The sequence below is a fragment of the Simochromis diagramma genome, unplaced genomic scaffold (genome assembly GCF_900408965.1).
Source record: "Simochromis diagramma unplaced genomic scaffold, fSimDia1.1 OVJJ01000366.1, whole genome shotgun sequence".
NCBI lineage: Eukaryota > Metazoa > Chordata > Actinopteri > Cichliformes > Cichlidae > Simochromis > Simochromis diagramma.
The window spans coordinates 113,559-185,647 of NW_024386970.1; the positions used below are offsets into that span (position 1 = coordinate 113,559).

General features: G+C 42.8%; 2 protein-coding genes and 1 long non-coding RNA gene across 3 annotated transcripts; 1 reads left to right on the top strand and 2 right to left on the bottom strand.

Annotated features, from left to right (window-relative positions):
* The first annotated feature begins 10,856 nt into the window (after window positions 1–10,856).
* Window positions 10,857–12,754, top strand: LOC120737864 (putative nuclease HARBI1). The gene is made up of 4 exons (XM_040038766.1): window positions 10,857–11,289; window positions 11,366–11,478; window positions 11,564–11,675; window positions 11,756–12,754. The coding sequence occupies exons 1-4, from the start codon at window positions 10,857–10,859 to the stop codon at window positions 12,136–12,138; spliced, it is 1,041 nt and encodes a 346-aa protein (XP_039894700.1). The 3' UTR covers window positions 12,139–12,754.
* A 15,686-nt stretch (window positions 12,755–28,440) lies between these two features.
* On the bottom strand, window positions 28,441–30,181 carry LOC120737863 (golgin subfamily A member 6-like protein 22). Its single transcript, XM_040038765.1, has one exon. The coding sequence runs from the start codon at window positions 30,112–30,114 to the stop codon at window positions 28,675–28,677; it is 1,440 nt and encodes a 479-aa protein (XP_039894699.1). The 5' UTR covers window positions 30,115–30,181; the 3' UTR covers window positions 28,441–28,674.
* Window positions 30,182–39,314: 9,133 nt separating this feature from the next.
* Window positions 39,315–40,559, bottom strand: LOC120737865. The gene is made up of 2 exons (XR_005696857.1): window positions 40,113–40,559; window positions 39,315–40,040 (listed from the first exon to the last, which is right to left on the bottom strand). It is a non-coding gene; the product is annotated as an uncharacterized LOC120737865 (long non-coding RNA).
* Between the last annotated feature and the right edge of the window lie 31,530 nt (window positions 40,560–72,089).

Here is a 72,089-nt window from a genome sequence, read left to right on the forward strand (position 1 = left end):
AAGCTGATTTTGTTATTGTCTTAATGTGTTTTTCTAAGTTTAGGTCTGCATCCATCACTACACCCAAATTTCTCGCCTGGTTTGTGGTTTTTAGATGTATAGATTGAAGTTCTCTGGTGACCTGTAATCGTTTTTCTTTGGCGCCAAAGACTATTACCTCAGTTTTGTTTTTGTTTAGTTGGAGAAAATTGTGGCACAATCAGTCATTAATTTCCTCAATGCATTTACCAAGAGCCTGTACAGGGCCTCGGTCTCCTGGTGACATTGTGATATATATTTGTGTGTCATCTGCATAGCTGTGGTAGTTTATTTTGTTGTTCTTTATAATCTGTGCCAGTGGGAGCATGTAAATGTTAAACAGAGGGGGTCCCAAGATGGAACCTTGGGGAACTCCACATGTGATACTTGTCTGCTCAGATGTGAAGTTACCTATTGATACAAAGTATTTCCTGTTTTCTAAGTATGTTTTGAACCAGTTTAGTACAGTTCCTGAAAGACCTGCCCAGTTCTCCAGTCGTTTGAGTAATATGTTGTGGTCAACTGTATCAAATGCTGCACTGAGATCCAGCAAAACTAGGACAGACATTGTTCCACTGTCTGTGTTCAGACATATGTCATTAAACACTTTTGTCAGAGCGGTTTCAGTGCTGTGGTTCTGTCTAAAACCTGACTGGAAGGCATCGTAGCAGTTATTCTGTTTTAAGAAGTAATTGAGCTGTTGAGAAACTGCTTTTTCAATGATCTTACTTAAAAATGGGAGATTTGAGATCGGCCTGTAGTTGTTCATTTGTGTCATTGTGTCTCTAAAAATGTTGCCGTTTCTGTTAAGAACACTTTAGTCCTAATGATCTATAAATGTCCAGAAGCTATCGCAGGTAAGCTCATACGGAAAAAAGGGAGGAAAGGAAAAAAAAAAAAAAAAAAAACAAAAAAAACAAAAAAAAAAAAAAAATCAGCATAAAAATTGGTAAAAATCAATAAAAGAAGCAAAGCATTTAAGAGCAAAGAGATGAAGCGTCCACACTCAAAGGGGGAGGAGTAAAGTACAAGACATTTCATTATTTGTGCAAGAGCACAAATAATGAAATAAAATAGCTGACTTTAGATACATTTTTAGTCTGTGTATATAGTCCTTCCCCTGGCCTTGTTAGCCTTTGTCAGTTATGCAGATGGTAGTTTTTAAAACAGTTAATGAACAAGAACTACTTTAGACAAGTTCCTTTGATCCCTTTACCCCCGAGTCCTAAAGTGTATATTTATTCTCTTACTCTTCTTATATTTATTGTTTGTTTACTTGCACTGCTGTAGCTGGAGCCTCGTCGTCTCGTCTCTCTCTATGCTGGACTGTAGCGGAGATGACAATAAAGTTTACTTTGACTTCAGCAGCGCGCAGGCGCACCGAGGGCTCTCACGCTCACTTTTCGCGTACAGAATTTCAAAAAAACATCGGTGCAAATTATAAGTCTGTATCATGATGTCTGGTGTTTTCGTGTTTGTTTTTATTTTGTTTTATTTTGCGAGTTGGTTATTAGACGCTGCTCCAGCCACCAGAGAATCCCCCGCCCTCTCCTCCCTGTGCCGCAAGCAGCAGGCGCACCTCGCAAACGGAGGGCACCCTTACTCCCAGCAAATGGGCGATAGAAAACAGATCTGTGCCTGTGCCATTCCCAGTATGCGCTGGCTGACGTCGGGGCAGCATGAGTAGGAGAATTTTTTTTTTTGCCGATGCCCGTGATGCCGCCCCAGGCAACTGCCCGTATGAAAAACTGCTACTGCATGTCGCACATGGGGCGATTAGGAACCAGTGACACCAATGAGATGAGGCCTTCTGGCACGCCTTAGATTTGCCACATGCTGAACTGCCACCTCAACATGCAGTTAAGGTCTAGAGTCTGGCTTATGAGCTACTAAAGTTTAAATTCAGGTGTGTTGCAGCAGGGACACATGTAAGGGTTTCAGGAAACTGGCCCTCGAAGTAGAGGGAAGGGTCGACCATTGCACTGGCTTTGAAATGCTTGTATTTGAGAGGAAAGCACCAGAGTTTGTGGCCCTGCATGGAGCGCAGACGCAAAGTTAGCAATGTTTGATGGGAAGATCTGGAGTAGATGCTATCAGCTTTAAATTTTTATCAAAAATGGGAGTCCCTAATAAAACATGCAACTTGTTTTAATGTTGTAAAGTGGCTGAGTTAGCGTTGGATTATTTTTATCTTTACGGCTAATATCTCAGTACGTCACATTTGTGTTTTGTCTTTTACTGCATAGTGTATTGTAAAACAGTCTTGATTCACTCTGATGCTGGAAGACAAACTTTAGGACGCCGTGTGAGTCTTTATGTCCCTGCTAATGATGGACGGGCAGATTTATTTTGTTTGGGAGAAACACAGCTGTCAGCTTGCAGATGGGCCGTGAGTAAGCCTTTAGAAATTAAAACCTCTATATAGACACTGCAGAACACAAACTTATATACTAACTAAAAGGCCCAAAGCAACAGCAAGACACAACAACCTGCTGAAAACTGACAGAGAGAGAAGCCACACTAAATACACCGGCTCCAGGAGGCGGGATAACAACGCACAGGTGAACCCAACCAAGACAATAACGAGGGTCTTCCTGCAAAAGAGGGAAGGAAAAATCACAGAAAGCCACACGAGAAACTCACTTTGGGAAAAAAACCAACAAAACTAAACAGAAAGGAAATCTGAAAGAAACGAACAAAGAAGAGGAAGCTGCTGCGAGGGGAAACACTGGTTACCTGGTGTAGATACATCACAGCAAGTTACAACACAGATGCAAAAACATCCACAAGTCTTTATCCTTGCTATCATAAGCTTATGTTTTTGACTCACACTGAGGATAACAAGGCTCAGGTGGCTCCGACGAGACAGTAACGAGGAGGGAAAAGGAACAAAGGAGGGAAAGTCCAAAAAGCCACTTCAGGATAAAAAAAGAGGGAAAACATGCAAGGTTCAGAATCAATTCATAAAAATGTATTAATAAATGATTTCTGCTGCTTTTTCATCGTGTGTACATGAAAACTGGGTGTTGGAGTTTGTTTCTCTTCACATCTTTTTTTAGTGGGTTCAAATCTGAGAGCCTGAAGTGATCGGTGGGCAGATTTTCAGGTCTGGAGCTTCAATACTTTAGCTTCTGTTGAATATTCTTAATGCTCTGCTGGACAATAAAATGTCCTTTTAATATTTATGTATTTATTAATTTTTCCTTTTGTTTCTACTTATTTTTTTTTCTATTGTGGCTACTTCGCATCTTATTTTGAAGGTTAGTGCTGGCCCCACCCTCATTAGCATCACATGTGTGACTGCCTTCACCTGTTCCCGGCTGGTTCACTGATGGTTTATAGGTCTGTCCTTTAGGAGTGCTTCAGTTTGTCCTTCTCACGCTCATGGTTATGTCTGACTCTGCTCTAGGGCCTTGTTAGTGCCTCATTTCAATACTCAGTCTTTGTCTCCCATCACAGGCCTAGCTAGGGGTGAATATTATGAATATGCATGCTGCAGTGTTTTGCATGGTAACCTGCTTTGCAAGGTCAGTCAAGAAGGGTTTACTAGAACTTTAGATATTACAGGAAAACCATCAAGACTGCAGCAAAACCATGCAATGAGCTCTTGATCTTGAATGATCGCTCTAAAGACAAAACGGCAACACTGCAATCAGTTTGCAACTGAATTGGTTTAATTTGCAATTCTAGGCAATTTGTTTCTGGCTAATAAAATAAACCGATAAATAAGTGGAATACAATTTGTGCATGCAGATGGAAGAAAAACAAACCCACTTCACACTAGCTTACATTCAGAGTTTGTCTAGAACCTCAAACATCAAATTCATGATCCGACATGCTGGACGATTAATGCTTCCTGTTGCACGTTTAGAGGAAATGTGAAAGTGAAATCTTAATGCTGAGAAAGCAGATCATGTTCCTCCGAGCTAAAGAAAACTCTGCACAAACTTTGCAATTTGCTCCCATAAACTGAAAGGGGCCTTATTTTGTCACATGGCGTCTTCCAGTGGCAGATGTCAGAATCGGCGTATGTCCCTGTGACCCTGAAGCTCAGGCTGCGCACGGCTCTAAATGCAGTTCATTAGGTTCCCACACCCACCTTTGGATCTGATGTCAGAACATTCATAAAAACTAATAATAGATCTGCTGCTCTAACCTTCAGTTTGAGTTGGTCAAAATCTTGAAGGAAGAGGAGATCAAACATTTATGTTAAACTGTCAGTCATGCAAACCTGCTCTGAAGTCAAAGCACAAATGGGGAGCCAGAGAAACGAGTCCAAAATGAGGAATTAGATGATAAACATTGGTCTAATACCTGGAGAAGCAATTTAAGCAAGGCAGGGCTAAACTAAATTACATGTCTGCTTGTTTCCTTACTGGTGTAATTCTTGTCTCTGCTCCTGATGTAAGGACAGAACAACCGAATCAGCCAAATGGGAAATCCTTGCCCCTGTTGTCAGTCAAGATTATATTTATGGAGACTCCTGACAGACTGCTACGTGTCCACAGAGCTGCTGCTTTTCAGCTCGTCTTAATTTTAGGAACGAGTGGATTTCAGGAAGGACGATAAACTGAGCCATCAAACCCCGAGTCGAGTTGATTCGTTTAGTTTTTGTTAATGGTGTTTTTGTGATTATACTAAAAGTTTTAATGAGGCTGTGGATTTTCAGAGGGGCCGTGGGAGGTGGCCCTGAGAAACATAACCCTTGTGGTTTCCTCTGGAATCTGTTTGCAGGTTTTCCCCTCCAGCTGTAACACAGCACAAAGCATCAGAATACTTTATTAATCCCGAGGGAAATTAGGGTTACAGCAGGCTGCACGCTAATGGCGCATGCGCACTTACAAAGGAACCTTCTGACCAACTTTACACAAACGTCACATTGGGGAGACACGTCAGAAGGTAGGCTGATAGGAAAAAAACAAACAAACAACAAAAATACATAACATGAGGTAAGAGGAGGAGAAAAAAAAACTCCACTCAGACTGAGCTCCTAGTGGGAGAACAGTTTGATAACAGAAAAAACACCTCAGCACAAAAGCACATGACTATCAGTACACCATAGAAACACAAGACAAGCAACAGGGGTGGGTAAAGGGTAAGAGAGAGCCGGTGTAGACAGCGCATCCGGTCCTGCAGCATGTCTGCGCTGGTCCAGTCGACTGCCATCTTCCCCGGTAGGGCACAAGCATCGAAGGCGTTTGGAAAGGGAGGGGGGATCAGTGTGTGCATATCAGTGTAAGTGTGTGTGCGCGTGTCCATAGTTTAGCTGAAACAGTGTCCTTCGGCCTATCAGGCTAAGTAAACAGTCCTCCAGCCAATCCAGGTGTCCTTGCATGGGACGGGAAGAATAGCCGTAACACAGTCGTTATCAGGGAGTGATTGTTCGGCTCCAGCCTTGGGCCTGCAGCTGGCGCCGTTATGGGGGTCCGCAATCTCGATGTTGATTTTGTAAATTTCCACGCGAGCAGCCCAGGAGAATTTTCAGGCTGCCCTAACACTCCGACACTGTTAGATGGATGTTTCGAGGTTACAGATTTGATTTAAATCAGCTGAGGGTCACAGCTGGAGAGGTTTCTTCAAATATTCTTCAATCTTAGTGAACATCAGTCATCAGCTGGCAGGGGATACTTTGCACAACCAACTAGAAAATACTTTTATTGAACTGAAATGACCAGAAACAGACTATAAATCCTAAAACTCTGTTGTACAGAGTGGTTTCAGCCTTATCAGCTGCGATGGGCTGTGACTAAGCTCAGCCTGAAAGCAGGTCTGCTGGTCAGAAAGGTCCTGGAATTATTGTTTAGCAAAAACGTGTCCACCAGATTAGTGAATAATAAAAACTAAAAATGAGAACTGTCCATAGAAGCATTACACAGAAATATTCCTATGGAACCTAAGAGTCCAAGTATATGCTTCTGCTATTTATTTTTGACTAGTTCAGTCATAAACTGACATGAGTGAAGAAGCAGAAACGCCTCGCGCTGTGACAGGAGTTAGCTGTGTCTCAGCCGTTTATACTGCAAAGCTCCGCTAAAGATTACTCGCTCATTTAGTCGTTCGACTACAAGTTTTTCAGTTTTTATCTGAGACGACCGATAAAACACTTCAGTTAAATGCCATGGTTTTCCCATGAGTGTGAAAGGAAACTCCACTGGTGACTTACCATTCTGATGCTTTGATCACTGGTGAGCAATAATTCAAATGTGTTTGAGTCTTGCAGTTTTTATTAAATAACAAAGACGACTTCAGCCAGCTTTTCCTTTCACACTGGGACTCTGACTTAAGTCTGTAGTATGATTCCCAGTCGCCATCATTGTGTCATTTACTCCATTACCTGATCAGTTACATAAAGTAACAGGTCTGACATGGCATCATTTACAGTCTTTTTGAACATTTCCAGAAATGAAGTAAAGGACCAAAATACTCAAAATATCAGCACCAAGATGAAACTGAAATGTCAGTATTAGTCTTTTGGTCTTTTAGGAGTTTTGATCTTGGTACTTTTTACTTGAAGGACTACTTCTCTTGGCACAGCAGTGGAAGTGTTTGTGAAAAGTACTGCGTTTGTGTTGTATAAGCTGCTTTTGTTTATTGGCACAAATAAAGAGAAGTTGGTTACACGAGTATTTGACTTGATCCACTGCTACTTTTCTGGCTCTGTCACGTTTTTACAAAAGTCTTCCCACTGCCACTCGGACCCACAGCCTGAGGTGAACATGACAGCTGAAGTTGGGTAAAATATTTCAATATTCAAAATGACCTTTGAGCAGCCGCCTCTTATACACAACCCTAAACCTCTTCTGGAAAGAGAAATTCAAGAGAAAGCCTTTTTAAGTCACACAGGGTTATACTGAGGAGGTTCAACCCTCAGAGTTCTGAACGTAACTCTCAGCGAGAGCTTTGAAAATTCACTTTCTGAACACAGTGAACACTGTCGGCTTTTGAAGTGAAATGCAGAGCTTTCTTTGAGGCCGCTGAACGACGACTACTGATCACTGACAAAGAAGAAATATCTGACTTTTTACCTGAAAACATTACATTTAAAAATTCCTCAGGCTTGCATTAAATTATTTCTCTGACCAAAATTCCCTAAAAATTGATTTAAACAGATCTTGGGAACTTTACATTTAAACTCTGCTTAAAAGACATTTCTTCTGCACAGTGGCGGTCCTAGCCTGTTTGGTGCCCTGGGCGAACATTCCCTCTGGGCACCCCCAACACACACACACACACACACACACACACACACACACACACACACACACACACACACACACACACACACACACATATATTAAGAGAAGATCACCTGTTGAAAGGAGGGGGGAAAAAAGAAATAAAGCAAAATGAGCCAGGTGGCCAACTCCTCCTCCCCAGCCCTCCGCCGCCCACCCCGATGGGGTGTGAAGACACCACACCTCTTGCCCACTCATATGTGGTGTTGCTGCGTGTTGTTCTAAAGTGCATCATTTAACCCTTTAAAGCCGGTCGGAGCAGACACGCTCTGTTTTGCGTAACTATTTTTAAATCCTGGTAGCTCTGCAACCACGTGAGCTAGCGCAATAATTTGTTTTGCATATGAAGCCGGAGGAGTTGTACTTACATCTTATGCCATCAGCTTGTCCTCGGTCACAGTTTCCTTCCACATAAAGCTTTGCAAAAACTGCATAAAAAGCGCTTGCAGCAACAAAAACATAATATTCAGGAAACGCGCTTTGCCGCTCCGATCAGCTGTTAATAACACTTCCTAGGTTGGAATAGACGTCAGCGCGAACTTTCGCATGTCCTCCATGACCTGCCCGAAACCGGAAGTGACGTCATTTTTGCAGAAATGTAGTTTTTTTTTTTTTTTTTTTTTTTTTTTTTGTTTGTTTGTTTTTTTTAACCATCAGGGCCTCATGAGCCCATACTGGTGTTTTTAAAAGTTATCTTTGACTTTATGACTTTCTGTGTCGTTTCTGGGATGCTGAGGACTCATATTGCACTGCTGGAAATAGTTTATTTTGATGCACATGCTGCTTTTTTTGCAAATTTGTACTATAATATTTTAGTTTTTCCTGCAGTGTATAAAAATTGGTGTATTTCAAACATAAAACTATGAAGACACTCAAAATAAATTTTCTGTGGTGGGAAACTATTTTGTTTTGAGGGATAAGCCTCTTAAATTTCTCTAACTAGAAATATATGTTACAAAAACAATTTTCAATTTTTTTGTAGTTTATTGCGCTTTTTTGCAATTTATGTAATTTCTATGCACTTAATGCAGACATATTATTAAAATTTGGGCTATAATGGTTGTATTGATGTATAGCAACTTGAAATGCTCCCAAAAATGGCTCCACAGCATGTAAAAATATAACACAAGCTCTGGTGGACTTGGTTCTATGGTAGGTATAAAGGGTTAAAACACGGGGGGCATGGTGCTTCCTGCCAGAGAGCAGCAGGTGTCAGCACGGCCCCTCCCGAGAACCCTCAGCGTCTACATGCATTTAAAATTGGTTCAAGGTTCTTTATTTGTCACATGCATAGTTATACAAGTATAACACACAGTGAAATGTAGCCTGACACGCTCCTCGACATGTGCAAAAAAATTGGGGGGGGGGTGTAGAGGAAGAACATTATACGTGTGTGTGTGTGTGTGTGTGTGTGTGTGTGTGTGTGTGTATATATATACGTATTAGTATATACATTGGGTGAATGTGCAGTAGTAGCAGCAAGCAGGTGAATTCTGTACATTAATATTAATAGACATCTGACTATTTTACAGGATAGACAATATAAACATGTTTAAAATTAAAGGAATTGAAATGTACATTGTTCCTTGGTTTAGTGTCTGGAAGAGTCCTGTCTCAGTCAATTATAGATGATGTGAGAGGGCGGGTGTGTGTGTTTAGGGCACGGATGGCTTGGGGATAGAAGCTCCTCTTGAGTCTCTCTGTCCTTGCCCGGAAGATGCGGAACCTTCTACCAGATTGCAGAAGTTGGAACAGTTTGTTGCCAGGATGGGACGGGTCCTTCAGTATCTGCGCTGCTCTAGTCCGGCATCTCCTGGTGTAGGTGTCCTGAAGCGGGGGGAGAGCGATCCTGCAGCAGCGTTCTGCTGTACGGATCACTCTCTGGAGAGCTTTTTGGTCCTTCACACAGCTGTTCCCAAACCACGATGTCATGTTCTGTGTGAGGATGCTCTCCACAGCGCCTGTATAGAAAATCCTGAGGATCTTTGGAGAGACCCTGAACTTCCTCAGTTGTCGTAGGTGATACAGGCGCTGCCTAGCCTTTTTGGTCTGGACCTGATTGAGAGGTGGGCACTGACACCAGAGGTGGGGTTGAATGCACAGAACGTCCTCTGAATGCTGTACAGCTCCCCCAGTAGGCATCCCTGTTCTCTGGAATCCACCAAGGCCAGGGGGCTGACGCCCATCCAGACCGGGGCCCACGGCAGCAGCATTGCCAAGCCCCACAGAGCCCGAGGCAGCCCAGCCTTGCTGTACGCAGCCACCAGGAAAACACCACCCAAGAGCCCCAACCAGGTCATGACCACAACATCTGGGTTGAGCCCTCAAGGGAAAACATCCCTAGGAAATTCCCACACGCCCTAAGCCCGTCTCTACCCCCACATCAACCACAATAGCGAAGGCGGGACAAAGCTACAAAACGTTTTTAAGCATAACTGAGACTAGAAGCTTTGGTCTGAGCTGATCGATAAATCTGCTTCCCACTTAACAATAGGAAGGGATATTGATTCATCTGTTTTCGTGATTGAAGAAGTTTGTCATGTACACTGCAAAATACAAATGGTTACGCAGAGAAATGAAATTCCTTCCTTTGCATATTCCCACGACTAAAAAAGTAAAACAGTGTTTTGTAGATCTTGAAGCGTGTGTGTGTGTGTGTGTGTGTGTGTGTGTGTGTGTGTGTGTGTGTGTGTGGTTTCAACACTGTCACAGTGATAATATATGCAGAGTGCAATATTAAGGTGTATATGTAGACAGATGGACAAAAATTGCAAGCCAGCTCCGATCAGCAAGAACCCCGTTATCATGGTTCCGAATAGGTAGATATCTTCAGCGTCCTCGATCGACAGTCCTGCCAGGCACATGACCCTCCAGTTCTGCCACCTGTCCATCGTGTATCCGGCAGGGAAAGTCCCTCCAGGGCACTCGGGCTCTCCCGAGCCCAGACTTCTCGTTGAGAAAAGGGTGTCAATAGCATTCAGAGACCAGTTGATCAAATCCATAATTCTTTTAGGTTTTAGAGAACGACAGTGAGAGAGTGTTCCAGGGAAAGTAATGCACACGAGACAAGACAAGGACACAAGAGGCTAGGCAGGGAAGATAAGGGGAAGGAGGAGAGGAGAAAAAGTGCGACCGCCTTCTCTGAGAGCCAAACGAGAACCGGGTTGAATTGCCCAACCAGTGTATTTACAAACATTTAAAACGTAGTGATGTGTAACTGTTAAATTTCTCTACCAGTCAGCCAGAAACATCACAGATGTTTGTACCTTCAGTCCATTATTTACCTAAAAAATACTGAACTGAAGATGTAAACATGGTTACAGTGGATTTACTGACCCATTTACGCCTAACGCACACAATGAAACACTCTTAACCAGGGCCCTGTTCCAGGAAGCCGGTTTAGTGGAAAAACTGAGTAAGTAAACCCTGAGTTAACGAAAACTCTGGGTCTTCGGTTTCACAAAGCGAGTTCAGCTGCAGCCTGACTGAGTCACTATGACGACACACGCCGTGAAGCTAACCTGCCCCCTAGCAGGTTTGCTACAACTAACCCTGACTGTCTCCGCCCCTTTGTCGGAAACCTGACTGTAGGAAGTGTCAGACATGGCGTGCCCCTTCCTTGAAGAGCCGGTAGATATCGAAGCCCAAATTCTCCGCAGAGCTCTCCGCCGGGAGAGAGTGATTCGAGCGCGTCTGGACATTTTATCATTACCTGATGAGTTTCTGTGCGAACGTTACCGTTTCTCAGCACAATCTATAAGTTATTTGGATAACATCCTCAGGCCTAATATTACGCATGTGACACATCGCGGACATCCTCTCAGTTCTGTACATATTATTTGTATTGCACTCCGTTACTTTGCAAACGGGAGCTTCCTGTACAATATCGGTGACGCTGAGCACGTTTCTAAGGCTACCGTCTGTCGGGCAGTCAGGAATGTCACAGTAGCACTGAAACGTCTCCTGCACGCGTTTGTGGTGTTCCCCGGTCACAGACCCACAAGATTCATCAAAGAGGGATTCCACAAAATTGCAGGTATCAGGAGGACCTAAACGTAATGTATGATGTGGTGATACGTGAACTACTACCTATATGGTACATAAATTTACAGGGTTCCCAGGCGTGATTGGCTGTATAGATGGCACCCACATCCCAATCATTGCACCCTCAGCAAATGAAGGAGACTTTGTGAACAGGAAGTCCTTCCACAGCATCAATGTACAGGTACATAATTCCCTGTAGCATTTCACACCAACAAGTGATGGCATCATGGTAATGGATGCTAATGTGTGTTCTCTGCACTGTGTAGATCATATGTGATGCTGCCAACATCATCACAAATGTGGAAGCCAAGTGGCCAGGCTCTGTCCATGACTCACGGATCTTCCGGGAATGTACACTGAGCAACAGATTTGGACATGGTGGGTCGAAGTAACTGTGAAATATACAGAGACCAATTGCCACAGGGACGTTTGCACTGACATGTATTCTTCTGTCCTAGGAGAGTTCACTGGCCACCTGCTCGGTGATAGGGGGTACCCATGTCTACCCTATTTGCTCACCCCTTACCCTGACCCTGAACCGGGCCCACAGCAGCGTTATAATCTGGCCCATTGCAGGACACGGGCCAGAGTTGAGATGACCATCGGAATGCTCAAGGCCCGGTTCCAGTGCCTTCGTGGACTCAGAGTCACCCCAGAAAGGGCATGTGACATCATTGTGGCATGTGTGATCCTACACAACATTGCCACGATCAGAGGTGAACAGTGTCCAACTGAACCAGACGACAGCAGTGATCCACATGATGAACATCCTGACCCACCCACGAACGTACAGGATGGGAGAGCAGTCAGAGACACCATATGCCACAACCATTTCCTGTGACCCGGCAACCCAACATGTCACAAGACAAATACAGATACTGTGGTCAACTTGCTTTATTGCTCACCCTGTATGTCCTGTGCACAATGAATAAATGCGAATATTAGTATGTTGTACAAACACTGACATGATTCGTCCATCTATGATCACTCCACCCACCCTTAACTGTTGTTCCAGCAGTACAATCTCCAGCTTCGACTTCTGGATCTGCAGCTGGAGGTGCACCATTTCCATATCACATTTCCTTATCTTCCTGGCCAGATATGTTCTATACAGCTGCTTCACAGGGAGCTATTGCAACAAAGGACATAGCATTGGCATCCATAGTACATGCCTACTTAGGTTGGTTGTGAATGTGTGCTGGACAACCCACTGAGGAAAGGTTCGTTGTAGGAGTGGCTGGACCCTCTTCCCCCTCATTTGCAGCATCACCCTGCCGGGGACATAGTAGGTCCATGGTGTCATCATAGTGCCACATTGTAGTCAGTTGTTATATTTTCCACTGTACACTGTATACCTCATAGTGTGGCTCTGATGCGGCCTCCTCTGTAGCAGCTGTCACTGTGTCGTCATCATATGCCTGTGGTGGGGACATTTAACAACATTGCTGTTCCACTGTTGACACATGTAGTCTGTGGAGTATTACGAGTACTCACAACTGCATGTCGGTCTGGCTCAACAGGGGGCTGCACCAGATGCAGTACACCATCACCGTCAACTGGGGGAATATGGGGTTCATACAGGTCACTCATGACTTATGTGGGCGCAAATGGCAATTACCAGACATACCAATCACCATACACCTCATTGTTAGTATGCTCTCAGAGACAACCGACACTGAGGGGGGGCAAGATCAGTAGGTGTCAGGGTGGAAACGCCTTTATGAGCTCTATGTTGCATTGAGGTATATGTTCATATGTTACACTCATTGGGGAGGGTACGGAATGTACTACTCGCTCTGTCTCTTGGAACAGGGAGCTCACCCTGTGGGGGGTTAACACACACACACGTATGCAAAATTGACGGACACCGCTATGCTCATATTAAAGACGTACCACTGCAGCTCGGTGTGTGTGGGTCTCTCCCTGGGCCCTCACCCGTGCAGCACGTTGACAGTTTCCAAGTGTCTCAGTGTTGTCTATTCACCTAACTGTTTGATGACTGTCATTCTCTGTCAGTAGGACAGTAACTGCACTACAACATAGTTCATATTGGTCAAGGTGACTGTGCAGAATGGATGTATGCACGCCATGTATTGTTTTGGATTTACCCCTTATGTAGGCACTTGTGTCTTGTGGGTTTGTTGCCACAGAGGATGTCCCCGCAGAGATGCCTTCAGCCACAGGGCGCCCACTGTTTTGGCTGAGGGCCAACTGCTCAGCCTCTGTGAGTGGTGGTGGTGGAGGACCCCCACCTGTTTTCCGGGCCTCCGCTTTTTTTCTGTTGGCTGTGACAGCACACATTTGAGCATACAGAGTAGGCAAATATGTACTTGTGATGTGCTCAGATAGTTTCAATAAGTGCTCACAGAGGGGAAATTACTGTGGCCTCTAACTGCAATTGATTTACATCGGACACACAGACACTATGGCTCATAATACAATTACACCTCACCTGTTTGGACTATGTTCTTATATTTCATTTTTACTTGCTGCCAGGTACGTTTGGGGCCTGTTGGGTTGCACCTGCGCTCACATAACATCACATATTAATATGTAGAAAAGGACAAATGGGGTAACATATAATGAAATAACGTGTTAAATGGGTGGGAATCCCTAGATCAATGTTTAAATTGTCACTCACGCATTGACTCTGTCGGCTATGTTTTGCCATGCATGCTCCCTTTCCTTTGCAGCTGCGGCTGTGTTGCTTTTTTTCTGCATGATGTGCATGCTGTCGGCATATGCTGCCATCAGAATTTCCGCCTCGAGCGCTGTGAAATACGTCGCCCGCGCCTTCTTTCCCTCAGTCTCCATGGTGACTCGCTTAATCTGTGCTCCACTAATCGGGGCTTTAAATATCCTCGTGCGCGTGCTTGACTTGGGGTTGTGGCAACTCCGCGTTGATTGAACTAATTGTTATCAGCCTTTCTGAAACGGAATATTCCGAGTTGGACAGTTCGGGGTCACTCAACCGTGAGTGTCGTTTTTCACTCTGGGTTTTCCAAACCGGCTTCCTGAAACAGGGCCCTGCTCATGAACGTTCTGGAGGTAAACAAACTAATTGATCATGTGTACGTTGAAACAACACACTGATGTAGAATCAATGTAACTTTCTCTGTGGTGGGCTGTTACATGTTGAACGAATCCTTTATCTGTTACAAACTTGCAAATGCTTGAAGATTTTAGAACAATATCACTGAAATTTCCCACTATAACCACTGTATTACCTTATGTTTAAACAGTGCTGTGTATAAGAAGGGGGGGTGATAAATAACTACTACTCTGTATAATAATCAGATGTCAAACTGTCTGCAGTGTACATGCCAACGCCACCATGCTGTTGGCTTTGTATCGCAGTCAGTGTTGGATTAGTGCTAGTGTAAGATGCACTGTGTGGATCCTATTGAAACCTGTAACCGCCAATGTTTAGTGTCTAATGTCTGCAGACATCAATGTCTCTGTAACAGCAGTACAGATATGCTGCAAATGTGTGTACAATACCAAATCGGCTACATGTAGACAGCGTGTATTGCAGTCGCAATAGCTGCAGTTAAAACACAAATAGGATGACGACACCAACCTCACTGCTTCATACTGAATTGCTTTAACTAAACTTTTCCCTTTTCCTGGCCCTCCTGTAATAAATACCTGATCTGGTTTTTGCCTGCTGCCTTATCCAAGCATCGCTGTCTAATCTGATAAAACAGTGAACGCTGTGTCTCATTCAGAGATTAAAGCCAAACCATCACTTCTGTGCATAATGCCATTTCTCTTTTCCAAATGTAAAACCTGTTGGCTGCACATCTTGTTCCACTATTTGTTCTTTCGCTGTCCGTTCCTGCTCACGCTCTAAACACAGCTCACACCAGGCATCTTCTGCACAACGTGGATACTGATATGTACTAAGGAGAATATAAAAAATAATATGAGAGCATGATTTAATCCATTCAACGGTATTGATTAAACTTGTGTATATTATACATTCACATCAGTCATTTTAGCAGAAATAAAAGAACAAACATTTTAGCTGTAATACAGAAGAACAACGTTCTAGTATTAAAGGTCTGAATTCAAAAATCCAGCCACTCAACAGGACCCCTTTTATTTTATTTTTTTTAAATTTAACGTACTAAGCCATAATGATCTGCTTCTTTTCGGGGTGTGAAAGGCTGCGATCAGTTTTATAAATAGCGATGGTCTTACGTGTGCCTGTGTTGGATATGGCTGATATCACAATATTTAAATCTGAAACGGCCTTTAAAAACTCCAAAATAAGCTCTGCATTCCTCCTGCTCCTCTTAGGTAGATGTGTCAAAACATCCTCCGCAACACAATCCTTCACTCCTGCATCATAAACAGGCTGGGCGTCCGCCGAGGGGGTGGGGCATCCCAGCTAGGTTGTTTGGGCAGGGTTAAAGACAACACATTATGATCATGTGCTCCTTGTCTCACACTTATGGTGACATTCTCCAAAGAAATCTTACATTTTTCATCTTTCACATACATGCAATCTGTTTGCATTACTAATAATAAGTCTACGCAGGCTAGGGGCTGACTTGTATGTCAGGGGTCTTGGCTTTAGTCTATTAAAAGATACCTCTATGTTGCAGATGTGGCATCATTAAACGCTTCTATAAAGTATTTAGTATTACCGGGAAACATTTACCTCCCTAAAAGCATGATTGATATTAATCTCTGGGGTTATTAAACAAGATTAAGTAGTTAGTGTTAGTTTTTTATTAATAATTTCATTTAATTCTAGTTTTGTTTTGCATATTTTGTTCATTATTTCTTTATCTTGGTCGCACGCGTAGGCTTCTAAGGATTTGATGTTTTTTTTTTTTTTTTTTTTTTTTTTTTTCCTAATTCCTGAATATTTTTGTTTTGTTTTTTCTTTTTATGTGATAGAAATTATTTTACCTCTCATCACAGCTTTCCCTGCTTCCCATAGAACAGATGCTGAAGTTCCGGGAGCGTCATTATAGCCTAAATATGAAGTCCACTCTTATTTAAAATATTTAATAAAGTCTTCGTCTTTAAGCAGTGATGTATTAAATCTCCAGTTTTTACTTGGCGTAGTATTATTCTTGTGCATTAGTGTTAAAGATACAGGACCATGATCGCTGACAGCTATAGGGTGAATCTGTGTCTGAGATGTCGCTCAGCAGTGAGCTGCTGACCAGAAAATAATCCAGACGAGAGTAGGAGTGATGGACATGTGAGAAAAAAGTATATTCCTTACTGGTGGGGTGAAGGGAGCGCCATGCATCGCAAAGACCAAAGTCGCTCATATACTGTTTGATTATATTTGTGGACTGCCAATTGCACTGAGTTCCTGCTAGGGCTGCACGCAGTGGCGTGTCCAGCGGGGTGGCCTGGGGGGGCACAGGCCACCCCCCCAACCAGACTGGCCACGGGGGTGGCCTGGGGGGGCACAGGCCACCTCCCCAACCAGACTGGCCACCCCAGGTGCCACCCCAAAGCTAAAACAATAAAATGTAATCAAATATCAAATGTACGATTACGTTTTCACTGTGAAGCTCAGATATCAGAGTGTAAGTGAATGCAGCATCGGCTTCTGCACTATGTGCATCACGCAGTGTTGCCAACTTAGCGACTTTGTGGCTATATTTAGCGAGTTTTCAGACCCCTTAGCGACATTTTTTTTCTAAAAAGAGTCGCTAAAAAAAGACGTAAAAGCGGGTATCGCTTTTACTCTCAACAAGCAGCGGGTGCTGTAATGCAGTCAGTTCTTCTTTTACTCTTATGCTGTTTTGTGGATCACAAGGTTTAAAACTGTGTGTGTGTGTGTGTGTGTGTGTGTGTGTGTGTGTGTGTGTGCGTGCGCGCACGCGCACACACAAAGTAACTCCACCAGAGTGCCTATTTCGGGTCACTTTTGCCGGTCCAAGCCCGGGTAAAGGAGCAGGGTTGGAATTGTGACATTAAAAATAATAAATAATAATAAACTTTATTTATAAAGCACACTAAAAAACCAAGGGTATACCAAGGTGCTTGACAAAAATAAAATAGGAAAAGGGAGATGGGAGGGAAAAGAGGAAGGACCAGGCACGTATCAATTATAAAAACCTTGACAATCATAAGATATAAAAGTAGTTCACAAGCATAACGGATAAAAATGTACCAACGCACACAAAGTGTTAACTAGGTGGAAAGGCAAGATTAAACAAATAAGTCTTCAGCCATGATTTAAACAGTGGCATAGAGTCAGACGCCCGGATAGCGACAGGAAGGTTGTTCCATAAGACCGGGGCAGCTACAGCAAACGCGCGGTCACTGCGAGACTTCAGCCGAGAACAAGGTTGCTCCAGAAGAATTTGGGTAGCAGATCTAAGTGCTCTGACAGGAGTGTGTAACTTGGGAAGCTCATTGAGGTAGCTCGGCGCCAAGTTATTAATGGTTTTGTAGGTGAAAAGTAACATTTTAAATTGAATACGGTATTTAATTGGAAGCCAGTGCAAGCCAGCGAGAACAGGAGTGATGGAAGAAAACTTCCTGCTACCTGTCAAAAGGCGTGCCGCTGCATTCTGGACAGTCTGCAATCTAATGAGAAGGGTGGAGGAAAGGCCAATGTAAAGAGAGTTGCAGTAGTCCAACCTGGAAGTCACGAATGCGTGAATGAGTTTTTCCAAGTCAGTGTGCGGAATATAGCGCTTAGCCTTAGAAATGAGGCGCAGCTGATTAAAACTAGACCTCACAACAGCAGACACTTGCTTGTCAAATTTAAGCGAGCTATCCAGTAGTATGCCCAAATTACTGGCATAATCAGAAGGAGAGCTAGCAAAAGGCATCAGAGCAGCGCACAGTTGGTCGCGGGGGATTTTACTATCAAACACCACGATCTCCGTTTTCTTTTCGTTCAGGACAAGAGAATTACTCTTGAACCAACCTTTAACCTCACGCATGCATTCATGAAAATAGAGAAAAGACATAGCAAGATCGTCAGTAATCTCAAAATAAATCTGTATACCATCAGCATAGCAATGAAAGGCAATATTATACTTCTCAAAAATTGCTCCAAGAGGGAGCAGATCTAGCAAAAAGAGAATAGGGCCTAATACAGATCCTTGAGGCACACCACAGCGTACAGGTACCGAGGAAGATGAGAAGTTGCCCAAATTAACCGAAAAAGACCTGTCAGCAAGATATGATTTAAACCAGTTGAGGGCAGTGCCTCTTTTACCCACAGTATGTTCAAGTCTTAGTAGAAGAATGTTATGATCAACCATATCAAAAGCAGAGGAAAGGTCCAATAAAACCAGGACCACAGAGCGTCCAGAGTCAGTGCTTACAAATAGGTCATTGAGAACTCTAAGCAAGGCCGTTTCAGTGCTGTGCTGTGGCTTAAAGGCAGACTGAAATTTCTCTGCAATGTTGTTCGCGTCTAAGTACGCCTGAAGCTGAGAGAGAACTAGTCGCTCCAGGATCTTGGACAGAAACGGAAGCTTAGAGATTGGTCGATAGTTCAAAAGATCATAACAATCAAGATTCTTCTTTTTGAGAATAGGCTGGACTACAGCATGCTTAAAGGCCAGTTGGACAGATCCAGAGAGTAGAGAAAAATTCATTAAGAACAGAATGCTCGGTCCAATTACATCAAAGCAGCCCTTAACAATGCGTGATGGGAGAATATCAAACACAGCATTGGTGTTTTTCAGTTGATCAACCAGCTGCTTCAGAGTCGAAAGCGACACGGGCTCAAATTGATGAAAAGTTGAATTACACTCAGAGGAAAAGACAGGATAAGAGGCAGACGAAAAGGAAAGCTTAAGGGATGAAACCTTATCTAAAAAAAGAATTTGAAAACGCTCACAAAGAGCTTGTGAATACAGTAAAGGCACATCAGGACAGGGATTAACAACAGAATTAAAAAATTTAAATAGCATACGGGGGTTGTGACCATTAGCCAAAATGACTTTGGCTAAGGCATCTTTTCTTTCCATTCTAGCAGCAGTTTGAAACTGTGAGCGGCTGGTCCGTAACATATCATAAGAAACCTGAACCTGAAATCACGGCGACAGACACGTCGTAAGGCATGTGTAGTATCGTTTAGCCAGCAATGAGAGTAGGTTCTAGGGCGCCTCATTTTGATGGGAGCAACAAAGTCAAGAATAAAAGAACAAACGGATAACAGGATATTAGCACAACCATCAACCGAACAGAGAGAACAGTCGTCAGGTACAGTCAAATCAGAGGTAGATGAAAATAATGATAGCAAAGTATCAGCATAACCATCAGATGAGCGAACTGAGCAGCAGTCAGGAATTATAGGCGCCAAATCTAAAAAAGACACAGCAAACTTTGACAAAGCTTCAGAGCTGAGTACGCGTAGAGGACGAGAAAGAGCTCCAGGCTGCAGTCCAGCGGCAGATAAGCCAATATCAAAGGAAATTAGAAAATGATCTGAAATCCTCGCGTCATTTATATCCTTAATACAGATATCCAGGCCATACGTAAAGACCAAGTCCAAAATATGGCCTTTAGCGTGGGTTGGTTCAAAGCAAGAAGTCTTTAGCAAGCAGGTCATCCTTACAACAGATGTGTGTTAAAATCACCAAGAATAAGAACAGAATCGTATTTAAAAAGAACGGAACCCAAGAAGTCGGCAAAGTCCAAAATAAAACACTTGTTATATTTGGGCGGTCGATAGACCAACACACACAAAGTGTTCGTGGAAGCAGTCATCTCCAATAACTGGACTTCAAAACTAGCAAAGTTGGGCGAGGAAAGTTGCCGAACATTATATACGTTTTTAAAAACCGAGGCTAAACCACCTCCCCTACCAGAAAGCCTCGGTGAACTAAAAAAGGCACAGTCCAAAGGAAGAAGTTCAGAGAAAGGAATGAGCTCACCAGGGCGAATCCAGGTTTCTGTAAGGAATAAAACATCAAGGCCACTAGTAGAGAATAAGTCATTTAAAACAAAGGTCTTATTTACCAGCAACCTGACATTAAGCAGTGCCATCCGTGGCCAGGGTACTAAGTCACCTCTAGAGGCACGAGGCAGAGTGCATAGATTGCTTCGACAAACTCCCCGTCGGCGCGATGTTATCCAAATCAGAGTAGGAAAGCGTGTCGCAGAGCGGGCATAATGCTTGGTGATCAGCCAGGTAAATCCAGCGACGAGTAAGCAGTTTAGTGTCCGGGCAATCCAGGGAGGAGGGAAAAAATGATGGCGTATCCAGATTAACATGTACATGGTCCGTAATTCTGGCTCTGAGAAAGGCCCTGAGACGGACGCGACGGCCACTCAGTCTTCCCAGCTTCCTGTAGCGTTTCTTGTGGAGACTAGGAAGCGGCAGGTAGGAGAAGCCGCAGGACGAATCCAGTTGTGGTAAGTTAGCGCTGCCGACACTCCAGCAGGGGTCGGCCCGAAACGAATGAAAAGAACGAAGATTTAAGTGTTTGCCTGTCATATGTAATCAGTCCACAACCACTAGATAAACATAAGACTAGAAAAATAAAGATAAAAAACAGTGCCAAGGTCCATAGGAGAAGGTAAGGGAAAAAGGGAGGGTAAAAAGCGGCGAGACGGACGGCAAGCCAAGTACACCGGCGCCATCTTGGTTAGAAAAAAACAATAATTGCTAAAAGAAATAACATTCGTAGTTCTAAATAAACTAAATGCATTTAGAACGTTTGTTACTCACTTTGTCTCTTCCACGATGTTATTTCTCTCTCCAACAACATAGGTTACAATTAGATTAGCATGACCAATTATGCAAATTAGGCGATGACGTCATTTAACGACTTCTAGCGACTTTTAGGACAACCAATAGCGATTTTCCTTACTGAGGAGTTGGCAACACTGGCATCACGTTAGCAAAGGTAGGAGAAAGACGGCACCGCAGGAAACAATTTTTCAGTGAAAGAAAATGAGGAGAGAATAAATGTCCCGGTAAGTAATATTAAGTTTGTTGAGTTTAGTAAACTTCGGTGAAATTAGAATACCAAGGAAAAAATAAGACTTAAAGAATTATTGCAACCGTCGAATATATCAGACAGTAGGCTACTGTGGGGAGCTAACATAAGAGTTATGAGTTATAAGATATAATCCAAGTCGTAACATTGCTGTATGGAGCTGCAGATTTGGTTGCAGGTTAACATAGTTGGACTGACCATCGGGCATACCGGGCATTTGCCCAGTGGGCTGATGACTTTTTTTTTGTAACGGCATGAACAATGAGGTGGTGGATTGGCCAGATGCTGGTTGATGTGTAAAAATAATTCAGTTTTTTGGTGGTGGCTATGGCAGAGCTTCCACAGAGGCCAGCTGGTGTATGAGGGAAGAGAAGGCAGAAGGAGAGCCCTGAGGCGGCCGCCAGTCCGAGTGTCAGGTGAACTGAACTTCAGGTAAGAAGTTATGACCTGCAGTCTATCTGGGTCAGATATAAACCAAGTTTAGCTGGAGTTTATTTTCCTTGTGCTGACTTTTTACCGTCAGTTACAATAACTCGTACTGCGTGCTAGCTAGCATGACGGACTTTCTATACAGCTGGGTGGTGCTATGATGTTACTGATAGTGAACTTTATTCATAAGGTTAGTTGAGTTTCCAACGGCTCCTTAAAAATGGAATGGTCCCTCATTCAGAGAAAATATTACACATTTCGTATTGAGCTGAGAAGAGACGCAGTTTGTCCCGGACTTCAGCTACAATGAAAAAGACACAAAGGTGGAGTTATTCTGCATCTTTGCTGCACAGCTGCCTCTTCTTCTCTCATTCTCTCCCCTCTCTTTCCTGTTTCTACTTCAATCATGAAACTGATCAATGATCAGCTGATCGGCTTTGCTCTCTCGTTTGTTGATCGCCCACTTTGCGCCAGAAAGAGGAAACCAGCGGATGTCGTGCTAAACAACAGCAGCACGTTTAAGCTTGATCAGCTGTTGTTAGAATTTATCAGCTGATGTTTGCTGGAGCCACAGCTGTAAAGCTGCTGGTCATGATGTCGGTTTGGATATGTGGTGAGAGGGAAACATGAAGATGAAACCAGGAGATGTCCTTACTGAATCATCAGAGCTGTGATGGAGAAACAGGTTTACCTTTTAGGTGACATGGATGAGTTGAAGTTATGAACTGTTTCTGAGAGACAAATAACACCAGGATCCTTTTCTAAGTAGCTGACAGCTGGTAACTGTGCAGGGGCGGGTCTAGCAAAGTGTTGCCAGGGGGGCAGGTAGGGCATTAACAGGGAGAGGGGGGCACAAAGAAATACCTTTCTTTCTTATATCTAGCTTTTATTAACCCTTTAAAGCCAGTCGGAGCGGGCACGCTCCGTTTTGCGTAACTATTTTTTAAATCCCTGTAGAACCGGAACCACGTAAGCTAGCGCAATAATTTGTTTTGCATATGAAACCGGAGGAGTTGTACTTACATCTTATGCCATCAGCTTGTCCTCGGTCATGGTTTCCTTCCACATATAGCTTTGCAAAAATTGCATAAAAAGCTCTTGCAGGAACAAAAACATAATATTCCAGAAACAGGCTTTGCCGATCTGATCAGCTGTTCGTAACACTTCCCACAGTGAAACAGACGTCAGTGCAAACGATCGCATGTCCGCCATTTCCTGCCCTAAACCGGAAGTGACGTCACTTTCGCGGAAAATTACGTTTTTTTTTTTTTTTTACTTGTAGGCCTTAAAAGCCCATACTGGTGTTTTTATAAGTCATGTTTGACTTTATGCTTTTCTGAATAGTTTCTGGGATGCTTAGAACTTGAATTGCACTGCTGGAAATAGTTTATTTTGATGCACATGCTGTTTTCTTTGCAAATTTGCATCATAGGATTGTTTTTCCTTTTTCCTGCAGTGTATAAAAATTGGTGTAGTTCAAAAATAAAACTATGAAGACACTCAAAATAAATTTCCTGTTGTTGTAAACTATTTTTTGCAACTTGTTTGTATTTAAAGTTTTGAGGGATAAACCTCTTAAAATTCTCCAAGTAGAAATATATGTAAAAAAAAACTAAAAACGATTTTCAATTTTTTTGTAGTTTATTGCACTTTTTTGCAATGAAGGTAGTTACTATGGACTTAATGCATACATATTATTAAAATATGGGCTATATCAGTTGTATTGATGTATAGCAACTTGAAATGCTCCCAATAATGGCACTACAACATGTAAAAATATAAAGTAAGCTCTGGGGGACTTGGTTCTATGGTAGGTCTTAAAGGGTTAAATAATTATCTGAATCTTGCAAACAAAGTTTTTATCTGATGTAAAATGTATAGAAATCATACATATACCAACAAGACTGTACATCACTGTCACAACAGCATTTGTTTTCATTCAAAGGCTTTATGGCTTTAATACCTGGTGGGTCGGTCTGTAGTGAAAATGCCCAATTTTTTGTCCCAGTCCAGCCCTGCAGGTTAATACTGGCAGTGTCACCGTGCCAGCTGACTGGATTTCATCATCAGCCAGTGTTGCTCTTTATACATCAATATTACCAAAGTTTACCATAAGGCAGCAGAGAAAGTATTTACTTGCTTTCAGGTTTCATTCAAATGTTAGTCTTTTCAGTTGTTTCCCCACTTTTTTCCTGTTTCAAAATCAAACACCAGTTTGTGACAAGATTTTCTTCTTTTTCTAATCTGCCTTTTTTAAATAGGCAGATAAAGTTAACATAATAATAAACACTGACAGAGCACTGATTGTATCTCTTGTACTTTATCAACGCAGTATCTAAACACTTTGCACCGTAGTGGTTAAAATCTCATTCCAATAAGAGTTAAAAGCGCATTCGGTTATTAGGTTTACAGGGTTATTGAATTATGGTTAACGGTTGGTAGATTTTTTTTTAACATTATCTGCCACCCTTCTCCAAATCTGTGCCCCTACCTGGCCCCCCCCAACAAAAATTTTCTAGACACGCCACTGGCTGCACGATTTTGTATAAAATGAGAATCACGATTTTTTGGCTTAGAATTGAGATCACGATTCTCTCACGATTTTCTTTTCCAGTATAAATATTTATTGCACTTATTAACTGCACATCAACTTCGTAACAGTTGAGACTGAACATAAAAACAATAAATAAACATAAAAACAACAAATGTCTCACGTTTTGTTGTTGCTACAAAATGTTGTACTGCTTGAAATTCCGTCTCCACCGTTGCTCGACGCTGCGTGTATAGAGCAGGTAGTGCAACAATAGAAAAATAGTTGCGGGACGGCACTGTGTAGCGTTTGTCTAGGGTGTTGATCGTTTTCCTAAATCCCTCGTTTTGCACAGTGTTGATGGGAGCCATATCTTTGGTCAGGTGATAAGTGATAGCCTCCGTAATTTCTTTGTGCCTGCGGGAGTTCGACGGGTATAGGGAAGCGCTGTATAAGGTTCCCGTTATTGATGTTTGGGTGGTTGACCGGGACGGATTTTCTCCTGTCACTTTCTCCTCATCCCTGACGTGCTCTCCTTGTTTTTTCCCTGCTAATTTTAGCATCACACGGCACAGCTTCTGTATCACGTGGTATAAGGCTCCGCCCTCGTCATTTGTTGAGCAGGAAGAGTGAGCGCTTGTTTTCATGCAGATTACATCCCGGATCAAAATGCGGTACAATCGTCGTCTTTTTTTTTTTTTTTTTTTTTTTTTTAAATCGTTGTCATTTGGAAATGAGATCGCACATAAGTATGAATCGAGATCGCGATTTTCTAACGATTAATCGTGCAGCCCTAGTTCCTGCTGTATTGAGCCTATCCATGTCTTCATTTAGTCCCAGGTTGAGGTCGCCTCCAAGAACAAGTGTGCCATCTAAGTGTTCAGAGAGTGCACTGAAAAAACCGTGAAAGAATGAGGGATCCTCAACATTTGGACCATATACACTTACAATACAAAGCTTTTTGTTAAATACTGATAGTTTAATAATAAGGAATCTACCCTCTGGATCTATAACTGTATCAAGTACTGTAAAATTAACATTTTTATGTATTAAAATTGCTGCTCCCCTTTGTCTAGAATTATAACAGGCTGCAAACACATTAGGAAACTCAGGTGTTCGTTTAAACCTGTGACAGGCCTGTGAGTCTCTTGTAATTAAGTTTTTGCCTGATGCATAAAGTTAAAAGATTAAAACTAATAAAACAAGTTTTAAAAAGAGACTTTTCCATTTGATTACATTTTGTATGATGAATTATGCCTTTCAGATCCGATGCAAACACAAACTTAGCCTCGTGGTTGTTGTTGTGATACCATGTCTCAAAATCATATTGAGTATATTTCTCATTAGGTTTCTTTTTCAATAGGCTGAATGAAACACTGGTGGTCAGAGTGGCCGGCTAGTTTAGGCTCACAGCAGTGGGCTGCACACATCTGTGGGGTGTTTTCTTTGCTGGTCTATACGTGATACAGCAGCGCATATTCATATTGCAAGAGGATCTCTTTTATTTCTGCTCATTTCTGCTGTTGGTAACAGTGTTGTGATTTTCAGATGTGGTTACAGTCGGCGCATTTCACCGTGGGTGTGAAACATGTTACATCTGTATTTACAGCTGTGGTATAGCGGCGCTTCATACGTGCTGTAACAGAAATTACACACCGGCTGTGGGTTTTTCATTGTGCAGATGCAACATAAGCATGTTTGGGTTTGGCTCATCACGTGTGAAGAACAATGCAGGCGTTTACGCCCTGCAGCATGGTGATGGAATACGATCTTGATGTTTAAGTTTCTCATATCTGCTAACATCAGAGAATGCTACTAAGCTGTTGTGGGCATTGTGTGGTATGTAGACATGTTTACCTTTCTTTGACAGCATGTCGTCATGTGGCATGCGGGCCAGTCTTAAACGGCACCTGCGCGACTGTGACAATAAACTCGTCATCACTGATGGCGCAGGTCATGCAGCGTAATGATTCTATTTCATCGAGAAACAGATCTGCATTGCACTCTTCTTCAGCATTTAAAACAGCCTGTACATCAGAAGCCAAAGGATGGACCTCCCAAAACTAAAGTTCAAAACCCTGCCCGGCTGAGACCCGGACACTGCTCTATGACATTGGCTGAGCAATCTCTCACCTTCGCTGGTACCTGTTCTGGATTAGGGTTAGTATGGTTAATGCATTTTCTGTATGTTTTTGTGTTCCTCTGTCATCAAATTTTCATTATTCTCATCACTGCTGTTAGATTATAATATTATTTTATGCCATGTTATACCCCTAACTAAAGATTGTGAATTATTATGTAGTTTTAGTTTGCATTATTCTCCTGAATTTGAAGAAGCTGATAACTATTGCATTCGTTAAACTGATTTGCATTACATTAGACTGCTGATTTATTGTGGATGAATGATATTGTTTTATGATGTTATAAGAAATACTGTTTGCAGAAAGTCATCGCCTTATTTGTCTGATTAGAAGAGAACAGAACATGCTGGAGTTTTCTGCCCCAACTCAGCAGGAGCAGATAAACGGGGAGCCAAGGTCGTAGCTTAGGCGCCGTGTGAGAGAAAAGCATGTGAATGTTTAGGCTTTTATGATAAGGTGGGAGAACCAGAGGCTATAAGAGTTTGAGCAATGCTCCACCATTTTGAGATCTGAGGCTGTCTGCATCAGTGTCCATCTCCCACGTGTGTGATCATTAAAATCATCGTTTGACTTGACCCGGCCGGACCAGTGTTGTTATTGTGGTTTTTTCTCTTGTCTCCATCCCCAATATTTTGAACCATAACACTGCTTAAAACAACACACATCTCTGTTTTTTTTAAACTGTCCTTTTCTCCAAAACAGAAAGTAGCATTATAGTTGTTTCAGACTGAGAAACATCAAACACTCTTCATGTTATCATTCATATTTCATCCACACAAATATTTTATTTCTTTTTGTCCACTGGGCAGGTGACCTGCAGAATCATGTCTGCCCCAGCTGGATACCTTTTCACACACAGTGACGTCAGACACACTCACTTCTGCTTAGCGCACAATTTCACTTCATTCGTCAACGATCCACACACCACGTACTGCCCAATAAATACTTTGCAGTGTATTTCACCCTTGGACTTCTTTTACGTTTGCGGCAGGAAACGCGACTTACCCCAAAACCCAGGCTACGTGTACACAACAGATCACAGAATTCTAGTTTCTAGGTATGTGTATGCATGTGTGTGCATGTGCATGTGCATGTGTCTGTGTGTGTGTGTGTATGCGTGTGCATGTGTGTGTGTGTTTGGGGGTGCGTTTGTGTGACCTCCTGCTCACCAAAAGGGTCATAAAGGCAGGACGTTTACTAAACAAGAAAACAGAACCCTCACATAGGCTGTGCCTATAATAAAAGACTACAGCCTCCCCCACCATTCAACAGGCTGGGGAGGGGGTCACAAACAAAGGAATGTCCTTGACCATATAGTTTGAACCAAGACTTACAAGTTTAAGTACAATGATGGCAACATTTAACATTTGACTCCAACACTTTCCACTACCCCTGATCACCTCCTGTGTGCTTTAGTCTGTGTTTTCATTCGTTCCTTATCTGGTCGTCTGTTGTTTCACACCATGTTTCCAGGTCGCATGTATTCATGTCCAGGTTTGTTCATGTCAGGGTTCTTCATGTTGTGTTTTAGTTCACCCAGTTTAGGTTAAAGTTTAGTTTTGCATCAGTTTGCCTTGCCCCTTTCTTTGTACCCTTCTATCAGCCTTATTGAACTGCTGGAGTGATGATGTCCTATGACATCATCACTCCATAAGCCAATGAGATTATCACATGACATTTTAGAATGGCGATGTTTTTTTTTTAAAATTGTTTTCAAATGTAACTTTAGTGTTTCTTAGTTTAAGACCAGTTGGGCTAACCCCCCCCCCCATTTAGTTGATTCACATATTAATTGCCACAAACATGTGTCAATTATATTTAAGTGTTTCTTAGTTTCAGACTAGTTGGTTAGTCTATTTCAACGTTTTAAACCATATCCCAGGGTTTTTACTTCACCATTGATGGGGTTTTAACAAGCAAATAAAAGACAGAGCTTAATTCTGTAAAGATTAGATGACAAATACTCAAAGGATAAATTCAATTGGTTTATTATTTTGTTACATAAGTTGAAAAAAGTAAAACAAGTAACTACAGAAACAACAAAAGAAAAGTTAAACAAGCAAATAAGTAAATGAAGGGGGGAAAGGAGGAGGGGAGGAAACCCCAACAACCCCCTCTGAGCAAGCACGAGGCGACAGTGGGGAGGAAAAACTGCCTTTTAACAGGCAGAAACCTCCAGCAGAACCAGGCTCAGGAGGGGACAGTCAACTGCTGGGACTGGTTGGGGGGGGAGGGTGAAAAACGAAAAAAAGATGAAGAAGGTGGAGAATATGTGTTGGGGGGACAGGAGAGGTGCAAAGTAAGATGGATCACAGGTGGAGGAGGACGAGGCTAAATCATCTGAATAAGCGGCAGAACCAGCCTTTTTTCTTCTTTTTCAGGTGTTTTTCCATGAGCTCGTTCTCCAGGATAAGGGTTCTCAACTGATCGTTTGTTTCTGCATTCTGCTGCTCGAGTTGCTGGCATCTTTGCTCCATTTCTTTTAAGGTTGCTTGTTTTTTTCTAAGCTTTTCTTTCAGGTCTTTGTATGTTGCCTCCTCCATTAGATTTGCCTTGCACATGTCTGCATTTCTCTCCTGCTTTTTGTTGTGCATCTCTTCTAACAGCTCATTTTTTCTCTGGATTTCTTGACTCGTACGCTGCAGGTCTTCATGTATTTTCTCTTGTTGTTGCTTTTGTGCCTGCATTTCAATTATTTGGCTCTTCAAGTCATTGGACTTCAACAACATCTCCTTAATGACCTTTGAGTGTTTTCTCTTCATTCCATCAATCCTACACTGCATCTTTGAACATCGTTTTTCCAGTATTTCCTTTTCTCTTTGCAGTTCAGGTGTTTCATCACAAACTTCTAGCAATTCTAGATTCCTTCTCTCAAAGTCCTGGATAATACGTTTTTCTTCTTCCTGTTGCTTTCTTTCTTCAAGAAGCTCTTTATTCTTGCGCTTTATTTGACGAAACCTGACTATCAGATCGTTGTACAATTTCCGTGTGGCTTTGAGTTTGTCCTTCATTCGTATTTCCTTTTCTCTTTTCAGTTGAAGTGTTTCCTCATTTTTTTTATTACAAAATTCTTGCAATTCTAGATGTCTTCTCTCAAAGTCCTGGATAATACGTTTTTCTTCTTCCTGTTGCTTTTTTTCTTCAAGAAGCGCTTTATTTTTGCGCTTTCTTTCACCACACTTGACTTTCAGATCGTTGTACAATTTCTGCATGGCTTTGAGTTTGTCCTGCATTTGTATTTCCTGTTCAGTCTTCTGTTGGTGGATTTTTTCAATTGTTTTCTCCGCTTCATTGAGCTTTCCTCGAAGCACCCGATTCTGTTTCTCAGTGTTTTGGAGATCCCACTGTATCTCCTCAATAGTAGCTTTCTTTCCTTGAAGCTGGGCAGATGTTTCTTTTAATTCAGCACTCTGTGTTCCTGATGAAAAAATCTTCTCTCGTCCTTCACCAAACTTCACTCCCGAGCCCTCGTTGATCATTTTTATATCAGGCTGGCGTTGCTGTTTTTCTTCCAGGTCTTTATTTCGTGCTTCCAGTTGTCTGCACTTTTCCTCTAGTTGAAGCTTCTCTTCTTCAATCTGTTTAATTTTGTAATGTAGGTCAGATTTTTCCTTCTGACTTTCCTGTAATGCTCTTAGGACTGATAAGACACCATCCGTGGTAATTTCTCCTGGACAGATTGGCCGCACAATTTCTCCTGGAGAGATTGGCCGGCCAGAACACAAAGGACGGGCAGCATATTCTTTTTGTCTTTGTTGGCCTTTTCGTGGAGGCATGTTGGAGCCCGTGCACAGTGACTCTGAAAAGGCTTAGAAATATTTCCAAATGGATCTCTGGTCGAACGTTTGAAGGCTGTGAACAAACTGACTTTAAACTTGCTGCTTCCCTATTTAAGGACTCCAGATCAAAGGCAACAAAGTCCTTGTGACATCATCACTCCGTAAGCCAATCAGATTGTCACATGACATTTTAGAATGGCGATGTTTTTTTTTAAATTGTTTTCAAATGTAACTTTAGTGTTTCTTAGTTTAAGACCAGTTGGGCTAACCCCCCCCCATTTAGTTGATTCACATATTAATTGCCACAAACATGTGTCAATAATAAATTTTATGATAAATCTTTTTTCATTATCCTACTTTTATAAAAGGAAACATTATTTAAAGCAGCGGTCTCAAACCTTTTTTGCGCCACGGACCGACCTTTAAGGTGTCGCGGATAAATACAACAAAATAAAACCAGTACCGGTACCGAAAAAAAGATTTATTCATAACACACGTGAAAAGACCCAGGAAAACCGATTTAACGATATAAACGATAAAAAAATAACGCTGGAAACCGATAAAAACCCTGAAAACCACACATTTCACACCTGAGCCTCAACTCTCGCGGCCCGGTACCAAACGACCGAGGCCCGGGGGTTGGGGACCGCTGATTTAAAGAATAAGTATTTAATGTTAAAACAAATCTATGAATAGATTTGTTTAAAGCTACCCTTTAGATGAATCTAAAGAGCCGTTACAAAAAAGTCTTTCAGAAGCTGCCAATAACACTCCCCACTGCCTCAACATAAAAACATCAACCGATTTTGCCAATACTCACTTTATTGGAAGTGTATTTTAACAGTAATGTCAACAATATATCTCCTGACATTTGAAGTTAAACTTAAAACTTTTTCCTGACAGAAATACTTGTTTGTATGAAAATAAAGACAATCTTGTTACTTCACTTAACATAAATACTTTTTATAAAAAAAAACTAAAAAAAAACAAAGTCTTTCTTGACTTCCCTTAAGATACTTTTTATACCATCCACATTTAAGCACTATTGTCCGCTTTTGTAACTTTGGACTAATCTTATGAAAAAAAAAAAAAAGAGACTGCAGGTCCAACTTAAATTGCCTTACTTCCTTGCAGGTAATTGATTTAAGTTAATCAACTTGAAAACTTTAATAAGTTTATTAAGTGACTTTGATAAACTTAATTCAATTACTTGTAAATAGTTATTTAAATTGGATTCCCCATTCTCTTTTTTTCAGTATATGTTGTCATCGCATGTTATGGGGGAAACAGTAGAGTGGAGCGAGTAAACCAGTGGTTGTACCTCATTAACAGAAGCTTCTCAAACCTTTTGTCAGAAAGTCGATTTCTTTTAGGCGTGAGCACCAAACCTCCCAGACTAAAAAGTCGCTCCACAGGAGCACTTGATGGGGTTGGAGAGTTATACTTTAAAAAAATTGTCTTTATGCTTAAACTTATGCAGAATCTGAAGGTCGTAGCCTGACATCAGGTAGTCCATGACTTCTTTTTCTGCAGAATAGGTCTCCTCCTCTGGCTCTGCCTCAAAAGTGAAAAAGTCCATCTCACCTTGGCTGCTAGATGTAGTAGCACTGGGCACACTGGCAGGGTTTTTTGCCAGAGGAGCAGTGGTGCAACACTCTGCTGTCAGAAGCTGTTTTACTCGCTCCCTCCTTCCTGCATCTCTCAGCCATCGGAGTTTGAATTTTGGACATCTGGCAGCTGCAAGAAGGGCATCTTTGTCATCCAGCACACCGGCGAAACGAGTCTGAATAGCCTAAAAAACATAATTGATATTTTTATGCCTACAATTTATGTTATTGAATTATTTGCAAACCATGCCTAATATGAGATCAGTATTATGGATTTATTTTGTTTTAGGTTACTTGTAAACATTTTAATTGTTTTAATCTTATTTTTCAATGATGATTAATATTCTGTTCCATGTTTGTGAATTGTATGAAGCAAAAAATCTGACTAATTTCAAGATAGAGCGTACCTGTACAATGGCATCTGGAAGGCCTGCAGTCATCCTGGAGAGGTCATCTTTCACAGCCTGGGTCTTCTGCATCAGAACTTCAAGTGTTGGTAGTAAAGTTCCATATGGACAGTCGCCTTGTAAAATGTCCAGTGCTGCAGTCAGAGGCTTCATGGCCATGCAGTACTCATGCAGGAACTGGTATTCTTGATCTTTGAAGCACTTCAGTCCTAGCTTTGTGCACAGAGTATTCAGCTCACCCATGGGGATTTCTGCAATTCTCTTTACAGCATCAAAAAAGGAATTCCACCTTGTGGATGTTGGTATTAGGAGCTTTCTTCCACTGTTTCTGATGCAAGTGTAGATCTACTCGATTTGGTCCAAAGAGCTGTGCATTTTGCTGTGCTGCTCCTATACACAGCCCTGCTCTCTGCATTGGTTGTTAAATGTTTCTCCACATCACGTGTGCAAATTATGTTGATGGTGTGCGAAGCACACCTGCGGTGCGGGGGAAGAGACAGCTGACCATCACTTTCATTCTCAGCCGAGAGGATTTCTGACAGATCAGAAAAAGTGACATCATCGTCTTTGGGGCTGGACTCTTCCTCCTCAGTCTCATCATCGGACTCCGTGACAGGATGATAAACTTGAAACGCCTTAACAAAGTTGGATCCATTATCAGTAACTGTCGCAACTACTTTGTTGAGTAATCCATAAGAGGAGTGGATGTTTTCGATTTCCGTACCAATGACATCATACGTGTGTCTACCACGAATTCACCTACATGCTAATGCAACCTTGTGACGCTCTAATGTGGTTCTACTGATCCAGTGGAGCGTTACTCCCATATAGCTTCTGTTGTTAGCAGTCCAAATATCCGCGGTAGTTGAAACAAAGTCAGTCAGTGTGGCCTTCAAATTTCTCTCCATTTCTGTAAACTCCTTCTCCAAGTAGGAAGTAAAAGTCGTTCGGTGAGGCAGCTCGGCATTAACAGAAGTAGGGATCTTTTTTATTATTTCCCTTAGGCAGTATCATTAGAAGACATAGCATACATTTTCACTGCTATGCTGATGACACCCAGCTCTATCTGTCCATGAAGCCAGGTAACACACACCAATGAGTTAAACTGCAGGAATGTCTTAAAGACATAAAGACCTGGATGGCCGCTAACTTTCTGCTTCTTAATTCAGATAAAACTGAGGTTATTGTACTCGGCCCTGAAAATCTTAGAAATATGGTATCTAAGCAGATTCTTACTCTGAATGGCATTACCTTGGCCTCCAGTAACGCGGTGAGGAACCTTGGAGTCATTTTTGACCAGGACATGTCCTTCAATGCACATATTAAACAAATATGTAAGACTGCTTTCTTCCATTTGCGCAACATCTCTAAAGTTAGAAATATCCTGTCTCAGAGTGACGCTGAAAAACTAGTTCATGCATTTATTACTTCCAGGCTGGACGACTGTAATTCATTATTATCAGGATGTCCTAAAAACTTCCTGAAAAGCCTTCAGCTAATCCAAAATGCTGCAGCAAGAGTCCTGACAGGGACTAGAAAGAGAGAGCAGATTTCTGCTGTTTTGGCTTCCTGTTAAATCCAGAATTCAAAATCCTGCTCCTCACATACAAGGTCTTAAATAATCAGGCCCCATCTTATCTTAATGACCTTGTAGTACCATATCACCCTATTAGAGCGCTTCGCTCTCGCTCTGCAGGCCTACTTGTTGTTCCTAGAGTATTTAAAAGTAGAATGGGAGGCAGAGCCTTCAGTTTTCAGGCCCCTCTTCTGTGGAACCAGCTTCCAGTTTGGATTCAGGAGACAGACACTATCTCTACTTTCAAGATTAGGCTTCAAACTTTCCTTGCTAAAGCATATAGTTAGGGCTGGACCAGGTGACCCTGAATCCTCCCTTAGTTATGCTGCAATAGACGTAGGCTGCCGGGGGATTCCCATGATGCACTGAGTTTTTCCTTTCCAGTCACCTTTCTCACTCACTATGTATTAACAGACCTCTCTGCATTGAATCATATCTGTTATTAACCTCTGTCTCTCTTCCACAGCATGTCTTTATCCTGTCTTCCTTCTCTCACCCCAACCGGTCGCAGCAGATGGCCCCGCCCCTCCCTGAGCCTGGTTCTGCCGGAGGTTTCTTCCTGTTAAAAGGGAGTTTTTCCCTCCCACTGTCGCCAAAGTGCTTGCTCATAGGGGGTCATATGATTGTTGGGTTTTTCTCTGTATCTATGAAGCGCCTTGAGGTGACTTTTGTTGTGATTTGGCGCTATATAAATAAAATTGAATTGAATTGAATTGAATTTTATTATGGCACGAAACGAGGGCGAGTCAACAGTGTTTATAGGTAGCATTTCTTCTACAATATACTGTGCGACCAACTTCTTCAATTCTTCATCACTTACTGGTTTTGCACCAAAGTCCAACTTTTGTTGTTTGGGGGGTGTAGGACCTTCTGCGGAAGTCACAGCTCTCTGCTTCGGACCACTTGGTGGGACTCTCTCTGTGAGTTTGACTGTGCTGTGCTGCGACTCCAAATGTTTCTTTAAGTTTGACTTGGTGTTTTTGAAGGTAGATAACACTTTTTCGCCAACACAGAGTGTACAACGAACCTTAATATTTAAATCTTTAGTTGACAGAAACTCAAAATAGTGACCATATTTCCAGCTAAAGAACGAACATCTCTCTCAATATCGCTAGCCCGACGTCCTGGGGCTAGCAATTTTTTTCAGTCGGGCTACCAAAATCTATCTCTTCCCTGCCCGTCGGGCTATTGTAGGAAAAATATATGTCAATGCTTTTGCATTCTTTCAGAAATGTAGCTGGGTAATTATGTCATTGGCATCAGTGAGCCACTGTCAATATGTGACATATTGAAGTCGCGTTTGAATTTGCGCTTGTTTTTTTGCTTTCACTTTGCAATCAAGATGCAATCTGAGCCAAATAAGACAGGTCAGGGTGAAGAAGTGACAGCCAAAGAAAAGCTTACCTCAAAACGGAAAAGTTATGACAAATCAGACTATAAGGCAAAAAAGTGCAGCTTTATGGTTTCATGGACAAAAGAATTTCTGTGGCTGCAATATGATGAGCTAAATAACCAGGGCTGCACATAAGTGGTCCGCAGGTGCGCATTCGCTGTCAAAATAAAAAACACGCACAAGGGTTAGGGTTAAATTTAAAAACTGTACTTTTGAGTTAAAATATATATTTATAATTTTAATAAATGACAAATTAAAAAGGCATGAACATTTTTTTTGTATCGAAAAAATATCGAACCGTGACACCAAAGTATCGAACCGAACCGAACCGTGAATTTTGTGTATCATTGCACCCCTAGTTACTAAGCAACGCGTTACCGGCATCACTGCTTGTAGGTAACATTCACAAAGGTAGCATGGTTTGGCACTTAATTTTACCCGTCAGAGTATTTTTCTAGCTAATATTCACAAAGGTAGGACGGTTTGCCACTGAATTTCGTGTTGTGCGCATGCGCAGAAACAACGGGTAGGATGGTTTGCCAGGTAGGATGGATTCCCAGAACACCGTCTTTCGTGCTTGGCTCTCCTACCTTTGCTAAGGTGATGCTCATAGTGCAGAAGCCAATGCTGCATTCACTTACACTCAGATATCTGAGCTTCACTGTGAAAACATGATCCTATATTTGATTGAATTTTATTGTTTTTGCTTCGGGGTGGCACCTGGGGTGGCCAGTCTGGTTGGGGGGATGGCCTGTGCCCCCCCAGGCCACCCCGCTGGACACGCCACTGTATAGGAGTACGAGGAAGTGTAACCGCTGCTCACATGATCTCTCAGATCAGTCAGCTCTTTCCTGATGGGTCTATTGTCTCACTCACTAGTTAAGTCTTACTGAGTGTTACCAGCCAGGATCGAAGCCTGCCTGTGGCTGGGCTCTCTCCTCCTGCTCTGGGGCATTTCTTCTGTTTGTTAAAGGTTTGTGGTGGTTGTTCTCACCAATCCTGCACATATTAAACAGCGTACATAACATGCTAACCCAATAAAAAGAGGTTATGAAAAAGGAAGTGGAATCTCTCGTTAGACGCTGTAGCTCATGGAGTTCTCCATGTCACTGCACATAAAAGCTGATCAAAGTCTAGGATGCTACAGACCTGAGCAACGGGAACGCTGTAACGCTTCCTGGCGCATCTCCTTTACCGCTCATCAACGACTGCATTGATGACATTGGACCTGCCGCATGTATCAGTAAACTTGACGTGTTGAAAGGATGATTAAAGTTCCTTTAACCACGAGAGCGTCAGAAATTTCTGCTCTTGTGACTCCAGGTTTCTCCAGCGCACCATCATGCCTGCTTCAGCTACATCTCAGAGGCTTGTAAACAAAGAATCAGCTAATGTGCAGAATATATCCTGATGACATCACTGAGGATCTCTCGCCGCCTCCTCTCTGCTGATGACCAGCAGCCACTGAGGTTGAGACTTCGGGTAAGTGAGGATGCAGTTCATAGGGCTTCATTTCCAGCTGCTCTGAAAGTCCTGCTGGGGGAGAGCTAACAGGGCCACAGTCTACAGGCGCCTGGCTGCCTACAGTGCTCTGCGTGGTGTGGGGTCGAGCTGCAATTCACCGACTCCAGTCTGAGGAGTAACTAAACACACCGAGCAGAGAAGCAGCTAGACCGTGCTGGTGTTTCAGCTATAATGCTGTGGCCATTTTTGCTTACTTCTTATGAATCATAATTTAGAACAGTAAGAACTTTTAGATTTCAGAATCAGAATCAGAATCAGAATACTTTATTAATCCCTGGGGGAAATTATTTTTTGTTACAGTGCTCCATTTTAAACCAACATTAAGACAAGACAGACAATACACTAACTAAGAATAGTACAATATATACATACATACATACTTCACTCATAAATAAATAGTTGGAAAAGAAACATGTGTAGTTGTAGCAGCAAACAGTGTGTTAAGTGGATGCGTTGTACAGGGAGCCACAGGCAGGAATGATTTCCTGTGTCGTTCAGTGGTGCATCATGGGTAATCTCAGTCTCTCACTGAACGTGCTCCTGTGACTGACCAGCATGTCATGGAGTGGGTGGGAGGTGTTATCCAACATTGTCTTTATCTTGGACAGCATCCGCCTCTCCGACACCACCTTGAGGGTGTCAAGCTCCATCCCCACAACATTACTGGCCTTACGGATTAGTTTATTAAGTCTGTTGGCATCTGCGACCCTCAGCCTGCTCCCCCAGCATGCAACAGCATAGAGGATCGCACTGGCCACAACAGACTCATAGAAAATCCTCAGCATTTTCTGGCAGATGTTGAAGGACCTCAGTCGCCTCAAAAAATAGAGACGACTCTGGCCCTTCCTGTAAAGTGCTGTGGTGTTTTTAGCCCAGTCCAGTTTATTGTCTGTGTACTCCAAGGTATTTATAGTCCTCCACGATGTCAACACTGACTCCCTGGATTGAAACAGGGGTCAAGTGTTTCCTGGTCTTCCTGAAGTCCACGATCAGTTCCTTGGTCTTTGCCACGTTGAGCTGCAGATGATTCTGCTCACACCACGTGACAAAGGAGTCGACCACAGCCCGGTACTCTGTCTCATCATCCCTGCTGATGCATCCAACCACCGCAGAGTCATCAGAAAACTTCTGAAGATGGAGGTCTCCGTGCAGTGGCTGAAGTCTGTGGTGTAGAGGGTGAAGAGGAAGGGGGAGAGGACAGTCCCCTGTGGTGCCCCTGTGTTGCTGATCACTATTGCTATTTAAATCTGTAATCTTGCTTTTGGAAAAGCCTCCCATTAATTGATGGATTAACGGATGGGGTGCGATGGAAACGACCGAGGGTTTAAGATTGACCACTTGGGAACAAATTAACTTAACTTTCATGTCCAAGTTGCAAAAATGATTGGGTTGACTTTAGGTTTATATTTTAGCACGAAACAAACCTTTTTTTATTTATTTATTTAAGAATCAAGCTGGAAGTGCGTTCTGGGACAAACCACCTGTTTCCACCCACGGCCTTTATTGGACTATTTTTGTTTGTTTGTTTTGGGCTTATAAGGCTGTGACAGATAAGCTAGTACATCTAAAAAGCTCAGAGTGTGAAGAAATCTGAAGGCGATTCATCAGAACGTTTGGTCCACTCCTGCATTCAGTGCTAAGCCCAGGCTTTCTGCCTTCCTCCACCTAATCGTCCTCAGCATTCCCCACCTGCCATGTGGTGGGGGCAGAACAGAGCAGGGGTGGGGGGCTGTCGGAGCTCTTCACATTTACGTCTGTTGAATAAAAGGTGAAGTGTGAGCAGACTTGAAAAGAGAATCATTAGTCTTTTCTGCTCTGAGACTTCCTCATTAAATCTGAAATGTGTGTGTTGTTGTTGCTGTTCTGGCTTTTTCAGTGTGTTTTGTTTGAATGAGGAAGTCGTCGCTACAATGAATCCTGCACAGTGTTCAATAAACAGCTGAAGATGCTTCTTTATTCAGTCCTCTATTTTTTCAACTTGAGCTGTGAGAGATGCGATTTTGTTCTCAGGACATTTAAGAGGTAATTCAGTGAATGCTCAGAGACCGGCACAATACAGCAATCGAATTTACTGGGTTACAGTTTCAGACACTCTAGTTTTATTCTTCTAATCAAAATATTGGCTTTCATTATTGAATTTTTCTTATGAGTGTGCAGTCAGCTGAGGGGAGGTATTGCACTTTTTGTTGGCCTCGCAAACACAAACTGGCTGCAGTTCAGCAGGAGGCACTGTGAGCTGCTTCTCAGTGAATAGTGTGAATGACATAAAACAACGTTCATGCTGCTTGGTGGGGTTTAGGGCAGGATGTCCTCCCCAACTATCCAGAAACCAGGAGCGCCCGATTTGGAACAGGACATTTAGAACCCAGTTCTAAATTTACCCCCCAACACTTTAACAGGTGTAACTCTGATGTGTCGATTGTGTTGCTTAATGATTAATTTGTGCTGGAAAAATGAGCAGCTGCAGCCATGTGCAAGCTCCTTCGTGCAGTGGTAAGCCAGAGTGCCGACACATTTAAGCCTTTATGTTCCTCTATTTAACACGTGGCAGCACGAGGTGAGAATAAAGTAAATACTCTTCACAGTTTAAAAGACAACGCCACTCTGGGAATTTCACCCAGAGAATACTGGAAGTAACACTAATCACCAAGAAGGCAGTTAGGTTTGTTATACTCAGTACAGAGACGAGGTTCAAAACAAGTTGACAATTTATTAATAATTATTTAAAACACCATAAAAGCACAATCATAAATATCCATGTACAGATATGCTTAAAAAGGTATTCAGAGCTGAGGCTTACCAGTGGAGGGGCAGGGATGCCACGCACAAACTCAAAAAGAAAACACACCAAGACACAAGTGCAACACAAAATCACACACTCACACTAATAAACTAAACAAGGCAGGTGTGTACACTCAAAGGATCCCACCACCAAGGCACCCTCGTCTCCTCCACGTCGGCACTCCGCATCTGAATAAAAGAATAAAGAAAATTTTAATATATTACAACAAAACTAATGTAGCGCTGGAGGATAACCCAACTGCAGGACCACACTGGTGATCTGCAGCAAGAAAGAGGGCCTCCCACCAGTGGCGTAACAGAAATCCAAACTACAAATCAAAACAACAGAAAAACAACATACAATCAGGTTCAAACTTTAAAATCTGGAGCAAACGGAATCGCCGCATTGCTCCAACTTGCCGTCTGCCCGACTATAAGTTAATCATCCGGTCAATTAACATGTACGCCAGCTGATTCCCATAACCGGCATGCATATGGCCGCTGTCCACGACGACGTCCACTTTAAAAAGCTGGCAGCAGCAGGAAAAGAAACCTCGCAACGGGAACAGACGGTCAAAGCAAAGCAGCAGCACTTCAGTTAGCGTGGCGTTGCATAAAACTAAGGCCCACACTTCCTGCAAAGCATAATAAGTAATTACTATAAAAGAACAGTAAAAGGCAGATCGTAACAAAATTGAATTACGTACCGAGTAAAGCGCGTCATGAAACATGAGCAGAGTGGCTCATAGGAGGCTTCCACAGCTATGACCTAAAAACAATATCTGTTTACCACCAAGTAAGGTAATGTACGCACTACAATGAGTAAACACCTACCAGCCGCGACGGAGGCTTCAGAATGATCTCTGCAACGCCAAAGGGAAGTCAGGTGACCAAAAAGGAGATCACAGGTAAGCGATCCAGGAATGCTCAAATGGCCACTATTTATACTAGCGCCCCCTAATGTGCCAGGCTGAAAGTGGGTTGAACCGAGAAATAACATTCATCCTGCCACAAACACGTGGAGGAGAGACTCACTTTGTTTGGGGAACCTGGAACTTGACTATTGATTATCGATGCCTGCCAACCAATCAATTCTCCACCATCACCATTCCTGGAAGATCGCTCAGTCCTCTGCGGACGAGTAGGAGGGTTTAATGTTTCTCAGTGTATGAAATCTTTAGCATCAGTGATACATCTACATTCCTGATGCAGCTTTATTCCTCGAGTATTTTTTTTCCCTGTATCTGATCCTAAACACGGACACCCACGCTGTACTTGCAGACCTCATTAACTTTGTAGGTAGACTAAGCCTGTTTGAATTCATTTTCTAATATTTAAATACTTAAATCCTTTAACAGAGTCTACAGCTGAGAGAATACAAACTAAAACTGTTGGGTCAGAGGTTTTAGAATAATCTGGAAGTGCCACGTTTTCACTCTTCCAGCACGTATGAGTCTCTGCTGGGTTTATTAGAGCAGCTTGTCACGCCGTACCTCACTAAGGCTACGTTCACACTGCAGGCGAAAGCGCATCAAATCCAATATTTTCAAATCCGATCTGGGTCACTTTCGTATGTGGTACTGAATCCGATATCTGATGTTTTAGGAAGCGACTGCTGTTCGATGGTCACGTCGCATTAAATCCGTCTTTTACGTCACTGACACAAGACAGACGCCAATTATCAGCTCCGGAGAAGACATCGCAAACGCTTCCTGTCATCCGGTGTAGATGTCAGTGAAACTGCTGGGAAGACAACGTTGGAGAAACGTGAACATTTTCTTTGTACTGTATAATCTGCAGATTCTGACTCCTTAGACTTCTTCCTTAGAGTCGACACTCACGTACAACAGCTTTGCCACCTCTCAGCACTCCTCTCTTACCTCGTCCTTTGTGGAGGAATGAGGAAGAGCAGGAAAGTATTCAAAGTCTCCTCGTCCTCTTTCCTCAGAGGAAACAGCAAACACCTCCTGGCAGTTTCACTCAGCACTGCAGCTGAACTTTCCCAGTCACCTGCCGACTCTTCCCTACCACTCAGCTCCTTCCTGAACTCTGTGCAGCATTAATCCTTCTTCTGCTTCCTCTTCTGGATTTCCAAATGCATCCTTTAGACCAGGGCTCTCAAACTCCAGTCCTCCAGGGCGGCTGTCCTGCAACGTTTCCATGTGTCCCTGCTGCAACACACCTCAATAAAATGAGTAGATCATTAGCAAGACTATCAAACTTGACTGCATGCCGAGGTGGCAACCCGTAACCCTACTCAAGTAAATAAAAGTGAAGTATGTGTTTGGACAAATGTACTTTTATTGCACCGTGTTCATTCACTCATGAGCTGCTGTAACATGAATTAAATGGCTGAATCACCACCCATGCACTCACATTCTATACTCTTGCTAATGACCTACTGATTTTATTCAGGTGTGTTGCAGCAGGAACACATGGAAAAGTTGCAGGACACCGGCCCTCGAGGCCTGGAGTTGGACACCTCTGCTTTACAGTAAACTGATGTTGACAACATTCAGCATCACCAGTTGGATTTCCAGCTTCAGACTCATGATCCTGTCTGGTCCTCTCTCCTTCAGAATGACTCCCACACCCTTTATCTTCCTACATCCACCATGGCAGAACAGTAAGCACATCATACTGTCAGCTCTCTCTCTGCTTCCTTTGGCCTCGGTTTCCATCGGCACCCCGCTGGCAACGTCGCACCCTGATTGATCCGATACGGAGATTTCATTGTTGCTGATCTGCATGTTTGTTTTGGCAAAGACGTTACATAAGCACACTGGCTTGTGCTAAGGCCCCCCATGGTGCTGGGTTATTTATGTGTACTAACATAGTATTAAACAAAGACATCTGAGATTTGTTTCACCATCAGCCCGGAGCTCAAAGGCCAACGTGAGTTAGAGATGACTGCAGCCGTCGAGTTCTTCACAGCAGGAACAGAAACGCTGTGCACTGTTCTCAGCTCCACTTCCCCAAATTGTCTCTTACTGTTCACTGTTGGGTCAAAACCAGTGGCAAATAGAAACCATCACTGTGACAAGAATGGCACAAATAAGAAAAATGACAGTGGTGTGATGAATCTGTGCAAGTTTGTGTTTAAGTCAGATTGTTTTATGCGAGTCTGCCAGAGCTTCTCTTTACATTTTTACATACCGTAGATATTTTTGGAGCTTTTCAGCTCTCAGTGCATTAATACAGCCTTTATATTCCCAAAACAATATGCATAGCTAAAGCTAAAAGGAACTATTTAGTTATAGTAACTAAATAAATGACTAAGTGCAACAAACACAAAACATGTAAAATCAGTTTCTGCACATAGTAGACGTGCGGACATTAACTATCCTGATCCCAAGCTTAATCCAACGCAGCAGAACATTCATGACTGATATGCACTGTAAAAACTGTGATTTGGGTTAATTAGTATCTAATAGGAAAGTAATAGTAACTATTACTCAGTAAAAACATGTGTTGTTTTAATTAAATCTAAGCAAAATTAAACATTTTTGAGATGTTCAGTTATTTAAATTTACACAATTTTGTTTGTGGTAAATTAAGCCATAGTTTGTTGAGCAGATTTAACAAAAATGTATGAGTACCGTGAAAAATGAAGAAATCTAATAGATTTAACTAATGAAAGCATTTTCATTTCAATCATTCTACACTTCCGCCTGTAGTCTGCTGTGCCACGTGCAGGACACACAGGCTTCAGCAGTGGATGATCTCCATTTTGTCCGAGGTAAGATTATCTTAATTTGTACGAATATACGACACGTTTTAAACAGTAAGTATAGCAGTTTTGAGTAAAAGTTCTAAACAGTATGATACGTAAAAATTAGATTAATAATGACCACTGTAATGACAGCATTGTATTTTTACGCAAAATGGCACGAAGTGGACTGCTAGCATAAGGTCCAAGCCTTCGCAGCTGTGTTACTTCAGAGCTTTGACTAACCACGTTTTACTGTATTAAAAATCTATCAATGATGTATTTCGATGGGCTGTAACCTTCCTCATTTACTTTTAAAATTTTATGAAAAAGTTTTGCACTCAGCAGTGAGTGATGTAGTTAAAATCATTTGTGCGCGATTTTGTCAGTCACAGTTTTTCAAAGCTTTTGTCTCCACGCAGTGTTTTTCAGTTGTGGTAATTAAGCTAAAGTGGCTCAGTCCAGCAAAATAACTGGTTTTCATTTTCATGCTGTCGGAGCCCTGTGAATTTAGTGCAGGCACAGCTCACATAGAGGGATGATGCGAGTTTCCAGTTAAACTTGGTCGGTGTATCAGTGAGACCCATGCTCAGTCACGATGTAACGATCTTCAAGACAAAGGTACATTCAGGAAGTAATATAATAATACGTGTTTAATCTGACATAAGTCTTTCATAATTTCTATGTTTAACACCCAATGGTGTTTGGATACAGAGATGACCTTGTGTAGATTAAAAGGACATCTTTTCAAATATGGGAAGATATATACAGTATATAAATACACAAATAGTGTTATTTCATGTCCTGATCTGTCACCAAATCGGTGCAGAAAATAGAGTCTATCCCCTTTTTAATCTAATAAAGAGTTTCATTGTTTTATATGTGAACCTCACCTTTAAAATTTTTTAGTATTAATTCAAATTTGTCTTTTACAATTTGTGTGTGTAAAATTTTTTACTTTGGAGAGTGCGATTATTATTAATGTTGTGTTCTTTTCAGTTGTTGGGAGAGCCCTCAACTTAAATTCAGCTGATCAGTATGTAGACTATGCATTTTAAACAGGTTGTGATGGATGATTGTATTGAATTAAACTACTAGTTTTGAAATTGAAGCAGCAGAAAATGACAAAGTTGGCCCTACTTAATCTAACTTAACTCTGCCCATTTACATTTTATTCTAGGTTGATCGAGATAGAGCTCCATGTAATCACTGATGACCAAATGGATCATCAGGGATCCCACCAACAGTAGAGGAGCTGCAAAGTGTTGTGAAGGATACCTTTGGGATTTCAAACCAAAATTTCAGGACTACTTCACTATTCGCAGAAGTGACCAGATAAAAGACAAAGACACTGAAGGTTGTTGGCATCACCCTGGTCATCCTGCCAGTTTTCGGCAGCCCCTCTGATCAACTGTCAACTGACTATGACTCATCATCCAATCCAGTTGTGTCCAATGCAGACTCTGCTGCAACCACATCTTCTCAGGACACCATTATTCTCAAAAGGCAGAAGTTCACAGAACGTTGTGAGCCCTGGCTGAAGCTGTTCCCCATTCCACAGTCTGCACATGAAACTGAAATGTACCTGGAAAGAGCCACGGAGGAGTATAAAAAGAGTTGAAATCTTCTGCCCACCTCCAAAGTAAAGACATTCTCGAGACGTTGGCTGAAACTTTATTTTCAATTATGGCCTATTCTTCCTATTATTTTGGGGCGAGCACTAGTGAAGAATTTCAGTGCATACAACGTAAATTAAGCAGAAAAATGTTATATTATAAATTTTGTATATGTTTTATATTCCACAATAAAAACAATTACAGTTTGAATGTTGTCTTTGTGAAATTGATTCATTTTACTCAGAAGTTAAATTAATTTGATTTTCTCTTACTATTCAGTCATTAATTATAAAGTTTAATTGGAAAATTAGTGAATCCAATTTGAGTTTTAATTAAAAACAAAAAGTTTACATTTTTTTTGTAATGGATATTTTAGTCATTTTTACTAAACCTTTGCCAGATCATTAGTGTCACGATCCTGGGTCTTATGACCCAGTGATTTGAGTTTTTCTGTCATGTTTCGGCTGTGTACAGGCAGGAGAAGGACCCAAACGCAAAACTCACGACAACAAAATTAAACTCAAAAAGCTGCTTTATTGCAGAATGGCATGGAACACTAACCTGGGACATGGGTAAACTGAAACGCAAGGGAACGCAGCCACGAGGGAGACTACGACACTGACAAAGAGAAACACAGGGCTCAAATACACAGAGGGATAACGAGGGAACGAGACACAGAAGGAGAGCACAGCTGGGAGTAATCAGGCTGGACGAGACAAGGGAAGCAAAACTAGAAACACTGACATGAGACACGGACCTTCAAAGTAAAACAGGAAACACACTGACTGAACTCTAGACGTGTAAACTTAACAGCAACTGGGGAGACAGAACATAGGGACCTGAAACATGGTACAAAAACGTCACAGTAGACACAACATGGAACACAGGGAAGCCATATGACAAAGCCAAAGAACTAAACCTATGATAACCATAACTGAGACCTAGGGAAACAAGAAACAGTACAACAAAGGACTCAAAACATAACCCATAATATAAAAACACGAGATCTCTTCAAAATAAAATAGGAAACATAATGAGACGCAGACATGACAACCAGAACTTGACAACGTAAGACACAGACATGAAACACATGAAGAGCAGGGGAGACTTAACATGGGTTGGAAACACAAGGGGGAACTAATAAGCAAATGAACATAGGAGACCTACTGAGCTTAAACATACTATCAACATCAAAATGAACTAAAACTCAAATCACTGGGTCATAAGACCCAGGATCGTGACAGTTAGTAAATTCAAAGTAATTTTTCTCAGATATTCATTTCAAATGAACTAATTTTGTTACAATTAGGCAATTTTAACCTTCAATTTGAGATTTTGTCCCTAAATTCAACACATATTTACAAGACAATGTCAATAATATCTATTATTGTTTTTTGTTGAAATTTAATTAACATTTTATTTAAATTTTACATAAATCACTTGAAATTAAAATCTACTTAAGTAAATTAAGTGTCACTTTGTTGCCATAGGTTTTTTAAGTAACCTCTAGTCACAGTTTTTACAGCGTGGACGGATTGTCTCAGACGTTCTGTTGGCTGAAGTTTGGCCTGTTTTTGGCGTCTTTGTCCCGTCATGTCATGCCCTACTCACCCTCATGTAGAACCATCACATTCTGATAAAATGGGAGGTTTGATCTGCAGGATACGAGCGAAAACGAAAGCAAAGGCAGAAGGAAAACGGAGACACATTTAGAGTGAGAAATGGCCAGGAGGAGCAAAAAGGAAAGATGGAGGCCGAAGCTTTGCAGCGAATCGGATCCTTTCGTATTTGCAGTTTTGCCGCTCAGTGGGCGGCCGAGTGTCAGGTCGATGGTTTCGCAGTCCCTCCGGAAATTTCTTCTGTGTGGAAGACTGACTGAAATAACCCTTTGACAGGAGGGCAATTTCCCCGCTGAGCTTCCCTGATAATACTAATGCCAACCTGAACCAGATTCACTCTCCCTGCTGCTAAAGGCAGCCACCCAGGAAAAATCCACTTCACGGTGCAAAATTTAGACGTCTCTACCCTTCAGTGGTGTTGGTAATGGAGCTGTGATGACAGTTTAACAGATAAAGATGCAGTCAGGTAGATGTGTGATACCACCTTACATGTCAGTTAAACAGGAAGCAGGGTGAGTAAAAGGTGTCAGAGCTTGAAGATGGAACCTGCTGTGTCTTAATGAGGCACGACGAGTCGCATCTGCTGCTCGGAGGAAACGACGGCGAGACGCTCGGGACCAGATGTGACACTGAGAGTGACGCCCACAGCTCTGCACATCTTACCCAAAGAAACTCACGTTTAATAAATGATGACAGAAAAAGCCGCCTGATGCACGGTTTGGGTCGTGTGAGCAGGCTGTTGAGAGCTACAAGGTCAGGACGCTGCCGTACGATCGAGCACGGAGGAAGCCAGACTTCTCGGGGGGATACTCCACATAGAGGCCACTGCCGATGAGGAGATTCAGACCAGGAACCTGCCGTGGGGAAAAAGTGCTCACCGCTGCACCACCGTGACACTTTTGGTTTGTCTGAGAAAAGTTCGGGCGTGCCACAGAACAGGTTCAGATTTCAAGCTGTGCCGGCCATCGGAAGTTTGGGAAATAAGCTCCGTATGCCCAAAGCTAACTGGTTTTAAGGTGCCGGTGATCCCGCTTTTGGCCATTGTCGTCAGTAGGAACTGCTTGGATTGATAGGCTGTTTTCATGTACATGCTCTGGGAGCATGCTCTTTATAGAGGAGCCTGTTCTAAAAGACTTTCATCTTTTCTGTTGTCGTGCTCCAACACTGGTTTGTTTCAGTTTGAAGTCCAGGATGGCTGAGCAGCTATTCTGGGGGTTTCCTGCTCTTCAGGCAGCCTGTGTTTGATCAACCTCGTCATCCAAAAGAACCAGCATCCAGTCTACCAAAGAGCCGAGGAAGATCATGTCTTCTCTTCGTCATGTTAATGTTTTCCCTCCTCGTTCCTCACGACCTCCCATATCCAACCTGTGCACAATGAGCTCATTCGTTTCTGCTCACCCTCCGACGTCATTGTCTCCCCAGGAAAAGTAAGTAAGTAAAATTTATTTATATAGCGCTTTTCACAGATAAAAAAACCACAAAGTGCTTTACAACACAAGAAATGGAAATATAAAACAATGTAACAGTAAATAGCAATGTAAAACAATAAAAAACAACCACTGATCCTACTTGTAACTCAAGTAGCTCCAAATCAGTTCCCCTTTGTCCCTGTGGAAAAGCTGTGGATTCTTTGGAAACTGACTCTGGAGCTGTCACGGTTCTGGGTCCGTTGGACCCAGTATTTTGAGTTTTATTATGTTTGGGTTTTAGTTTGCATCGGGGATTGTTTTCTTGTTCTCTTGTTGTGTTTATGATGATGATTATGATGTTTATTATTAGAGTTCCATGTTTCTGTTTATCTGGGTTTAAGATGCGGGTTTAGTTTCATATGTTATTTCCTGTCTGTCTCTCGATGTCGAGCCTGCGTGTGATGTTTTATTGTGAAGGTCTGCGTCTCATGTGAGTGTGTTCAGTTTTACCTCTGTCTCGTCTTACTGATTGTTCCCAGCTGTGTCCACCACCTGTGTGTAATTCCCGTATTTCTCTGTGTGTATTTAAGTCGTGTCCTCCGTCATTGTAGTTGCTGGTCCGTCTGTGTATTCCACCCTGCCTCATCTGCGTTTCTACCATGTCTCACCCGTGTGTTCTCCCTGCTGTCCATCATCATTCTCTTCTGGTCGTTCTCGTTAAGGTTTGTGCTCTGTAGTTTAGTTGATCCCAGTATAGTTTAGTTCTAGCTCCATTTGCCGTTTGTATTTACTTTCATGTTCAATAAACCACCTTTACACCTTCACGACTGCCTGCATTTGGATCCTCCTTCATTTCCTCCACACGGCTCACCTCACTCGCCGTGACAGGAGCACCCATCTCTGCATTTGCTCTGCCGTGTATTAATTAACTCTTTAAAGCCGGTCAGAGCGGGCACGCTCCATTTTGCGTAACTATTTTTAAATCCCTGTAGAACTGCAACCACGCAGTAATTTTTTTTTTTGCACATGAAAGCTGAGGAGTTGTACTTACATCTTATGACATCAGCTTGTCGTCACAGTTTCCTTCCACATAAAGCTTTGCAAAAACAGCAGAAAAAGCACTTGCAGCAACAAAAACACAATATTCCAGAAACAGGCTTTGCCGATCCGATCAGCTGTTCATAGCACGAACTACGGCATGTCCGCCATTACCTGCCTGAAACCAGAAGTGACGTCATTTTCGTGGAAAATTTTGTTGTTTCTTTTTTTTTAACCTTCAGGGCCTTATCAATCAGAATCAGAATACTTTATTGATCCCTGGGGGAAATTATTTTTTGTTACAGTGCTCCATTATAAACCAACATTAAGACAAGACAGACAATACGCTAACTAAGAATAGTACAATATATACATACATACATAAGTCACTCATAAATAAATAGCTGGAAAAGAAACATGTGTAGTTATAGCAGCAAACAGTGTGTTAAGTGGAGGAGTTGTACAGGGAGCCGCAGGCAGGAAAGATTTCCTGTGTCGTTCAGTGGTGCATCATGGGTAATCTCAGTCTCTCACTGAACGTGCTCCTGTGACTGACCAGCATGTCATGGAGTGGGTGGGAGGTGTTATCCAACATTGTCTTTATCTTGGACAGCATCCGCCTCTCCGACACCACCTTGAGGGAGTCCAGCTCCATCCCCACAGCATTGCTGGCCTTACGGATCAGTTTATTAAGTCTGTTGGCATCTGCGACCCTCAGCCTGCTGTCCCAGCATGCAACAGCATAGAGGATCGCACTGGCCACAACAGACTCGTAGAAAATCCTGAGCATTGTCTGGCAGATGTTGAAGGACCTCAGTCGCCTCAAAAAATAGAGACGACTCTGGCCCTTCCTGTAAAGTGCTGTGGTGTTTGTAGCCCAGTCCAGTTTATTGTCAATGTGTACTCCAAGGTATTTATAGTCCTCCACAATGTCAACACTGACCCCCTGGATTGAAACAGGGGTCAAGTGTTTCCTGGTCTTCCTGAAGTCCACGATCAGTTCCTTGGTCTTTGCCACGTTGAGCTGCAGATGATTCTGCTCACACCACGTGACAAAGGAGTCGACCACAGCCCGGTACTCTGTCTCATCATCCCTGCTGATGCATCCAACCACCGCAGAGTCATCAGAAAACTTCTGAAGATGGCAGGTCTCCGTGCAGTGGCTGAAGTCTGTGGTGTAGAGGGTGAAGAGGAAGGGGGAGAGGACAGTCCCCTGTGGTGCCCCTGTGTTGCTGATCACCTTGTCAGACACACACTGTGGGAGACGTACATATTGTGGTCTTCCTGTCAGGTAATCAACAATCCAGGACACCAGAGAAGCATCCACCTGCATCGCTGCTTATAAGCCTATACTGGTGTTTTTAAAAGTTATGTTTGACTTTATGCTTTTCTGTATAGTTTCTGGGATGCTTAGAACTCAAATTGCTGCTGGACATAGTTTATTTTGATGCATATGCTGTTTTTTTTGCAAATTTGCATTTTAATGTTTATTTTTCGCTTTTCCAGGATATAAAAAGCTATTTTCTCAAAAATAAAACTATGAAGACACTCAAAATAAATTTCCTGTGGTTGGAAACTATTTTGTGCAGCTTTTTTGTATTTACAGTTTTGAGGGATAAACTTCTGAAATTTCTCTAACTAGGCAGGGCTCTAGACTAACTTTTTGCCATGGGCGTACCGGTACGCCTACCTTTAAAAAGTTAGGCGTACCGGCACAAAAGTTAGGCGTGCACAAATTTTATAATAATTTATATAATATGTGTTTTTCTGGATACACTGTGCTTTTTCAGCATTCAAAGATTGATGACACCGTGTCAGAGCACTGGCTATGAATTTCAGAAGGATCAGGCCTTAACAGAAAAGTTAGCAATAGTTCTTTTCCTATTACAGCTACATCCACGTCTGTCGTGCCTAGGCTGCTCACTAGGGCTGGGTATCATCACTGATTTCTATCATCCATTCGATTCCGGTTTTCACAGTCCTGATTCGATTCAACTTAGCCTCAGACAGTCAGAAATATTATAATTCTGATCATTTATCAGCACTGACTTCATCAGAATTGTGAACATCACAGCAGATGCCTTTGTGTGAAAGTAACTGAGAATGAAACAGAAAAACATGAAGGAGATTTTCCTGGTTGGGCTTTTTATAGCAGATAACCTTAAAAATATTCTACAATGTTCTGCATATAAAGTTTAAATTTCTTCAGTATTGAACAACAGAAAAAACAGGCTTTCTTGTCCGAGGTCATTTAAGTCAAATAAAGAAAAAGACAGCAGCCACAGCGCTGTAAACAACGGTAGACTGGTGGGTAATAAGCAGGGACGTGCAGAGAGGTTTAAATGGGCGGGTGCTCAAAGTTAAAAAAGGGGCAGATAGAACAGGCTGAATAACGACAACTCACATTCATGATGAATCGAATATGGAACTGCATCGTTCTGTATGACTGTCATCAGGTGTGGACAATGCAAAGCAAATGTGGCCTTTGTTTTACCTGATGGCGTACAATGTTGCTGTTGAGGGATTACTGCTGTTCCTGCTGCTGATAGTGCTGGAGGGCAGGGCTGTGTTTTTTTGAGACTGTAGATATTAAAAAAGCCATAGGTAGCTGATTAAACAAGTGCTTTGAGATAAAAAATAAAATGTAAAAAGATTGGTGACAGCGCTTGGAACCATAAGGCAACAGATTTAAAAAACTGGGAAACAAACTGAAACCAGGATATTAGTAGTACAAAAGACAGGGGTCATGGTAGTGTGAGAATGTATTAAAATAATCTATACAGACAGTGTTGGTGTCCTGTTAGCACCTTTTAAACATCACAGCATCAACTTTACATGGGAGGGATTAGATTGTAGAACTGTAAAATCTTCTTTGTCTTTCTTTCTTTCTTTCTTTCTGTCTTTCTTTCAAATATTAAAATACAACAGTAAAAAAATAAACCAACAGGAGGATGAATCAAACATTGTATTAATCAGAAAACAAGAACAACACAGGGTATGTTTTGGAAAGAACAGGAAGGAATAAGATGCTCTTCATGTCCTGTCCCAAATTATAACAATAACTTTCTGTTTGCCATGTCCCGAAAAATGTCAATGACCTCACTGTGGCTGACTGGAACATCCTTCTCAACTGCCAATAAAAGAAGGTCTGACAACCTCTCCTCTGAGCAAAGGGTACGAAGTTTGTTTTTAACTAGTTTTAGTTTTGAGAAAGTACGCTCAACAGTTGCTGTGGACACTGGGAGTGTTCCATATGTCTTCAGCAGCTCAGTCATGTTGGGGAAGATCAGATGTGCATTGTTTTCTTTGACCACTGAAAGAATGGATGCCACACTGACTGGTGGGGGGCACGAGTATGAAGCATGAAAGACCTTAAGTTCTGTCTGTAATTTGTCTTCCTCCTCAATGTCATAGAACTGGCAGAGTTTCTTCACAGCTTGGTGTGCCTCTGTTGAGATTATTTTCCAGTTCTCTGGGACTGTCAGGGTATGTAAGGCATTCAAGATTTCCCATGTGGAATTATCTCCTCCTTTAAAGCGTCTCAGAAGCTCCTGTGTCATTGTGTCAACAAAAACATAGAACACTTTAACACGGTAGTATTCTTGGGGAGTTGTGAAAGCATGGTCATCAGCAGTAGCTGTTGTGGCAGCAAACTTAAACTTTGCTGGCAATTTCCTCCTCCGAGCTTGTCCAGGGACCTCAGATGGGGGGTCCAGGCCCACTGATGCAGCCTTCTCTCTAGCCTGTTCATAAATTTTCTCAAACTCTTTCTCTGTTCTGCTGTGGTCCAGGCTCTGCAAAACACCATCAACAATCTTGTTTACTGTAGCCAGGTCAATACCTGTCTTCTGCAATGTATCAGATGCAGTAGCATTCATTTGGAAGTTGGGACAGGTGATCTCCAGACACAGGATGAATTCAAAATTGATGCTTTTGAGAAGGATCATTGCATCACCTGCTGAAGAGTCTGGGGGGATCTTGCTGTAGTATTTCCCTCAGAAACTGCATGACAACTGGGAGGATCTTCCTCATTGTGTTGAGGAAAGTTTCTCTGCAGGCCCACCTAGTGTCTGACAGCTTCTGCAGCTCCAGTGGGTGCTGCTCATGGTACAACTTCTCCTGCATTTTAATAAATGCAGAGTGTCGTTTAGATGAGTTGGCCACAAAAGTGAAAAGCTTTTCAATTACGTTGAAAAAGCTGACAAAACACATGTTTGACTTTGCGCTCTCTACCAAAACCAGATTAAGGCAATTTGCCTGACAGTGGACATATAAGGGCTTTGGATTTTTTTTTTGTATTCTTGACTGAAGTCCTTTAAAGCGCCCGCTCATGTTTGCAGCCCCATCATAACCTTGACCCCGGATGTTGTCAATCTTCAGATTATTTTCTTTCAGTACAGCGATTACTAGCTTTTCAAGAGCATCTCCAGTTGTTGACTCCACATTACACACCTGAAGGAAGCGCTCCTTGATTTCCATGTTGTGCACATATCTGACAACAAAGGAAACCTGCTCGGTGTGCGATACATCTGTGGTTTCATCCATCATGACAGAAAAGGTTTCACATTCTTGAATTTCTGCTTGGATGACACATCTTACTGATGTGGCCAAAGCTTTGATTATGCTGTTTTGACTTCTGTTTGAGAGGAGCGAGACGAGAGGTCTTTTTCCAGGTCCCTGTCTCTCTTTTATGGCATCAATGTGAAATTTAATTACACTGTCATACTTACTGAACAATTCAACTAACTCTAAGAAATTTCCTCGATTTTTGGCTTGACAAGGTCTCATCATGTCCCCTGAAAGGCGTACCCTGTCTTGCAAGGTAGAGAGTGATGGCTATGAAACAAGACAACATTTCTCTGTTTCTCTCTCTCTCTTTGTCTTTTGCAGCTTGTGACACTTGGCCAGCTACTTTAAAAGCTGCCTTCAAGGTTTTTTTTTTAATGAGTTCCACCTTACCATACCACACATGTGAGACTCTGAGGCACTGTGCTCTTTAATCTTTTCTAAAGCCCTTCTCCACCGACTGAACCCTTCCATTTCCCAGGTTTTGTGACTTGTGTACTTTTTGTAATTTAAGAAAAGATGGCAGCTGAAACAAAACATATCATCAGCACTTGGAGAATACTATAGCCATGGATTATTCTCATACCATTTCTTTTGAAATGATCGTCCCTCTTCATTCTTTGGATATGATGACAGTACTGGTTGGCAGGGTCCAATATTATCACACATTTGAATAAAGGCCTCATCATACTGTATGTGGAATTGTAGGACATGGGCAGGATCAGTTGGGTGTGCAAGTCCAAGTAGGTTTGAGAATGTCCTCTCTATGGCTTCACTAGCTTCACTCTCCTCCTCTCTGGGCTCTGACTCACTCTCTGACTTTCTCACTCCAGGCTCTTTCTCCTGGCTTGTCCTTTCCTCTACATTATCTCTAGGCTCTGCCTGTGACTCAGTCTTTGCCTCACTTCCTCCTTCCATCTCCTCATCTGAACTATCACCCTCCACTTGCTGTTTATCTGAGAACAACGAACAATCTATTATTTAATTATCTACACTTAACAACTTTTGCACCTAGTCCGTGATAAAGTAATGATAGAAAATGTTATAGAACCAAAACATTGCAACTGCTTTAATTACTGTTTTTATCCTTGAATACCTCTACAATGCAACAACTGGTACATGTGTTATTGTTACCTGTGCTCTTTTTAATCCAGCTGGTGAGGGATCCACTGCCTTTAGCAGCCTCACACAGCTCCTTTTGTAGCTGTTTCTTCCTCCTCTCCTTACGAGGCATTTCTGGAATATTTGTTATATTATTAGTAATATATTTTAAAAATCTATACACATAAAACACACACATGCTGTGCTTATTAAATGTTTAAACTGTAGAGATACAATAATTTTACCACTCTAAAATCAGCATTTTATCTCATTTGAAATATAAACCTAATATCATCTGTTACTTAATATATTTTCTTCAAAAACAAGTGTGTGTGTGTGTGTGTGGGGGGGGGTGAATATCATAAATATAATAATCCATAATTATGTGGATATCCATATTAGATCGTTTTTAGTGAAATAAAAACCCTCCAGAAAAGAAGGGAAAAGTCCTGTAACTTACTTTAAAACAAAACATGTTCCCTAAGACTGTGGACAGAGCTACAGACCCCCTTGTAACACCCTTACCCAGTTAGCTAGCAGTTAATGACCACCACTACTTATGCAGTTCATAAAAGGACATGTAATGTTTATCGCGCTGTTTGTCAAACAGCACGCTCATTTATTTCAATTTATTTGTTGCTATAGACTATAGTGTGAGCTGTACACCCTACTTACTGTTTTGTTGCAGTCAGCACCTTCCAATTAATTTGCCTCCTCCTGCTCCGCACCACCTAGCCTGCAGAAAATGCGCGTGCACTTTGCGAGCTCGTACCTGGCTCTTAACGAGCGCGCTCTGTTCTCAAGGGCAACCATTGGTTAATGGTAGTCATGTGACTGATGCAAGCCAGATCCTTTTATTTAGCAATTTTGAGATTAATAGTTACATTTTATTGTTGAGGGGCAAAGGCAGGACTCCATACGCAGATACACATTTAAAAAAAAAAAAACAAAAAAAAAAACAACCCACAAGAAAGGGGCACTTGAGGCATCCTGGAGGAAAGGGGCGGGTGCTCAAGCACCCTCCGCCCCCCCCCCTCTGCACCTCTGCACGTCCCTGGTAATAAGCGAATGAATAAAACTGTTCTTGAAATACAGAGAGAGACAGAGAGAGAGCTAGCTGTGCATGGAGTGTGATTTTAATAGTCGTGGAAGCAAAACAGCAAAATTCATGACGACATTGATCAAATGTGAAGCGCAGTTTGCTGCTTCTTTTGCTGCTGGCTCGGTGGATTTTGGCTGGAGAGACAAAACCTGCAGCTCAGAATCAGCGCAAAAAGACGTAAACACAGCGCGGACCGGACGCATCAGGATCGCTAAGCTCCGACAGCGTGTCCGTCTACGGGCCGTCGGGTGAGAAAGCCGAGAAAGACACAGCTGATTCTGATGCGTCGGGTCTGTGTTTACGTCTTTGTGTGGAGTCCGTGTACCTGCTCTCATCTGCTGTTTGGTTGTTGTTGAAATGGTTTTGTGAGCTTTAATCTGAGAATCTGGCGTTTCTGGCAAAACACAGTTATATTTAAAAGTCGATTCAGGATTTAATGAATTGATATCGCTTTATTCAAGCTACTCACCTCCCACTTCCACCTGCACTTTCAACTGGACCACGGCCAATCAGAGAGGTCCCGCCCCTTACTATCTCTGATTGGTTTAGTCCACGATAGGGGCAAAATGTGTGTCTGTTGTTGACCACAGGGAAGGTTGCAGATTTTTTTTTTTTTTGCTACCCGAACAGTTGGTCGCACAGGTGCAACCAAATATTTTTTCTTAGTCACACCACTGAAAAATTTGGTCGCACTCTAGAGCCCTGCTAGGGAAAAAAAAATTCAATTTTTTGTAGTTTATTGCACTTTTTTGCAATGTATGTAGTTATTATGGACTTAATGCATACATATTAAAGTTGGGGCTATAACGGTTGAACTTGAAATGGCCCCACAGCATGTAAAAATATAAAGATATGAACTCTGGCGAGCTTGGTTCTGTGGTAGGTCTTAAAGGTTAATGAATAGAGTGAGGAGGTGTGAGAACAGCCATTCCTCCCAACATAAGCTGCTGTAGATGGGAATACCTGTTCTTTCAGCGTCGGCGGTGCTAGTTGATATTAAACTAACACATGGACACGAGGCAGGGCTGGACTGGTTCCTGGAGCCGTGCTGTGCGGCGGCGATTCGGGTTATCGGTGGCGCCCTAACTCTGCTGCCTTTTGTTAAGCTGAGTTCAGCTCTCGATTCAAGTTGGCAGAAGCAGCATGTGGAGCTGTGTGCTGAATTTAAATGAAGGGAAACCCACAGCCGTGTCTTTGTCTCGGCTTCCTCTGACTTATTAATCGCGGGAAACAATTTAAGATAAGAAAGAGGCAACGGTGAGGCATGGAGAGTCCGCTGGGAACCTCCATGCAGCTATAATTTCCCTGTAAAACGCGCTGAGGGGAGCTTTCTCCTGCACAGCTTCCTCGCCAGGTGCGAGCAGCCTGTGTCTAATTAAAAGATGCTTGTAACGGGTGCAGAGAGGAGAATAAACCACCGAGCTGCTGCTGCTTCCTCAGCCTCTAAAAAGGACCAGAGCCAACTGAAGCCTTTTCAGTCATAATGCTCGGAGGCAGCAGCCAGTTTAGCTTAATTACTGCTGTGCTGCTTATCTGCTCGGCCTCGAGTTTTCTAATTATGCTGATCGGGATTCTCCAATAAGAAGTGGCTGAATCTAAAGATGGAAACGATCGGTGTTTTCCAGGAAGTTAGTGAACTGCGGGTGTGTCTGCATCATTACTGATGAAGTGATTAACACTGAGCATTAGAGGAAAACCTGACGCCTTGCTAGATGTTGCTTTTGCGTACAGTGCGGCTTCATGGGTTAGAACCCCAAACTAATGAGATGTGATTAAGTTCTCAGCCAAGTCGGTACAGAGAGCGAGGCAGCAGCACGTCATCCCAAACAACCCTCCTTCAGACTTGGACAAACAGACTCAGTGTTTGAGCTCCACCTTGTTGCAGGTTTAAAGCCTCAAGTTTGTTTTCAAAGATTAAAAAACCGGCGTACTTCACGACCCTGTGCTGTTATACATCTACCACTTACCCGAGTGTGTGTGTGTGTGTGTGCGTGTGGCTCCAGCTGCCCACAGACAGCTTTCATGTCACAGAAACATTTGCACTGTTGTGTATTTGTCTGTGTTCGTGTTGCCTGCTTGCATAAAGAGAGAGCTAATCAAGTGTCAAATGCAGATTTATGGCCCCGCCCATCAAATGATCTGAGACGGTAATAAAACGGTCATGTATTTATGGTGGTGTCATAAATTTGAGCTACGCTAATGAATCATCTGAGCTTTGTTAAAATGTTTAAAAACACGTCTGAAATATGTTGTGTGTCAGAAACTGAATGCATGTGCAATCATTCATAACTTTCATGATATATGGGACATTATCTTTTTTAATCTCTTTGCTTTGTAATTATTTATAACTCGGTGGCTTCTTTGATGATATTATTCAGAAGTGGTGAAATATGGTGTATTTAAAAAAGTTTTTATGCACACACGTCGTCATGTGGCGACGAGGGTCGAGGGCCAAACAAGATCCGTCTTCATCATCTTTGAAAATGATGCAGATATTTATCCACAAAGTGATTCAGACGTGCATTCATCAAACAGTTTATGCAGGCTTTAGTTTCGCACTTAATGTTGTGAAATGTTTTCACTGTAATAAAGACACACAAACAGGACGTAGTGGAGCTAACGAGACCCTTAAACTCATTAATCCTCGCTCACACTGTTTCTTATATAAACGGGGAACCAGAATAATGAGTGCCGCTGGGTTCACGAGGACTTTTCTCAAGCTTTGTTTTGCAGCTCCTGCAGTTTTCATTACTAATTATACGCACATCATTTCAGGGATGTTTCATACTCCACATTCGCTGCACCAGAGCAGTGAAGCTTTTTGTTTAAGTGGCAGGTGACTCTTCAAACAGCTACAGGAAACACACACTGACACGTGTCTGCATGCTACATGCACAGTTGCTGTGTTTCAGGGAATCAGAGCAGGTAAAGTTAAGATCACCACAGGTTGGCAAACTCACAGGGTGAACTTTATGCTCAGTGTTGGACTAAATATACATAATGTTTAGATTCCTCCTTTATATCGTCTTTGGAGCATTTAGGGCTGAAAATCACTCCTGCCTTCACACACGGCTGCCGTGCTCATACATGCGGAGCTGCATCTCTGTAAACTTGCATCTGGTTGGTGCCACAGATGAGGAGCGAGCATCGTCTGCTAATTTCATCAAATACAAGCAAACAGCCACATTTTTTTCTTTGTGCCAGAGAAAACAGAGCAGAGATGAATTTGCATTGAAGCTGATGATGCTGACATTCATTCGCTGTTATGACTGTCCTCCAAGGAGCTGCTGTTTACTTTGAGCACATTTCACAGACTGAACCTTTTTTAGTTGAGTAAAGAAGTTGCTTCAGTGCTTCGGTATTTTTAAACACTGGTATCTGTACTTCTACTTAAAGTCTGTCCTTTGCCGCCTCTGAAGATGAGACAGATTCTTTTTAAAGAGATGCTGCTCAGTATGGAAGCTGTTTATCTGAAGCAGCAATATTTAAAATCCCAACAGATTCCTGCTGAATTAAAAGCTCACTTTCTTCCTTTAGTTGGAGATGTTGGTGTGACTGATTGAGATGTTCGTCTGAACCGATTTTAGCTTCAGGACATTTAATCATCCTGATGAGCCAAGATGTAAAGACCTGAATTTGTACTTAAAGTGCTCGAAACTTTCATGTATGATTGGGAACGAGCCTCTACAAGTCTGTTAAGGAGGCAGAAGAAAGGCACAAAGACCAAGTAGAGGATTCTTTTAGCCAATCATGCTCCTCTTTACTATCAAAACAACTCTTTAGGAAAAAAAATCAGAGCAAACAAAAAAATAATTCACTGAGCCGACTTTCTGTCCGTCTGCAGGTAACAGGCCCGGCCGTCCTGTTAGATAAGCTCCTGGCAGCCGTTTGGTCCAATTCTGGTATTTTCTGGGCCGTTTCATGATGCTTGTCTGCACTCACGGGTACTGACAGACCCTCAATGTGCAGCCTGCTGATAACACCCCGAGGGTGCTTTCAGGTAGGTGAGAAAACCATCAGAAAAGCATTTCACACCACGTTACTCTCAGCTTTTATTTGACCTTTTAGGGAGAAAGTTCATTTTCTAACGTTAGCACCGAGAAACGTCCAACGTGCACACGGGTGTTCAGCAAACGGGTTTTATGTTCATCTCCTTGCTGCAGGTAACGTGCCGGTCGTCTCTGGGACTAAAAGCTTTCGCCCGCTGTTGGTCCTCTTGATGCCTTATTTCAGCCTCCGTTTGTCACCTGAAACAGGAAACGGCACAGGTGACGTGTTCCAGGAGGATCGCTGATCCAGCGATTGGTGACAGGAACGCTCAGCAGACTGAACCAGCTTCAACTAAAGCGATTACTACCACGGTAACAAATACTGCACTGTATTAAATACACACAAAAACACACACGCTGTTTAACACTTTCAGTCCCGCCGTGTCGTGCTTGGACTGAGAGTCATCTGCATCACAGCCCCCTCAGTGAGAGTCTGCAGCTGCGCATCGTTTCACGCATGTTGCTGCCGTCTCCTTGTGCCGTGCATTATTTCTGCACCTTCTGTTTTTCAACCTTTTCTATGCAGAAACAGGAAACAATAGCCCTGCATGAGCTTGGCGATCAGTCCAGCCCGGACCCCGCCTCTCGCCTCCCCTGTGGTCTGACAATCGTAGCAGAGAGATTTAGAAAGTTCTGACTGGGCGGCTGCACAGAGATAACCCTTTGAACATTTCTATCCAAAGCCTGTATAACAGGCTGCTGCTCTTTTCACCTCTGTGTGCTTTTCATCCTTCAAATTGGTCTGCGGTGCCTTCTCCACAAAGCCGAGCTGCCCTTTAGCTGCAGGAATGTTCTTCCTCCAGTATGCTGCCAGCCAAGCCTTGTTAGTGCGATTCTCTGTGCACAAAAACCCTTCGATTTTAGAATTCAGTGTCTATAAAAGGCAGAAGGCAATGTCTAGATTTTTAGATTAAGAAAAAAAGGTTGTCCACACATGCAGAAAAAAATCAATTTCCAGAATCAATCCAGGGAGCAGGATGTGCAGGTCTCTTATGGCGCTCACAGGACTCTGAAGCCGTTTCCAAACATGAACTCAGGAGAGACTTTGTCACGTGTAACACGCTGCAGGAAATTGTCCACCACACTGCTGGATCTGGTTCAGGTGCGATGGCCAGCGTGAGCCGTGGAGACAGGCAGGGACACATGACACCCACTCACTGTGAATTCACCACTTCCTGTTCTATTCTCACACAAGTGCAAATCACAGTCCTGGAGAGACAGCAGGTTAAAGTGATCCATGCTGGAAATTTGTGCTCTCACGTGTGACTGATGTGATGTGAAGCTGTGAGCTGCATGAAAAACGGTTATTGTAGAACCGCCCACAGGTTCACCATAACGGACGCACGTGTCCTGCACCAAGTCAGGTTTATGTCTTGTTGTAAATCACAAACAATCGAATAACACAAAACAAAAGACAAAATGACAAAGTTTAAGAAGTGAAAGATAAAATGAAAAAACCTGAGTAAGAACAACACAAGTGAAAGTACTCTGAGCTCATCCTGATTTAAATGTAGGAGAGGTCCCGATGTGTGAAGAACATCCCAACGTTTGACTAAAACCTGGGAGGACGAAGGTGAGAGAGAGGTGTGTGAATTTCACCAGCATTTCAGTGTTCTGATGAAAGTCGTTCAAGACTTCAATAGCAGAACTCGGTTTTATGTTTAAAAGTCAGAGTGAGAGTATTTGCACATACACAGTGCGAAGAGAACTGAGAACTGGGACTAAGCTGCTGCGCAGACTTAACTAATCAGCAAAGTTCACTGATGGTGTGTCTGTCCGGCAGCCTGAGGCCGATATGTATGTACTTTAATCACTTTGATAACCTTTCTCTCTGAGTGTGTTGTTGTAAATATGCATAACGTGTGTGAGGGACAGCAAAGTGACGACGCCCCCTGCCAAAGCTGATTGCTCATCCAGTCGATATTGTTGATATAGTGCTGCCCATCATTCTGGGATCAACACAAGAACTTGGTGAAAACAAAGACAAAAGTCTTTATCCTGTCTTTCTTCTCTCGTCCCAGCCAATCTGCAACTGTAGATGGAGAGCGTGCAGAAACAGTCAACGCTCTTTCTGTCCACTCTCATTTGGCTCTGCAGTGATAATTGAACCTTCCTCGCCCATCAGGGCAGTGAACTGTTTCAGAGCAAAGCAATTTGTCCAAGCCAACAAATCTGATAAGCTCTCATTAAACGGCAGCGAGGAGACTCTGGCCCCGACACAAAGACGGGAGGCCGAGCTGGAGGTGGCAGAGTCGAGGATCACCAGGAGGGGCAGGATTAGAAGCGAGTTCATCGGAGGGACGGCTCAGGCTGAGCAGCTAGAGAGGCGACACTGAGACAGTTTGGATATGCACAGAGGAGGCGCAGTGGTGGTGAAAAGATTACGACCTCGGAGTTGGTTCATGGATGTAATGAAGGAGGCACTAACAGTGCAAACAGGAAATAAGCTACAAACTGACTGACTGAGCTTAAACTTGATTTCAAAGCTCACACCTGTAAGCTGTGGAGGTGCAGCGCTCTGGTGAAGATGAAAACAGTGCGTTTATTTACAGTGCCCCAAAAATCCAACGAACTTCCGGGTTGGAGGCCGCTCGAGCCACGTCTTAACTGGAAACTTCCATAAACAAAGCCCCACAGGCAGGGGAGAGGAAAAAGGGAGAATGCATGCATACAAAACTAGGTTGTCCGAGGAGGACCGACCGACCAAGACATCAGAGCTCTGAGGTCATCTGCCCGGATGCTCTGATGGCGAGGTGATGAAGCTTTTGCAGCAATAGCTCCAGATGCGTGGAATAATTTAGTCTGTGCATATCCGCACACACATTTAAATCTGTTTTAAAAACACTTGTATCCTCAGCGTTTGGCACCAGTGTGACATCCCTATAGATGACTGCACTTTATTCTGCTTTTACTTTTATTTATCGTTTTTATTTGATTCGATTTTTCTGGATCCTTAGTGACGTTTTTCTCGGGGTTAGATACAGTTTTAAGACCGACTGACCCAAGTGCTCTACATTAAATGTGCCGTATGAATAATTATGAACCCGACCTCGATCGGGTGTTTCAAGCTCGTCACGTTTCCTACCAAACAAGTCGATGCTGCATTCATGGAACCCGAAGCAGAAACATCTAAATGTTGTGGCTGAAGAGAAAGAATAGTGTTTTCAGCAGGAGTTGAACCCTCAACCTCAAAGCTAAAAGCCACAGAGCTGACTGACTGAGCCATGCAGCGCTGACAAACAGCTGTTTCTGTACGAGATGATGAGTGCAGTTGATAGATCTCTCACAGTTCTGCAGATCAGGAGTTCACCGCGAAGCTTTGCTCAGAGTTTACTGGAACTGAAATCGAAACAGTTTTGGCTGCAGTAAGATGCTCATTGATCATCTGAAGGCTGCAGGAATTAGCAGAGTGCATGACCTCTGGGTGTTCAAGCTCTCGGTGCTCATTGCGTCGCTTTTTCTGAACGGCAGGAAACTGGTCGTGGTGGAGTGTGGGCACACTGATAAAAGGTTGTCAACAGATCCATAGCTTCAGAAACGGCTTTGAAGGTGTGGCAAACAATGAGGTTTAGGACATGTGACATGCGTGTTTTTCCACCCATCACTGCTTCAACGTCGTTTCGAGCTCTTCAGGTCTTTTGTGTTCTCAGAAGAACTTCAAATGTTTTTCGAATCATCTCTGAATCACAGTCATGCAGCTTGGTGTTTCCTTCTGGGCGAACATTACAAACACATACAGCAGGTCGTTCACCCACCTTGACATCATCGGACATTACAACATACACCTTTTACCTCTTGAATAATTTGTGCTGTGATCTTTGTCCAACATCATCTGATTGGTTCACTGAGAGGTAAGCAGTCTTGGTAGAAGTTGTACATCACGCAGGAAAGCATCAACGTTTTTAAGCAGGAACGTGACCTTGGTTTCGCCTTTCGTTTCATTTTGACCATTAAAAGGAAGTAAGAAGAAAGACAGTGCCTGAAAGTTTTATTATTCGCTGCTCTCAGTCACACTGCACTTTGTAGCTCCTCAGCTGCATCGAGGCTGTAAGCCCCGCCCCGGCGGGGCTTACAACACCAACTGTCTGCCATCTACAGGGTGGGCCATTTATATGGATACACCATAATAACATGGGAATGGTTGGTGATATTAAAGTCCTGTTTGTTGCACATTAGTATATGTGAGGGTGCAAACTCCTCAAGATGGGTGGTGGCCATTTAGAAGTCGGCCATCTTGGATACGACTTTTGTTTTTTCAATAGGAAGAGGGTCATGTGACACATCAAACTTATTGGTAATGTCCAGTGTTGGGTAAGTTACTTTAAAATAGTAACTTAGTTACATTACTAGTTACTTCTCTCAAAAGTAACTCAGTTACTTCAAGTTACTCGTTACTTTCAAAGTAACTAGTTACTAGGGAAAGTAACTTTGGTTTTACTCAGAATTCTCTTGTTAATGTGTCGCTTCCATAACTTTGCCAGTCTTCTAGCTTGCTTACTTGCCACAGTGCACTGTGCCACCTACCAATAGAAAGGAAAAAATAATGTGCACATTTCCACAAGAGAAATCCCACGCCTGGACCGTCATTGACTGCTGCCATGATTCTAGCCTACGTCACAGCGTCATGTGCGCCTTTTACATCCAACACAAAAACTGCAGTCGTGGTGCTTTCGATTGTACTCAGAACTCGGAAATTCTGCCTTCTGAATAGGAAGATGTAGGTAACACCAGACTGCAGATGAGCTGCTTACAGGGCTGGACTGGGACAGAAAATTGGCCCGGGGAATTTTGACTAGAGACGGGCCCACCATTATAGGAAAAATCATAAAGCCTTTGAATGAAAACAAACGCTGTTGTGACAGTGATGTTCACTGTTTTGATGGTATATATGTATCAATCTATCAATCGTTTGTTGTAAGAGTCAGATAATTATTTTTTAAAAGCGAGACATTTTAAATGAGAATAAGAAAGAAAAGTATTTCTTTGTGCCCCCTTTCCCTGTTAATGCCCTACCTGCCCCCCTGGCAACACTTTGCTAGACCCGCCCCTGCACAGTTACCAGCTGTCAGCTACCTAAAAAAGGATCCTGGTGTTATTTGTCTCTCAGAAACAGTTCATAACTTCCCTTCAACTCATTCATGTCACCTGAAAGGTAAACCTGTTTCTCCATCACCTGTTCAGCTCTGATGATTCAGTAAGGACATCTCCTGGTTTCATCTTCATGTTTCCCTCTCACCAGATAACCAAACCATATCATGACCAGCAGCTTTACAGCTGTGGCTCCAGCAAACATCAGCTGATACTAGAAATTAATATTAAATAAATTCTAACAACAGCTGATCAAGCTTAAACGTGCTGCTGTTGTTTAGCACGACATCCGCTGGTTTCCTCTTTCGGCGCAAAGTGGGCGATAAATAAACAAGAGAGAAAAGACGATCAGCTGATCATTGATCAGTTTTCATGATTGAAGTAGAAACGGGAGAGGGAGGGAGAGAATGAGAGAAGAGGCAGCTGTGCAGCAAAGACACAGAATAACTGCAGCTTTGTGCCTTTTTCATTGTAGCTGAATTACGGGACAAACTGTTCCTTTTCACCTCAATAAGAAACGCGTAATATTTTCTCTGAATACCAGACGGGACGGTTGGCAACTCTAATAACTTATGAACAAAATAAAGTTCAACATCATTAACTTCATAGCACCACTGAGCTGTGTAGAAACTCTGTCATGCTAGCTAGCACGCAGTACGGAAAAAGTCAGAATAACGAAAATAAACTCCACATAAACTTGGTTTATATCTGACCCAGAGAGACTGCAGGTCATAACTTCTTACCTGAAGTTCAGTTCACACTTGGACCGGCGGCCGCCTCGGGTCTCTTTTCCTTCTGCGTCCCCTTTCCTTCATCCACCTGCTGGCCTCCACCACTTGCTAATGTTACTGAATCTGTGGAAGCTCCGCGATAGCCACCACACGAAGTAACAAGTAACGACCCTATCTAAATCCCAGTAACGACTAACGCGTTCCTGGTTTTGGCATAATAACTAGTTACCGTGCTCGTTACCACAATAATAACGTAGTTACTGTAACGCGTTACTTAATAACGCGTTAGTCCCAACACTGGTAATGTCACAAGAAAAACAATGGTGTGCTTGGTTTCAACGCAACTTTATTCTTTCATGAGTTATTTACGTTTCTGACCACTTATAAAATGTGCTGCCCATTGTGTTGGATTGTCAATGCAACCCTCTTCTCCCACTCTTCACACACTGATAGCAACACCGCAGGAGAAATGCCAGCACAGGCATCCAGTATCTGTAGTTTCAGGGGCCATCTGAGCTCAGGAAATCACATGATAGGGTGGGGCTAGGTTTCACAGTGGGTTCACCTGAAACCTTGGCTGATTGTGACCCACACCAGTTTTCACACCTTGGCTTGTGTGATTAGGTAGAGGATGATTGGGGGTTAAACCTGGGACTTTCCACCAGTTGCTCTGAGAACTGAAGAAGCTTCTCAGATGAAACATCTTCAGGAAACTTAAAGAAGTCCCCACGCTTTTCTTTCCAAAGCTATCGATTTTTCCTCTCCTTATCCAGTTCAGGATCACGGGGGACCAGAGCGTATCCCAGCTGTCTAGAAGGCAAGAGGCAGTCAATCATTCAATTAAAGTAAAAACAACAATACAGGAACCTGAAACAAGTCTGAAGCTGAGAAAAATAATAATACGAGGCTGTTTTCAGGTAAAGATTGTCAGTGAGGAAGATAATGTAATGTGAAAAGGGAGATGATTCCGGAGTTTCAGAGGTGTGGCTGAGGCCGGTCACTTGAACAGGTAAAATCCTGAATCTGGATTAGAAAAGATTATTAGAAAAGAACTGAACCAGTTCCACAGTAGTGGCTCTTTTAACTGGTGACCAGTTCTGGGCCCCAGGCCACGTGTTTGACACTGACACAGCAGCCGTGTTGGCTGAATCGATGGACTGATGGAGACTTTAAAGGATAAAAGGTGCTAAATATATTTGCAGTTTACTGATGATTGTGCAGAGCTGACATGTTCTCCTCTGCTTCCGGTCAATCACTTTGCACCCACATGAGGGACTGTTAGTGTGGACCTGCCACCTCAGGCTTTACATTCTTACTGGGGCGTCAGAGTGAAGCTGGTCTGTGCTTCTCGGAGGACGATCCATTTATTATTTGGGTGTGAGAGAATAAAAGACGAGTTTGAATCAAGGCCTGCACCATTAATCAAATCTCGATCTCGATCTTGGCTTCACTCAAACGAACATCATAAAGCAATATTAAAATGCATGCTCTGCCAACAGAAGGCGATGCAAAAACAAACTGGGCACTTCCTAAAACACTGCCAATCACAGCTGTTCCCTGCACCACAGAGATCTGTGCACCGGTCTGGATGAAAAACACAGCATTAAAGGCAGATACATAAAAATACGCGCCTTAGAAACACGAGTTTCTGAGGCGACACCGTGATGACGGTGATTTCTGGGCCCGGTTCTGGTGTTTCATGGCCTTTGCTGAGCACTTGGGCTGCGTCAGTTGTCCTTTTGTTTGTGAGATGTCTGCTTGTATCTTGAATCTATTCCTTCCTGCAGCATTTGGAGAAGCATGAGGCGAACACTTTGCTCTTTTTCCTTCTTAGTGTTGATTGCAGCTGTTGACATCTGGCGCTCTCAGATTACCTTCAGCTGCTGTGGTCTGAAAAACAGCCTCGTGGATCCGGGCTGACCTTTACATTTCCTGCACGTCTTGGCTCTCTCTGTTTCTCCGTAGCTTCATCCTGTTTTGCTTCCACCTGGCTTTCAGCTACACGCTCCTCTGAGATCATCTGAATCTTTATTTTGCCAAGGCTGTTTCTGGAAGACAGCCTCAGCCGTCTCGGCGGCTTCGAGCTTCATTTTTTCATCCTGGAAGTTTTCCTCTTCTGTGTCGCCTTCCTGATTTTGCATTCCTGACGTCTTTTTCATTGTCAGACTGCTTTTTAAGATCAGGGAAGGCCAGAAAACAACAGAATAGAAATGTTTCCAAACAAACATGATGTAGAAACATTCAAAACCAAAGAGAGGCTTTTCTTTCACTGCTCATGAGCCGTGAGGACAGAAAGCACCACTCTCATACTGGGACTGGTTCATACTTTTTACCTTCATGATTATATTATCTATCGTTCACACTCCAAAGGATGCATCTAAGAGCCACCGGGGGTTAGTGTCTTGATTGTCTGGAGCAGGCAGGGATCAAACTACCAACTGTTTCAATAAGTAGATGACCTGCTGAGCTGCAGGTCAGAGTGTGCAGAACACAAAGAGCTTTTGTAATCAGGCACTCGAGTCTGAACGAGCCCAGCTGGTTTTGAACTGCAAATGAGAAAGTACACTGACTGGGGCTTTGTTGTACTGGGTTGGACGCTCTTTTTAGAACTGCCTTAATTCTGAGATTGAGACAAATATCAGTCTGGTTTCAGAGCCTTCCACAGCAGAGTCTCTATTGAAGGTGTTCAATGATGTGCTTCTAGCTGCTGATTCTGGAAAAAGTACAGTTGTCATCCTTTTAGACCTGAGCGCAGCCTTTGACACTGTCGACCACACAATCCTACTAAACCGTCTAAAGACGTGTCAGCATTCGAGGCTCTGCTCTAACATGGTTTGCCTCTTACCTGGAGAGCAGATCCTACTCTGTGATGCTGGGTAACAAATACTCCTCCCAGCTACGCTCACCTGTGGAATACCTCAGGGCTCTATTCTGGGCCCGGTCTTGTTCTCCTTATACATGCTCACATTAGGCTCCATTTTTCAGAAACACCAGATCTCCTGTCACTCTTATGCAGACGATACACATTTCTACCTCTCTCTAAAACCAGATGCTGACAGTACGCTGCAGAAAGTCTCAGAGTGTCTCAGCGACATACATTGCTGGATGTCTCTGAACTTTCTCAAACTAAATCACGACAAAACCGACATTATAATCTTCGGTAAGCAGGACTCTCTTAGTCTCATAAGAAACGATTTGGGCCCATTATCAGCTCGTGTACATCCCCACGTAAAAAATCTTGGTTTCATTTTTGATTCCACTCTCAAGCTGGACAAGCAAATGAATTCAGTCATTCGTGGCAGTTTTTTTCAACTCAGGAGCGTTTCTAAACTCAAAAATATCCTGTCATCTAAAGACCTGGACACTGTTATCCATGCTTTCCTATCGTCACGTCTTGACTACTGTAACTCTCTCTATTTGTCACTCAAGCCTGACCCGCCTGCAACTTGTTCAAAATGCAGCCGCAAGGCTCCTGACGGGTACTAGAAACAGAGACTATTACCCCGGTACTCGCATCTCTACATTGGCTACCAGTTAAACATAGAATCGATTTTATTCGATTCTATGTTTCTATGGGAAAATTGCATGTACATTATATGCTATATACTCTTACATGTCTTACAATTCTTTTTTTTTTTTTAATTCTTTGACCATATTATCCCTCTGTTCAGCACTTTGGCCGACACTTGATGTCTTTTAAATGTGCTATATAAATAAAGATGACTTGACTTGACTTCAGTCCAGTTTGACTTATGTAGCACCAAACCACAGCGACAGTCATCGTCATGTTCAAGAAACCAGTTTGAGACTGCACACACACACATGCACACAACTGTAACTGTCACTGATGTGCAAGTGTTTATTCTATTTGTATAGTACTTATTCTATTGTACATGGTATTTTATTCTATTTTATATACAGTAGCATCTTATTCTATCACATTGTTTTCTGTTTTTTTTCTTAATTTTCCTGCTCTCAGCTTGTACTGTCTGCTGTGACGAATAAAGGTTTATCTTATCTTAACCTGTGTGTGTGTGTGTGTGTGTGTGTGTGTGTGTGTGTGTGCATGCGCATGTGTGTGTGTGTGTGTGTGTGTGTGTGTGTGTGTGTGTGCACGCGCACGTGTGTTTGTGTGTGTGCACGCGCACGTGTGTGTGTGTGCGTGTCCCAGAATAGTAAAGTTAAACCAGGCTGATAATTCATGAGCTCATCTTTTTGCGTTTTCATCATCATCACTGAGCTGCGGCGAGAAAACTGAGCTGCGAGCGTCTCTGATAAAAGATGAGCGATCATCAGATCTTCAGTCAGGGGGTGTGCCTCGCAGTAGCTGCATCATTCTCAGCTGTCAAACGTTTTTCGGCGCCCTGCGGCGTTCTGCTTCGACGGGTCCACTCTGACACTCGCAGTGACGCTGATGGATGGTGTCACCATGGACACAGTTTCTCTCTCCTGCTTTAGACTTTCCAACGTCTGACAGCTTTCACACGACGCTGAAGCTGCTTTACAGTTTTATCAAAAATCTTTCATCGAAAATGTGCAAAAGCCTTTTTTCTTTGTCAGAACTGAGTTTCGTAACCATCAGGTTTCCAGTATCTTTTTATCCAGTAACCTTTATATTCTTTAATGAAGCGTACATTCGACCTGATAGACTGGCTGCTGGTGTTGAATAAAAACGTGGCTGCGATTCATTGTTTGCTGTGACGCGGCTGAAAAGAGGCATCGCTTGTGTTTGTGTTTTGCTCATCTGTGAATTACTTTTCAACTTTACTTTCCAAAGTCGTCAACTCGCTGTCGCACACATCTGATGAGTCACACAGATGGCTCGACTCATTATTTGCAACACTGGCTCGCAGACTCTGGAAGTCTTACATCTGTGATCATGTTTTAAAAGCAGCTACAAACTCATCTGCTAAACTTGCTGTTGGAAACTTTGTGTCCTTGTTTTCAGTATGTATTAATTAAACACTTTAATTCTGTTCCTGAAACACGTTTCAGGGAAACATCAAAGGAGGACGTTTTAATCAGAGTACGGCATCGGGTCAGGTAAACTTCTGGGATATTGACCTGGTCAGTCAAGCATCAGAGGGGCTGTTCATCACTTTCAGCTGCTTTGGTGTTAATGAAATTAACAACAGGAGCTCTAGAGGGGCAACAATGACACAACCGAGGAGGAGCAGGGTGAGTGCTGCCAGTGCTACAAAATGACCTCCGGCAGGCTGCTGAGGTCAACGTCTCTGACCAACCAATCTGAGATACACTTCACAGGGAGGGTCACTGCCCGGCACTGTGGCGTCTGATTGGTGTTTGATGCTGAAAACCAGAACTGGTAGGCCCACCAGTGGACAGCTGTGCCCTTCACAGATGAGAGCAGGTTCCCCCTGAGCACGTGTGATAGGCGTGCTCTTCTGATCATCTCGGGGACATTATGTTTCGGTCCATCCGACACCACCAGGGTGCACCTCAGACTGTCCACGGCGACGCCCTGCTTCAGATGTGGGAGGAGTTCCATCGGACACGGTGTCATGTTTTTGATTTTAGCCCCCTGCAGGTTTATCATTTTCATCGATGAAGCATCCTTTAGTTCACAGTCCAGCGTGATTGTATCCCTGATGCTGACATTTGATGTTTCTGTGAGCGTTCGACATGTCAGGACCCGAACCGGACACGAGGAGGCTGACGTCCAACATCATCAACACTCTGGTTAATTCTCAGTGATTAGAAAGAATCGCAGGCAGAAACAGATGAGCCACCCGTGCTCTTTATCCCACGTCGGTGTAATTAACTGCAATCTGAGCAGAAAATGCAGCCATCTCTGCTGGATGATGAAGAGCTCCGCGTCTTTGTGCCTAATGGCTGCTGCTTTTTAAAGCTGAGTGACAGCCGATGTTTTCCACCAGCTTCATTTCAAGAGCTCATCGTCTGCTAATGGAGTCAAAGCAGTGGCGAGGACGGAGTGGAGATGCAATCACATCGGCGTTCTCCCTTCATGACATCACGTTCTCCTCGGGAGCAGTAAACTCAGACCCAGGCCTCCTGTCTCCGAGCTCCCTGCTGCCTCTTAACCTGTTTATGTCTCGTCCATTTCAGCTTCATCAGGAATGAAAACCATCCACTCTTTTTTTTTAACTTCCCTCATTAAACGAGCCAGACAGGAAACGATGGAAGACGGAAACGAGACGAGAGTGTGGTCTGGAGCGGGTCCTCGGCTGAATTCAGATGTGTGCTCTTGCATGTACGTGGAGCGCATCTAAAGTATGCCGCCATCAGAAGCCTCCGGGGAGCCCCTACTTTAAAATATTGTTCCACTGAAAACCTGAAAATTAACATCCGCCGGCTGTCGGCCCAGACGGGCCTGGAGAGTTTGAAGTGTCTTTATGACGGCAGAAAGTTTGGTTTAAAATAAATCCTAAGAATGAAAACGCGGTCCACTTTCAAACCAGAGGAGAACATTCTGCTTCAGCCTCACTTCCCTGCAGGCTGGGAGGGTCTGACGACTGTGTGACGGTAACGTGCTGGCACTGACTAATGACTAACAAACACACGTGACAGCAGATTAGAACTGGACAGTCTTAAACATGGAAAGCTGGTTATCAGCTGGTTAAGTTAAATCAGGGTTACACCTGCACAGTCACATGACAGGCCGGTGTTAGCATCTT

Bases quoted from the DNA above. Each gene is read 5' to 3' on its own strand.
- LOC120737863 (XM_040038765.1), bottom strand. From the start codon at position 30,114: ATGCCTCCACGAAAAGGCCAACAAAGACAAAAAGAATATGCTGCCCGT.
- LOC120737864 (XM_040038766.1), top strand. From the start codon at position 10,857: ATGGCGTGCCCCTTCCTTGAAGAGCCGGTAGATATCGAAGCCCAAATT. The intron at 11,290-11,365 runs GTATCAGGAGGA...ATAAATTTACAG, and splicing joins GGGATTCCACAAAATTGCAG to GGTTCCCAGGCGTGATTGGC. The intron at 11,479-11,563 runs GTACATAATTCC...TGCACTGTGTAG, and splicing joins TCCACAGCATCAATGTACAG to ATCATATGTGATGCTGCCAA.